The 72,089-nt window shown below is 41.0% G+C and overlaps 1 protein-coding gene across 1 annotated transcript; it reads right to left on the minus strand.

Moving 5' to 3' along the window:
- Nucleotides 1–44,662: 44,662 nt before the first annotated feature.
- LOC117522518 (gastrula zinc finger protein XlCGF57.1-like) lies at nt 44,663–46,288 on the minus strand. The gene has a single exon (XM_034183960.1). The coding sequence runs from the start codon at nt 45,983–45,985 to the stop codon at nt 44,732–44,734; it is 1,254 nt and encodes a 417-aa protein (XP_034039851.1). The 5' UTR covers nt 45,986–46,288; the 3' UTR covers nt 44,663–44,731.
- Nucleotides 46,289–72,089: the final 25,801 nt, after the last annotated feature.

A 72,089-nucleotide genomic window follows, 5' to 3' on the forward strand; every position in this document is an offset into this window, starting at 1 on the left:
GAGCAATGCAGTTGTTCTGAGTGGAGCTTGGGCATGTCTGTAGAGTTCAGTAATGGCTCTAGGAAAGAAGCTGTTTTTCAGCCTTGTGGTGTGGGCTTTGAAGGCCCAATAACACTTGCTGGGTGGAAGCAGAGAGAAGAGGTGATGTGAGGGGTGTGTTCCATCCTGCACAATACCGCTTGCTTGCCGGAGGCAGCGGGTCCTGAAAATATCATCCAATGAGGGCAGATGGAGTCCGATGATTTTTTTTTTTTTTTTCTACTGTTATTATTATTACCGTGGATTTACTGTGGCGACCCCGAGTGCAAACAAGGGAGCAGCCGAAGGGACTTACTTTATTATGACTCATTTGATGGATTTCTTATTGTTTTCAAAGCACTTAGCAAACCATACTGTAATACAATAAGTTAAAACACTCTCGATGTAGCAGCTCAACAGACAGTGTGCGTAGAAAATAAAGCCGCTGGTGCACCTTTTTAATCACAGCAGGTGTGTTTACTTCCCATTTAAGATCCTCAGTAATCTAGTTGCCCAGAAATTTAAAGCAAGAGACCCTCTCTACTACCTCAACTTTAATGGTTAAGGGGTAGGAGTCATCCTTGTGCTTCCTCAAGTCAACTATGATCTCTTTGGTTTTCTTGACATTCAGGGTCAGATTGTTTCTGTGCACCATTCAACCAGCCTGTAAACTTCATCTTTGTAAGCTATCTCATTGCCATTGAAGATCTGTCTCACCACAGAGGTGTCATCAGCAAATTTCATGATTGTATCTGAGGGGTGGGTGGAGATGCAGTCGTATGTATAAACGGAGTAAAGCAACAGACTTAGCATGCAGCCTTGTGGTGCCTCGGTGCTGAGACAGACTGGAGGATAGATGTGGGTCCTTAATCCATGTGCATAGAATATTACTGAGGCCCAGGTTGAGGAACTTTGTTACTAACCTACTGGGTACAATAGTGTTGAATGCAGAGCTGTAATCTATAAAAAGCATTCTCACACTTGTCCCTTTGTTGTCAAGGTGTGTTAGAGCTGTGTGGAGAGCTGTGTTGATAGCATCCTCCGTGGACCTATTTGCCCTGTAGGCATATTGATGCTGCTCCAGGTTGGGGGACCAGCAAACTGGCAGATGCTGGTCCAGCTGCTGCTTTCTCAGTGTAAAGCGGCTGCTGCTTTTACCGTGACTGCATCAAAATTAAACAGTTATCACCTAAAAGTGAGTCTTCATAAGACGTCACACTTATGTTGTTGTTGTTGTCCATTCGGCAGCTCCCGTTTTTTTATTTGGGGTCGCCACGGCGAATACAGCCAGATCCGCATTGGTATTTGGCACAAGTTATGTAAACTTTGCAATTAATCTGTGGCTCTGTTCTTAACATTAGCAGATACATTCTGTTGAAGCGTGCAGTGGGACTTTTCCTCAGTGCTATGTAAATGCTGTCGGAAACACTCGGAAATGTTATGATTTCAGTGTGACGTGTCCTTTAAAACATAGAAGAATGGAAATAATGGTCATCGCTATCCAGCACCAAAATCTCAAAGAATGAAAGTATGTCTCAGTACTTCAAGAATTTCAATTTCCGTGCTATTTTCTTCATGAAAGCCTCTCTGTTCCCTGTCACAGGGGCTACAGCATTGTTGTTTGGCTCTGATCTGGTCGATCCCGTGACAGACGGTGTCAGTTGAATCGGCTGTGCACCGATCTCATTGATCACCAATCTCATTCTTTCAGAGCAATCACAGCATCTAAGTCTTTTGGGCCAATCTGGACCCCTTCACCTGACACTAGCCTACCAAGGCAACATATTTGCTTTTTAAACAGTTCACACTTGGCTGGGCGAAGTTTTACACCATGCTGTCGCATTTTAGAGAGGACTTGTCTAAGATGGCCTGCATGCTCATCAAAGGTTTTAGAGTAGCAAAGTACGTCATCTAAGTAAGGCACGCAACACTCATCTCTGATCCCTTCTAACACTCTCTCCATGCACCTTTGGAATGCGGCCGGTGCATTTGTTAGACCAAATGGGACCCGCACCCACTCGTACAAACCCCAGGGTGTGCTTAAAGCAGTTAAGTGCCTTGACTCCTCACTAACAAAACCCTGATGATATGCACTGCCCTGGTCCAATATGGAGAACCAGGAATTTCCTCAGCGACTGTCCAAGAGATCCTGTATCTGTGGTAATAATGGATGTCTGTCAGGTATTGTCTTTCGGTTGAGCTCACGAAAATCAACACATAAGTGCAAAGAATTGTCCTTTTTACGCACACACACCACCGGTGAAGAATGAGCTGACACTGATTTTCGGATCCAACTCCTGCTTAAAAGGTTTTGAACGTACTCCTTAACCTCATTATAGAGCGCTCGGGGGATGGAGTTGTAACTCTTTTGCACAGGCGTGTTGTCAGTGGTGTTGATTTTTAGTTGCAGTCCAGGAATACATCCAATATCCCCTTCTTCACAAGCAAACACATCAGACTGTTCAAAGAGCATTTGGCGAACAACTTCCTGATTGCTTTCTGAGAGTTGGTCTAAATCAACATTTGGGTGCCATCTCAGATGTGAAGGAGCCGCACTTAGTCTCTTTTTCCTCACTTTGACTGTTGCATGGCACTTATGCTGTACAACAGAATGACTGACTGGTTTGTTTGACATTTCCAGGACAAATATTCACAGGTTTGTATTCAGAAACCTCTTCAATGAGTCCTAGGTAAGAAAATGTGTTTGGTTGAGTTTTGGATTGGGATTTTGACAGTCTTTGTAGCACCAGGGGGTACATCAATAAGAGCTGGAAATAACTCCAATCCATCAGGCAAGTTGCTTTTCACAGAAGGTTCGAACAACATTTCACCTCCACCTGGAAATGATCTGATGTGACACTTTACCAAGCAGATTTGGTTACTGTGATCAGTGAGTCCTTTCTTTCCAACTTTCACAACTGAACTTTCTGATTCGTTTTCAGTTGACTTGGTGTGAACAGCAAGATAAGTGACTCAACATTACACTTCTGTACTTTTAGAGTCTCTGACAACAAGTCCACTAAGCTCAAATTGTCACTGTTGTCACTGTTTCCCATTATTATCTCTTGAATGGCATTAAAGCCCAGCAGTGAAGTGCTTACACTTTGTTGACTGACTAGCATTGGGACGTACAAGGATACAGAGCCTTGTTGTGAACTTGTGATCTCGAGTAAAACTTCAATCCACCCTTCAAAAGGAACATCTGTCCCATTTGCTGCAGTAACTTTGAGTGGATGATCTGAAACAAACTCTTAAGTGGCTGTATTTCCACATTTGGTAGGACTGTTTGTACCCATGACTTTTCTACAATGCTAACTTGTGCCCCACTGTCTAGTAACATCCATCCATCCATCCATTTTCTTCTGCTTTATCCGGAGTCGGGTCGCGGGGGCAGCAGCTCAAGCAAAGCCACCCAGACCTCCCGATCTACACACACCTCCCCCAGCTCCTCCGGGGGAACCCCAAGGCGTTCCCAAGCCAGCCGAGAGATGTAGTCCCTCCAGTGTGTCCTGGGTCTTCCCCGGGGCCTCCTCCCAATGAGACGTGCCCGGAACACCTCTCCAGCGAGGCGTCCAGGGGGCATCTGGAAAAGATGACCGAGCCTCCTCAACTGACTCCTTTCGATGTGGAGGAGCAGCGGCTCAACTCCGAGCTCCTCCCGAGTGACCGAGCTCCTCACCCCATCTCTAAGGGAGCGCCCAGCCACCCTGCGGAGGAAACTCATCTTGGCCGCTTGTACTCGCGATCTCGTTCTTTCAGTCATGAGCCAATCTCAAGACCATAGGTGAGGATCGGAACGTAGATTCGATCGGTAAATCGAGAGCTTTGCCCCCCCCTACTCAGCTCTCTCTTCACCACGACGGCCCGATACAGCGACCGCATTATGCAGATGCTGCACGATCCGTCTATCGATCTCACGCTCCATCCGTCCCTCACTCGTGAACAAGACCCGGAGATACTTAAACTCCTCCACTTGAGGCAAGGACACTCCACCGACCTGAAGAGGGCAAAGCACCTTTTTCCGGTCGAGAACCATGGCCTCGGATTTGGAGGTGCTGATCTTCATCCCGGACACTTCACACTCGGCTGCAAACTGCCCCAGTGCACGCTGAAGGTCCTGATTTGATGAAACCAACAGAACCACATCTTCCGCAAACAGCAGAGACGAGATTCTGTGGTTCCCAAACCAGACCCCCTCTACACCCTGGTTGCACCTAGAAATTCTGTCCATAAAAATAATGAACAGAACCGGTGACAAAGGGCAGCCCTGGCGGAGGTCAACGTGCACTGGAAACAGGTTTGACTTTCTACCGGCAATGCAAACCAAGCTCCTTGCTGCGGTCGTACAGGGACCGGATAGCCCTTAGCAAAGGACCCCGTACTCCCGGAGCACCCCACCACAGGGTGCACCGAGGGACACGGTCGAACGCCTTCTCCAGATCCACAAACACATGTGGACTGGTTGGGCGAACTCCCATGAACCCTCGAGCACCCGATGGAGTGTGTAGAGCTGGTCCAGTGTGCCGCGACCAGGACGAAAACCACACTGCTCCTCCTGAATCCGAGGGTTCGACCATCGGCAAATTCTCCTCTCCCAGTTACTCTGGAATAGACCTTACTGGGGAGGCTGAGGAGTGTGATCCCCCTATAGTTAGAACACCACCCTCCGGTCCCCTTCTTAAACAGAGGGAACCACCACCCTGCTCTGCCAATCCAGAGACACTGTCCCGGATCGCCACGCGATGTTGCAGAGGCGTGTCAGCCAAGACAGTCCCACAACATCCAGAGAATTAAGGTACTCAGGACAGACTTCATCCACCCCAGGAGCCCTGCCACCGAGGAGTTTTCCAACCACATCGGTGACTTCGGCCTGGGTAATGGATGAGTCCGCCTCTGAGTCCCCAGTCTCTGCTTCCTCTTCGGAAGACGTGACGATGGGATTGAGGCGATCCTTGAAGTATTCCTTCCACCGCCCGACAACATCCCCAGTCAGGGTCAACAGCTCCCCACCCGCACCGTAAACAGTGCTGGTGGAGAGCTGCTTCCGCCTCCTGAGGCGCCGGACGGTTTGCCAGAATCTCTTCGAGGCCGACCGACAGTCCTCATCCATGGCCTCCCCGAACTCCTCCCAGACCCGAGTTTTTGCCTCTGCGACCGCACGGGCTGCGGCACGCTTAGCCTGCCGGTACCTGTTAGCTGCCTCCGGGGTTCCACCTACCAACAAAGATAAGTAGGACTCCTTCTTCAGCTTGACGGCATCCCTTACTTCCGGTGTCCACCACCGGGTTTGGGGATTGCCGCCGCGACAGGCACCAGAGACCTTGTGACCACAGCCACGAGCGGCCGCATCAACAATGGAGGTGGAGAACATGGTCCACTCGGACTCCATGTCTCCAACCTCCCCCGGGATCTGGGAGAAGCTCTCCCGGAGGTGGGAGTTGAAGACCTCACTGACAGAGGGTTCCGCCAGTCATTCCCAGCAGACCCTCATGATACGTTTGGGCCTGCCAGCTCTGACCGGCTTCCTCCCCTCCCAGCGGATCCAACTCACCACCAGGTGGTGATCGGTCGACAGCTCTGCCCCTCTCTTCACTCGAGTGTCCGAGACACGTGGCCGAAGGTCAGATGATATGACTACAAAGTCGATCATCGACCTCCGGCTCAGGGTGTCCTGGTGCCACATGCACTTATGGACACCCTTGTGCTCAAACATGGTGTTTATGATGGACAAACTGTGACTAGCACAGAAGTCCAACAACTGAACACCACTTGGGTTCAGATCAGGGAGGCCGTGCTTCCTGATCACCCCCCTCCAGGTCTCACTGTCGCTGCCCACGTGGGCGTTGAAATCCCCCAGGAGAACAATGGAGTCCCCAGTCGGAGTGCTATCTAGTACCCCTCCCAGGGACTCCAAGAAGGTCGGGTACTGTGCACTGCCGCTCGGCCCGTAGGCCGAGACAACGGTGAGAGACCTGTCCCCGACCCGAAGGCGTAGGGACGCGACCCTCTCGTTCCCTGGAGTAAACTCCAACACATGGCGACTGAGCTGGGGAGCAATAAGCAATGCGACCCCAGCTCTCCGCCTCTCCCCCTGGGCAACGCCAGAAAAATGAAGCGTCCAGCCCCTCTCCAGGAGTTGGGTACCAGAGCCCAAGCTGTGAGTGGAGGTGAGCCCAACTAACCAACCCCAGGTCTGGCTCCAGGGTGGGGCCCCGGCTCCGCCATACTGGGCGACGTCTCAGTACTTGATTTTTTTACTGGTCATGGAGGTTCTGCATCTACTGCCTATCAACTGTGCCACATGCTTTTTGTTTGTTGCTTTGTGTGTTTCCTGGGACTTAGCAGTAGGTGTTGGTTGTTCTGTTTTCAGTCTCTTAGTGTTGTGGAACTCTGCTGATGGTCCAGGCACTGGTGGTCCCTCCCCAGTGACCTCTTGAAACAATGAGTACAGTGTTCAGTCTCTTGGGTGATGCACGTTTGACACTTTCCTTTAACCTCCTGTTTTGGAGCTGGCTGTTTTGAGGCAGGTACTTGGAGACAGATATTATCAGTTACTGCATTGACCATTGGAGCTAGGGCCTTTTCTAGACTTTTAGTTAGAGAGGAAAACCTGTGCCGTAAGCTCTTTTATAGCAGCATGATTAGCTTGGACTTCAGTTTGTATTTCTACAGAATGTTTGTCCTTCTCTACCTGAGCTGCATTTGCATGGGCAGTTTTTGTCTTTTAATTTTGTCCCAATCTGCTCTGTCTCTCTGCGTCTTCACTAACAGTTTTTGTTATGAGTTCCAAAATGGAGTCATCTGTGACACTTAAGTCTGAGATATGAGGTTTAAGATCTCGTCTCACATATGAGGATTTCTCATTCATATCCTGATATAGTGAATGAAGGAACACACCCTGTACTAACTGGTTATCATAATGAAACCCACTGCTGTTTTTAGATGCAATCAGCACACGTTGTTTAGACCATTAGTCTATACATAAACTGCCGTGGTGTTTCTTATCATTCTGTTTGGCATTGCTCAATTCCTGAAATAATCAGTACTACTTTCCTCACGTAGGTGGCCTTTCAGAAATGTTTTTAACTCGGCTTCAGTAAGGGTTGTTTGATGCCAAGCATGTCTTCAGATGGTACCAGACTTGATTATCTTTAAAACCGTCTAATAACCTCAGCCTCTGTGAACCTTCAGTAAGTCCTTCATCAATCTGTTTACACAAAACATTGTAACTCAAATCGGAATCAAAATCAGAGATTTGGCCACCATGAATCTTGTACTCTCTGTGCGGTAACAGTGACTTAATTTCAGATAACTTAAATAACCCTGTCACTGCGTCAGAAACTACTGATGGTGATGATGAATTCACTGTTGCTACTGTGGATACAGCAGCCTTGCTGGTCATGGGCATGCCAACCACCTCTTCCAAGTCTGGCAAAACCTCAGCATCTTCTCCCTCAGCTGCCGTGGGGGTCTGTAGTTCACTGATGAAGTCACGGAAAGCGAGCAGGCGAGACATCCCCTGGTTATCAAGGCTCTTCAGTTGTGGACTTCTTAGAAAGTCAACGATGAAGTCAAAGAGTTCCACTTCAGTCGATTCTGCACCTGGGAAATCTTCTCCCACCTCGTCTTTGAATGACTCTGCCAGCTTGTAGAGAAGATCTCTGTTGTGGGCACTGGTCAGCTGATGAAGCTCTTGCTGGATTTCCCTTCTCAGGTCATGTAGCACAGCCATCTCAAGTTATTTAGATTCTGTCGCTGTTATCATCAGCTCAGGAACAGGTGAACAGCTTCCCTTGGTTCTTTCAATCAATCAAGTTTTATTTCTATAGCACTTTACAACAGTTTTCACTGAACCAAAGTGCTTTCCAATAGCACCAACTAAAGATAAAATAAAAAGAACAGTATGAAAAAAACACATAAAAGCATAATAAGAGCATCCAAATAGAATAAAAATAGACAAAAAAGTGTCAAAGCAATTATGTGCAAAAAGCTGCCCTGAACAAGTACGTTTTTAACTTAGCTTTAAACAGAGGCAAACTATTAATGGACCTCAGTTCAAGAGGTAATGCATTCCACAACTTAGGACATGCTACTGCAAAAGAACGGTCACCCATTGTTTGAACCTGGACCTGGGAACCTCCAGAAAGTTTTGGTCAGCAGACCGAAGTGCTCTGACAGGGTTGTGTGTTTTTAACAGGTCACATAAATAAGGAAGGTGCAAATGCCATTTACAGCTTTAAAAACAAACATTAACAGTTTAAAATCAACTCTAAAATGGACTGGAAGCCAGTGCAGGGATTAAAGTACAGGAGTGATGTGGCTGTGCTTCCTGGTGTTGGTCAACAGGTGAGCAGCAGCATTCTGGACCAGTTGGAGTCGGTTTAGGGAGCCTAGAGTGATACCAACATAGAGTGCATTGCAATAGTCAATCTGGGAACTGATAAAAGCATGCATAGCCTTTTCAAGGTCCTTTTGGCTTAGAAAGGGTTTGACTTTTGCCAAGAGTCTCAGCTGGAAAAAACTGGCTCTTACCACACTGTCAATTTGTTTCTCAAATTTTAAAGAGTCGTCAAACAGCACAGCAAGGTTCCTTACCACAGCCCTACGATAAGGAGCCAGGGAGTCAAGATCTGGGTCAGAGTTAGTTTTAGCTCCAAACAGAATACACTCTGTTTTGGCTTCATTAAGGTGCAGAACATTCTGAGCCAGCCAGTCCTTAATATCCTTAAAAGAGTTATGTATGGAGTCCAAAGCACTCGTATTATTAGGCACAACTGGCATATAAATCTGAAGGTCACCAGCATAAAAATGAAACTGAAGATTGTATTTAGTGATGACTGACCTCAGTGGAAGCATGTACAAAGAGAACAAAAGCGGTCCAAGGATACTGCCCTGGGGCACACCAGTGGTCAGAGGAACTGTGGAGGAGGAGAGGTCATTAACCATCACCCTGAAAGTCCTGTTGGTCAAATAAGACTGAAACTACTCCAGGACAGTCTCCCGGAGGCCAACCTGCTGGGACAGACGTGTGAGGAGGATTGAGTGGTCCACAGTATCAAACGCAGCTATTAGATCCAACATCACCAGCAGCACAGGTTTCTTAGAGTCCAACGATAAAAGAATGTCATTTTGTACTTTTAAAAGAGCTGACTCAGTGCTATGTCGAGATCTAGAACCCAACTGAAATTTATCTAAGAGTTGTGTTCTAAAAACGATTGCAACTGATTAAAAACAACTTTTTCTAAAACCTTAGATAAAAATAAGTTTGATACTGGTCTAAAATTAGATAAAACTGAGGGATCTAGGTTGGGCTTTTTAAGAAGAGGCCTAACTACAGCATGTTTAAAATGGGCTGGAACTATCCCGGAGCCGAGGCAGCTATTGATAAAAGAGAGCAAGCTCAGACGCACAGTGTTAAAAACCTCTTTAAAGACCTTTCCTGGAATAGTGTCCAATGAGCAGTAACTAGGTTTAATGCTCTGGACAACCTCAGTGAGAAGTGTCAGAGTAACCGGCTCAAAACTATTAAAAACAGCAGATGGTTCAGGTAGAGTGTAAAGGCTATTAAAAACCATGTTACAGTTTAAAATATTCTGTCTGACAGTGGCTACTTTCTCTATAAAAGAACTTGAGAAATTTTTCACATGTAGCCTGCGAAATGTCAGACAATATGGTGGGAGGGTTTAAAACGGACTTAATTGTGTCAAATAACACTCTTGGACAGTTAGAACTACTGGCTATGATACTTGACAGATATTGGGTTTTTGCCTCCTTCACAGCATTCTGATACTCTGTAAAGCTATCCCGAAGCATTTCCAAGAACACCTGAAGCCTGTCCTTTCTCCATCTCCGCTCAGCCTGTCTACAACGATGGCGTAAGGCACGGGTGGTGTCATTGAGCCAGGGATCTGGTTTGGGTTTGGTGGACCTGAATTTAAAAGGTGCCACAGTATCTAAAATATCAGAGCATGTGGTATTAAAATATGAGATTAACTCATCTGGACTAAGGGAGGAGGCCACATCCTCTGTGCAATAAAGTGCAGTGTCTCTAAAAGCAGCCTCAAAGTCCCCTACAGTCGACGGGGTAATGGTACGGCGGGAGCATGCTGGTATGGAGGGCCTGGGGATATTGACAGGAGCTGTAAATTAAAAAATAACAGGAAGGTGAATAGGAGCAACTGCTGTATTACTAAGGGGCAGGGAAAGTCCATGTGAAATAACTAAATCTAGTGTATGACCGAATTGATGTGTGGAGTCATGCACTGATTGTAATAGACCAAAAGAGTCCAAGAGGCTTTTGAAGTCTTTGCCCAGCTAATTTGAGGCACAACAAACATGTATGTTAAAGTCCCCACAGATGAGTATATTTATCATATTTAGGCATTATATCTGATAAAAACTCTGAAAAGTCAGTCATAAAATCCTTATTATATTTAGGGGGGCGGTATATGACTAATCTTTAATGATTAGTGCCAAACAGCAAGCAGCGCTAATCCCGGACGAGCCCACAAATTTGTTGCTCCACTGGGGTTCAGAGGGCATGTGTATTTGCGTGAAGTAACCAGCTTGCCTATGATAACTGTGATAAATGAGAATAGAGAGAGAACATTCGTTTAGCTGCATTTACTTCACCGTGAGGATTGTTCTTCCTCTGTGGTGCCTCAGCTATTCCCTATCAGTGCGCACCACACGCCATCTACTGGACAGTGTAGGGATTACACTTAACTCACAAGAGATTACAATGGAACCAATTGAGTTGTTACCCAAAAAATAAACTCTTAAACAAGTAAAATGAAAATTGTAGGGGTGTCTGTTTTTACTCAGTCCAATTAACATATGCTTAACTATTTCAAGCCTCTACAGCAGCTCAACTTGAAAATTGTTCATTATGCATGAGATAGTCCTTAGGTGTGCACGTGTATGGCCGCCGGCAACCGCGTGCACGTTCCGTGCATGAGAAGTGGAAATGGACATGGCCTCCTGCAGGGGATCAGTCCGTGAGCAGGAGTTAATGGACTTTATTATTAACGTGCCACAATCGTGACAGACTGGAGGAGGTGAGAAGCGAAGCAAAGTGAAGCAAAGCAAAGCTGCTTCTGTCAGCCACGCGCGCGACCTGCTGTGAAAACTGAACGGTGGACACTGGACATGTCCTCCTGCTGGTGATCATGGATGGTGGACAAGTCCTGTGAACATGGAAGCTTGGGTCACCTCTTCTTCCGTGGTTTTGAAGCTTCACTATCAGTAAAGTCCAGCAGGATGAATAAAATCTATCAATCCAGGTATGTACTGATAAAAGGATTTGTCACCCTGGCGTGTAGAATTGAAGAGGCTTGGTGTACAGTAGGACAGTATTGTGTAGATTTACAAACAGTTGCATTGTGTTGTGTAGACTTGCTTAAAAACTACGTACTTTCTGTGTCCTGTGCTCTACACTGAAAAAATTTAACATGTTTAATTTCTTGCGTCCTCACATAGCCCTCAGAATACTGCTGCATAGGGAGCAAAAACTCAGTGTAGAGCTGCTTAACTCAGCGGAGACGGTACACTGCAATACGCAATTCTGCGTTGGCCCCAGTGTGAAAGGGGCTTTAAGATTACTACCACAGGAAAAGGACCAAGTAAAATTTTTTCTTACTGTAAGATCTTACTGTAAGATTTTATATTCAAACAAAATTGTCACATGACTTCTCCTGGAACTTTCTGTCTCAGTCACAGAGATTTGAGATTAAATTACTAAAACTGTTAATATAAGTAGGACGCAATACAAACACTTAATCAAATGTTATTTGAAAGACAAACAATGCATATTTTTCAGTTACAGCTGATTACATGTGAAAGTCAAAATTTTTGTCACAAAAAAAAAATCTATTTTTTTTTTTTTTCTTTCCCAATGCATAAATCATCCAGAAACCCAGTAAAGGACTAATTTCAGACTATTTTAGAGGCTTTCATTTTAAATTAAACTATATTTGCCATAGGAAAAATGCAATCCATCACAAGATTTGTGCATGTGGAAGCTAACAGGATTTTTTTCACACAAATGTCAAATTTTTCTGACCCAGATCTCAAATCCAAATAAACATAGGGCTTTCCCAGGATTCAAAGCACTAAACAAAAAAACCCTCTAAGAATAAGTCCCTTGCTCCCTTGTTTTCACTCGAAGTTGCCACAGCAGATCCAAGGTGGATCCACATGTTGATTTGGCACAAGTTTTGTTTTTTTTTTCCCCAGATGCCCATCCTGATGTGACCCTAGATTACATGGAGAATGGGCTTTGGTTGGCAGGTTTTGAGCCGGGAACCTTCCACACTGAAAACACATGCACTTAACCGCTTGATTACCAACCCTGCCCGCTTGGCCAAATGAATTGTAATGATAAAAGAATGAATGCCAACAAACAACAGTACACGACAACAGTGCACAAAAAAAATCTCAATTCAGAATTCAGAAAAAATGTACAACTTATACGAGGTCTGTTAGAAAAGTATCTGACCTTTTTATTTTTTTCAAAAACCTGATGGATTTGAATCACCATTCGGAAGATTCAGACGGCTTTCGGTGGCTTTTCAGTCGTGTGACTATCAGAGAAATTGTGGAAGAGGTGGGCATGTCACAACATGTCCTGTGAGACTACAAGAAGGTGGCGCTTTTGCTCTGCCATCAGCTTCGTGCCAAAGCCATCGGCATGAATTTCGCTGCAACTCTTTTCATGGCAAAATCTTCTGTCACAGTGGAATGTGCCGAAAAAGTGCTGATGTCCACCTCTTCCACAATTTCTCGGATAGTCACACGACGGTCCCGCATCACCACAGCGTTCACTTTGGAAATGATCTGGTCATTTCAGCATGTTGATGGCTGACTGGAGCGTGGCGCGCTCTCCACCTTTATGCAGCCGTCTTTAAACCGGTTGTACCGCTCCTTAATCTGTGTGATGCCCAGAGGATTGTCACCGAAAGCCGTCTGAATAATCTGAATGGTTTCCACCTGGCTGTGGTCCAGTTTCTGGCAAAATTTGATGCAGTCGCACTGCTCCAGTCGTTCCACCATTTCCTTGCAAAGAAAAAACGACGAGAGACTACACCCATCCTCACACAAAGGCTGCTTACCAGCAAATGACGCAATCGACAGGTGTGAAAAAATTCACGCATGCGCACAAAGGTTCAAGGTTGGCTCATGCAAGCACACGTGATTCAAATCCATCAGGGTTTTGAAAAAAATAAAAGGTCGGATACTTTTCTAACAGACCTCATATATGGGTTTTCCCTCTTCAAGAGGAATTTTTTTTTTTTTTTATATGTGCGACTTAGAGTCTGGAAAATATGGTAAATTTGTTCACCTAAAACCAGCCTGCTGACAAGAGACTGTCTTGTCAGAAATATTTATTTACAAATTCACTTAGTAGATTTATATAGATCTGTGCTTCAGGTGGCTTTTTTTTCTTCTGTTTTTTTCTTTTCAGGGTTTAAAGAGTTGCCAGCTGCTTTTTAAGTTTTGTATGGACAAAATAAACCAGAGACAACAGCTCCTCAACTTACTCAAATCTGCTTTTGAAAGACGTCTTCTGCACTCTGGTGAGTTCCCTAAACACCATGTCCTGTCAGATTGACCAACAAACTGCAGCAACTACTCATTATGTCAGTGATGGAATAAAGTAGGGCTGGGATGATGTAATGATGTATTTGATTGCATAAATACAACCCCTGGCAAAAATTATGGAATCACCGGCCTCGGAGGATGTTCATTCAGTTGTTTAATTTTGTAGAAAAAAGCAGATCACAGACATGACACAAAACTAAAGTCATTTCAAATGGCAACTTTCTGGCTTTAAGAAACACTATAAGAAATCAGGAAAAAAAAAGTGTGGCAGTCAGTAACAGTTACTTTTTTAGACCTAGCAGAGGGAAAAAAAAAACGGAATCACTCAATTCTGAGGAAAAAATTATGGAATCATGAAAAACAAAAGAACGCTCCAACACATCACTAGTATTTTGTTGCACCACCTCTGGCCTTTATAACAGCTTGCAGTCTCTGAGGCATGGACTTAATGAGTGACAAACAGTACTCTTTATCAATCTGGCTCCAACTTTCTCTGATTGCTGTTGCCAGATCAGCTTTGTAGGTTGGAGCCTTGTCATGGACCATTTTCTTCAACTTCCACCAAAGATTTTCAATTGAATTCAGATCTGGACTATTTGCAGGCCATGACATTGACCCTATGTGTCTTTTTGCAAAGAATGTTTTCACAGTTTTTGCTCTATGGCAAGATGCATTATCATCTTGAAAAATAATTTCATCATCCCCAAACATCCTTTCAATTGGTGGGATAAGAAAAGTGTCCAAAATATCAACGTAAACTTGTGCATTTATTGATGATGTAATGACAGCCATCTCCCCAGTGCCTTTACCTGACATGCAGCCCCATATCATCAATGACTGTGGAAATTTGCATGTTCTCTTCAGGCAGTCATCTTTATAAATCTCATTGGAACGGCACCAAACAAAAGTTCCAGCATCATCACCTTGCCCAATGCAGATTCGAGATTCATCACTGACTATGACTTTCATCCAGTCATCCACAGTCCACGATTGCTTTTCCTTAGCCCATTGTAACCTTGTTTTTTTCTGTTTAGGTGTTAATGATGGCTTTCGTTTAGCTTTTCTGCATGTAAATCCCATTTCCTTTAGGCGGTTTCTTACAGTTTGGTCACAGACGTTGACTCCAGTTTCCTCCCATTCGTTCCTCATTTGTTTTGTTGTGCCTTTCAATTTTTGAGACATATTGCTTTAAGTTTTCTGTCTTGACGCTTTGATGTCTCCTCTCCTTTGTTTCAATTTACATCTCTCGTGTTGGAGCCATGATTCATGTCAGTCCACTTGGTTCAACAGCTCTCCAAGGTGTGATCACTCCTTTTTAGGTGCAGACTAACGAGCAGATCTGATTTGATGCAGGTGTTAGTTTTGGGGATGAAAATTTACAGGGCGATTCCATAATTTATTCCTCAGAATTGAGTGAGTCCATATTTTTTTCCCCTCTGCTTGGTCTAAAAAAGTAACCGTTACTGACTGCCACAATTTGTTTTCCTGATTTCTTGTAGTGTTTCTGAAAGCCAGAAAGTTGCCATTTGAAATGACTTTAGTTTTGTGTCATGTCTGTGATCTGCTTTTTTTCTACAAAATTAAACAACTGAATGAACATCCTCCGAGGCCGGTGATTCCATAATTATTGCCAGGGGTTGTATATTGATTTATGTAACCTACATTGTGACGAGGAAATATGGCTGGTGTTGAAGTGGAAAAGCCTTGCCCGTGATCATCTAAAGTGTGGGAGGGGCGAGTACCAATACCCAATGTTCTGTATTGCTTCCGGTACTGGAGAAGCTAATCATGCATGTGGGCAGCACGGTGCCTTCATGTTCACAACTGTTGTTTCACAGAAAAAAGGTCCTGGGATCGTTTCCCATCTGGGGCCTCATGTACAAAGACTTGCATGGATTTTCTACTGAAACATGGCATACGCTAAAACCCAGAAACTGTCATATGTACAAAAATATCCAGATGTATCAAAGTGTGTGTACGCATGGATCCAAGCACGTTCCATTTGTCCATCCCAATCAATGTGGAATTGAGCGCACTTGCAGAAGTACCAAACTCCTCCCTTTCCACACCAAATTCATTTCAGTTTATTTCAATTCAATTTATTTCATTTATATAGCACCAAATCACAACAAAGTTGCCTCAGGGCACTTCACACAAGTAAGGTCGAACCTTACCATCCCCCAGAGCAAGCACACAGGCGACAGTGGTAAGGAAAAATTCCCTCTGATGATTTAAACCTCAAGCAGACCAAACTCAAAGGGGGGACCCTCTGCTTGGCCCATGCTACTGACATGACATGCTACTGATGGAGCCGCACCTCAAACAGAGAGAAAATACAGAATCAAGCATAATAAAGACAACAAATACAGTATAATTTGTCAGCATCAAGCAACAAGAAAAACAAAAGAAATACTAAGGTGATCCCCGGCCACTAGCTCACAGCTTCACTAAAATACCCAGACATTAGATAATGATGAGGCAGCGGCCCGCTCCGTTTCCTAATAAAATGAATTGAAAGAGTAAAAAGCATAGTAGCATACTATGCCAGTATGCTAGCCATACGAAAGGGAAAACAAGTATGTCTTAAATCTGGACTTGAAAGTCTCTGCAGAATTTGACTTTAATTGATGCAGGGAGATCATTCCACAGAAGAGGGGCATGACGAGAGAAAGCTCTGTGACCTGCAGACTTTTTATTCACCTTAGGGACACAAAGTAGTCCTGCAATTAGGTCAGCTAAGTAGAGAGGTGCCAGTCTGTGAACAGTTTTATAAGTTAATAGCAGTACATTAAAGTCTGATCCCACAGAGACAGGAAGCCAGTGAAGAGATGCCAAAATGGTTGTAATGTGATCAAACTTTCTGCTTCCTTTCAAACGTCTGGCAGCAGCATTTTGAACCAATTGGAGACCCCTAATGCTGGACTGCGGTAAACCCGAAAATAGAACATTGTAGTAGCCCCTATTTAAATATGCAAATTCATGTAAATAGCCCCTGGGAGCTGGGATTCCCCCCTCCGTCAGATCAGTCAACATGAACACAGAAATCATACCGATTGTGAGCTACAGATAATGAAAATGAAGTGGAGACATGCAGGGATAGTTTATTCGGTCTTATGAGCATAAAAATAGGAAACTGATTGTGACCTTTTCACCTCTTAAAATAGGTCAAGGTTAGCCATCTTTGAACTTGTCCAAGGTCTGTGTCCCAAGAATGCTTACTGTGAATTTGAAAACCCTGGCAGTAATAGAAGTGGACGGACGCAAAATCTTCGCAGTAACTGATTTCCATATTTTGGCCTTGGGTAATAAGTGACACTGTGAGTTGGCTGCATTTTACGCTGTCTTGTTTATATTTGCATTGTCGGACAAATGCATTCTAAACAGTAAACTATTAAGAAGGGAAAGGGGGAGGGTTTGTCTCTCCATGACAGTTTTCAGTTTTTGTTACCAGTTGGGAAAACTGGATGGGATGGGGATTTTTTTTAATTTTACTTTATTTTCTCAGGATGATGATGACGATGTTTGAGGTGCATTTTCAGGTTGGTTGTATTTCCAGTTTTCATTACCTTTTCCAACAAAGTTGGGAAGAGGATATGTTTTCACCCCTGTTTGTTTGTTAGTCTGTGTACAGCCTGTAAGCCACAATTTTTCATATATTGTTATTAAATTTTTACAGAGGATTCATATGCAGATAGTCAATCACTGATTCAATATTCAAGGTTAAATTCAGGATAAATCTTGGAAAACTGGAAAAATACCAGTTCTTAAACACTGAATGGATTTTCCAAAATTCATAACTCAGGCAAAAAAAAAAGAAAAAAGATTGAATTTCTTTGATATTTGAGAGCGCTATGTAGGATGGTATCTTTTATTGACTGACAAAGTCTGATCAGGATTACTGATTTTGTGGCCATTTAAATTTAATATTGAAAACCCCATTTAATGTATATTTTACATTACATCTTAATCAAATGTGCCCCAATCACTCATATTTGAAAGTGAGGTGCAGACTGGCACTCACTTTTGCCTGACAAAATTGGATCTGGATCTGATCCAGATTGTGGATTTTGTGAACATTTGAATTTAATATTGTAAAGCCCATTTGATGTACATTTTGCATTATATCACAATCAAAAGTGCCTCAATCATTTGTGACAGTGAGGTGCGAACTGGCACGCTCAATGAATAGATAAAGTTTGATCCACGTCTTATCTGTATTGCAGATTTAGCAGATAAATAATCACATAATCTATTTGGAGTCTTTCCTTGACCTTTATGAAACAAAATAGGTAGAAAGCAGATTAAAATCTTAAAAAAACAACAAAAAAAAACAGTGGCGCTATACCTTTAAATTTAGTAGAACATCATTCTTCTTTGGCTGTATTATAACCAGTTTTCATGCAATAAACACACATGACCTTGCTCATTTTTACAAACCTAAATATTGCTCATAGTGTTTGTTTACATAAGAATGGCTTGGCCTGTAACAATAAATACTTTTCTTGAGTGATATACATATCGTTTAGAAAAATTGTAATGACGAATATTATTGCCATAAAACCTGATACCAGTTTAATATGTTGAAAATGTAATAATATCACAATACAAGTCCACCTTTTCAAAGAGCAATGAACTTAAACTCTTAGTAATATTCTGAAATATTAAAGTATCATAAATAACATATACATGTATCTGAGCAGCCATAACATTTACATTTTTTCAATTTCAATTTATTTTCATTTATATAGTGCCAAATCACAACAGAGTTGCCTCAAGGAGCGTCACACAAGTAAGGTCTAACCTTACTAACCCCCAGAGCAGCAGTGGTAATGAAAAAATCCCTCTGAGGAAGAAACCTCAAGCAGACCAGACTCAAAGGGGTGACCCTCTGCTTGAGCCATGCTACAGACATAAATTACAGAACAATCCACGAAACTAATATACAGGAAAAGCTGCTGGTGCACAGGACAGGAGGGTCGCCAGCACAAATACCACACCCATCTCTGGATGGAGCTACACCTTAAACAGAGAGGAAAAAAAACAGAATCAGGCACCAGAAAGACAAGAAATACAGTGTAATTTGTCAGCATTAAATAACTACAAAAACAGGAAATACTAGTGACTGCCGGCCACTAGCCCTAAGCTTCACTAAAAGACCCAGAATTTAGGTAAAGTTGAAGTCGCGGCATTGTCCATTTCTTAATTAAATGAATTGAAAGAGTACAAAAATGTAGGACTATTTGGCAAGATTCATACACTTCACTCAGCTCTGATGCCAAATATTACTTCTGTCCATTTCAACACTGCAAAGGTGAAAGTGGTACCAAAGTTTGATTCAGTTGCATTAAACAATCGTGTTGTGAAAATGATGAATCTGGATCCAGTTCGATGTTTGTGTGAAATCTAAACCAAGCAGTCCTGAAGTACAGTTCCACTCCATCTGGTCCAATGACTGTCAGGTCACACTCACTACTCTGTTTTATGTTATTAATTTCATTATTTCCTTCCTTTCTATTTATGAGGAAAGAAGACATGCTTTCTGGACAGCAGTTGAATCTGAATGTTGACCAGGAACACATTAAAGAGGAACAAGAGAAACTCTGCACAAGTCAGGAAAGGGAGCAGCTTCACCAGCTGGAGGATGCTGATTTCACCAAGTTACCTTTCAATATTGTCCATGTGAAGACAGAAATTGAAGAAAACCTACTGATATCACAGGAACATCAAAGCTTGGATTTTAACTGCATGAAGAACAGTGTTACCAATAGCAGGTATGAGATTGGTAAGAAACAACTGAATTGCTTTGAATGTGGAAGGGCATTTGCTCACATGAACTGTTCAAAACAAGAGAAGACAATTCAAGCAAGTGAGAAGCTCTTAAGCTGTCCTGAGTGTGATGAAAGTACTAGGCAAAATGGCGTTCTCAACACACACACGAAAAGTCACACAGGAAAGAAAATATTTGGTTGCTCTGAATGTGGTAAAAGATTTGGACAAAAAATTATTCTGGAAACACACATGAGAATTCACACAGGTGAGAAACCATTTGGTTGTCATGAGTGTGGTAAAAGATTTAGACAGAGGTAAACTGAACACACACATGAGAAGTCACACAGGGACGAAAATATTTGTATGCTCTGAATGTGGTAAAACATTTGGAGAAAAACACAATCTGATGACACACATGAGAATCCATACAGGTGAGAAACCATTTGGCTGTTCCGAGTGTGGTAAAGGTTTTTGACAAAAAATAACTCTGGACACACACATGAGGATTCATACAGGTGAGAAGCCATTTGGCTGTTCTAAAGATTTGTATGAAAAAGCAGTCTGTGCTCACACGTGAGAAGTCATACAGGTGAGAAATACCAAGACCTTAAAAATGATCTACGAATAACGTGGTCATTGAAAGAAATTGATATCATACCAGTCGTGGTGGGAGCAACAGGGCTTATGAAGAAGAACCTGAAGAAATATCTTGAGGCAATCCCTGGTCACCCAAGTGCCCATGAGGTGCAGATATCCGCAGTTAAAGGAACAGTTACCATCTTCAAGAGAGCCCTCGGATACAATGCCAATAATGATTAATGATTAGGATGTAACTGTAGACCCCAGGGTTGGGGCCCATTACCCTCTGTAAAAAAAATAAATTGAAGAGAAATAAAAAAAAAAGTGAGAAACCGTTTGGCTGTTCTCAGTGTGGTAACAGATTTAGTCAGAAAGGGAATTTGGAAGCACACATGAAAATTCACACAAGAGACAAACCATTTGTCTGTTCTGAGTGCGGTAAAAGATTGAGAGAAAATAGCAAACTGAAAACTCACATGAGAATTCATACAGGGAAGAAATTATTTGGCTGTTCTGGGTGTACAAAAATGTTTAGACAAAAAAGTGATGTGATAAAACATATGAGAATTCACACGGGAGAGAAACCATTTGGCTGTTTTGAATGTGGCAAAACATTTAGACAAAAAGAGAATCTGGAAACGCACAAAAAAATTCACACCGGAGATAAACCATTTGGCTGTTTTGAATGTGGTGAGAGATTTGTATGAAAAAGCACTCTGAGCACACACATGAGAATTCATACAGGTGAGAAACACACACCAAAGGAGAAGTCGGAATCAGGCATCAACACAACAAGATGGAAATCAAACACCACCTCCACAAAAAAGACACCAAGCATTGTCTCACCAAAAAACAAGCCATACACCAACTTGTCCAGAAAACAATGTACAGATTCATTTGGACCTAGAGCAACTAGAGCTGGAAGAAGAATTGGCAAATAAAATTGAGGAAGCGAGGAGAACTGAAGTGGATGAGCGCCCTAAATTGATAAAATTAAAGGAGAATAAAAAGTTCAAAAGTATGCTGCAGAAAGTCAACCTGGGATTGACTAAACTGGTCCCACAAGGAACCACATTATCAGAAATAAATTGTGTAAATTATGGAGCGGCATGGTACATACAAAGTAAATTAGTTCCCCATTATTCGGACAGAACAATCAAAATCAGGAAAAGGAATAGCGTGCCGCGGTGGAAAAAGACATTACAACAGAAAATTAGTCGCCTTAGAGCAGAGATCTCCCAGATGTCGATATTTCTGGGAGGCCAAAGTCAAAAAAGGAACCTTCTTCGAAAAATCTATCGCATTAAAAGAAAATACAATATTGAAGATAAACAACTGGCTGCGAGGCTGGCTGAGCACCAAGCCATAGTGAAAGCATTAGCCGCTCAAATTAGAAACAAAGATAAGAAAATAAAGGCCAAACAGATAAACAAGCAGTTTGCAAACAACCCTAGACTAGTCTATAGAAATATGGTAAATGATACAGTAGAAGTACAACAGCCACCTGAGAGAGAAGAAGTTGAGAGGTTCTGGAGACCATTGTTTGAAGACTCTAAACAGCACCAAGAGGCTGAGTGGATTGAAATAATAAAACGGAAAAACAAAGATAAACAGCAAATGCCAGCAATGATCATAACTGAAGAATTGATAAGAAATAAAATTCATGAATATAGTAACTTTAAGGCACCTGGCATTGATAAAGTTCCAAATTTTTGGTTAAAAAGGCTGACAGCACTGCACCACCATTATGCCGCAGCTTTCACAAAAATATTGAACGGAAAAGAGGACACACCAGACTGGCTATCGACTGGGAACACAACCCTACTCCCAAAGACCAAGGAAACGCAGCTCCCCAACAAGTATAGACCCATCTGTTGCTTAACAACAACGTATAAATGGCTGACAGGAATTATAGCCGATGCCGTTTATGAACATTTGGACACTGGTGGCTACCTGGAGAATGGGCAGAAAGGTTGTCTCAGAAAAAGATTAGGCGCTAAAGACCAGTTATTGATAGACAATGCTATCCTGGAGGACTGCAAAAGAAGGAGGAGAAACCTCAGCATGGCTTGGATTGACTATAAAAAGGCATTTGATAAAATCCCACATTCATGGATTATGAGATGCCTAGAACTTTATAACATCAATAAGGAAGTAAGATCTCTCTTGAAAACACAAATGAATAAGTGGAACACCACCATCACTCTAAACCATGCAGAGGGGCAGATAATAATCCCAGACATAAAAGTGACGCGAGGGATATTCCAGGGAGATAGTCTCTCTCCACTCCTTTTTTGTCTTAGTATTGATCCATTAAGCAAGATCCTCAAGGAATTGGACATTGGGTATGACTTAGATGGAGGTAGAGGAAGAAAACATAAACAGGTGGTGAGTCACCTTCTGTTTATGGACGACTTGAAAATATTTGCAGATTCAGAGAGGGGACTCAGGAGATTAGTGGAGGCAGTCCATACTTTTTCTAAGGAAATCGGTATGGAATTTGGGCTAGATAAGTGCTCTAAATGTACAATCAGAGGTGGTAAAAAGCAGGTCACAGAAAATATACAGTTGGATGAGGGGAACGTTATTGAAGATTTGGCTGAGGATTCCACGTACAAATATCTGGGAATTGAAGAAAATACTATAATAGAGCATAAAAAAATGAGAGAGAAAGTAACACAAGAATACTTAAACCGCTTAAAGAAGATCTGTAAATCAGAATTGATACCAAAGAACAAGATCACGGCCATAAACCAGTTTGCATTGCCTGTGTTGAGCTATGGCTTTGGCATAGTAGACTGGCCACAGGGTGAGCTTAACAAATTAGATACTAAAACTAGGAAGATGCTCACCCTACATAAAATTACATACAGAAATCAATGTATGGATAGAATATATCTCCCTCGTCGAGAAGGCGGCTTAGGTCTAGTGGAGATCAACCAGGCTTATAGAGCATCTATAATAAGTATTGGGCAGTACTTAAAGAGCTCTCAAGAAGAAGTTATGAAAAAGGTTATGCAACATCATATTAAGACTATGCCACAACAGACCTCTATTATAAAATTGGCAGAAAACTTTGGCGGAGATCTTTTGCGAGAGAGAGAAAGTAATGAGCTGACACCTGCAACGACACTAGCAAGACAGGCCAGGGAAAAATACAGCAAAAGAGAACAAAAACATCGAATGAATAGATGGAAACAGCACAAAAGGGCTGGCCGATTCCAAGAAGAACTTGAAAAAGAATACATAGACAAAGAAGGATCTGTGCGCTGGCTTACAAACGGAGAACTTGGTTTTGATGGGGAAAGAATTATAGTTGGAGCGCAAGACCAAGGACTATTAACAAATGGCTTCAAAAAAATGGCAGGAATATCACAGAATGATCAATGCCGTTTCTGTCATGCAGCTGTTGAGAGTGTAAACCACTTAGTATCAGCATGTCAGATCCTCATGGCAGACGGACATTACACAAGCCGGCATAACAAGATCTGTAAGTATTTACATTGGAAAGTATGCAAGGAACTGGAGGTGGAAGTAGAGGGACACGTTTGGGAGTATGAGCCAGCACCAGTCTCATCCAATGGAAAAGTGATTGTCTTTTATGACAAAGAGATCCCAGCAGGAAGACATATCGAAAGAGGTGCAGTAAAACCTGATATTGTCATTTGGAACAAGCAAGAGAAGACAGCAAAAATTATTGATGTGACAGTCCCCAATGACTATGGCCTGAATAGAGCTGAAAGGGAGAAAATTACGAAATACCAAGACCTTAAAAATGATCTACGAATAACGTGGTCATTGAAAGAAATTGATATCATACCAGTCGTGGTGGGAGCAACAGGGCTTATGAAGAAGAACCTGAAGAAATATCTTGAGGCAATCCCTGGTCACCCAAGTGCCCATGAGGTGCAGATATCCGCAGTTAAAGGAACAGTTACCATCTTGAAGAGAGCCCTCGGATACAATGCCAATAATGATTAATGATTAGGATGTAACTGTAGACCCCAGGGTTGGGGCCCATTACACTCTGTAAAAAAAGAAATTGTGAGAAACCCTTTGACTGTTCAGAGTGTGGTAAAACATTTAGGCAAAAAGGGAATCTGGAAACTCATATGAAAATTCACACAGGAGACAAACCATTTGTCTGTTCTGAGTGTGGTAAAAGATTTGTACAAAACAGCATTCTGAGCTCACACGAGAGGTCATACAGGTGAAAAACCATTTGGCTGTTCTGCCTGTACAAAGAGCTTTCGAGATAAAAGCAACCTGACTAAACACATCCAAATTGTCCTCGGTCCCACTGTGAAGGGGTTTGCCAGGAGCGATCTTGGTATGAGGATGTTTCAAAAGAAACAAACCCCAGCTAAAACCTCCACAAAGCGCCTAGGCACCTGGGTGTATGAAGAAAATGGTGCAACTTCTCCCAGTGCTGTGGGGAGACATCTCCTCTGTAGCAGCACTCAGCTGGGTCATCCACCAGATCAGCGGTGTCATCCACCAGATAGTTCTGATCCTGGACCCCAGCAACAACACCATCAATGGGCTAAAAGAATCCAGTGAAACTGCATCATTGTAAATTGGTCCATTGGGGAGAAGAAAAAAGATCTCTCACTGCTTCCCCTACTCAAACTTGAGAAGTGGGGCAGGAGATCAAAGGCAGTATTTGAGGAGAGGAAAGATCACCATCTTGAAGAGAGCCCTCGGATACAAAGCCAGTAATGTTAAGGGTGCAGCTTTAGACCCCGGGTCTGGGGCCCACTGCACTCTTGTAGAAGGAAATTCAAGGCAAATGAAATGAAAGAAAGAAAGGCCGCTCCCGCCCCGTGAATGGACTGACTCCTCGGTGCCTGGATTTCTCTCCGCTCTTCTACTGACTACAAGACATGCAGCCGTTGTTGGTGATTAAAGAAGAAACTCTCCCTGAACACCAGGAATGGAATCTGAGTGTTGACCAGGAGGACATTAAAGAAGAAGAGAAGCTGTGGATAAGTCAGCAGGGAGAGCAGCTTCAGCAGCTGGAGGAGGCAGATCTCACCAAGTTTGGTTTCACTGCCGTCCCTGTGAAGAGTGAAAATGATGATGAAAAACCAGCGTCATCACAGCTTCATCAAAGCCCAAGTGATGAGAGCACAGAGGCTAAGCCTGTAGCCAGCAGCTCATCTGTACACAGAACACTGATAGCAGAAGCTGATGGAGAGGACGATGGAGGACCACAACCAGCCAGCAACTCAGGTCCAAACAGTCATTTACAACCAGATACCAGTGGCAGGAGTTCAGACAGTTCTGGAACTGAACAAAAGAACACTCAGCTGGATAATCTACCAGATCAGCATAGTTCTGATCCTGGACTCCAGCAACAACAGCATCAATGGGCCAGAAGAAACAAGCGAAATTACACTACAGTTAATTGGACCATTGAAGAGAAAAAAAAGATCTTTCACTGCTTCACTTACTCAAGGCATGAGAAGTGGGGCAGAAAGAAAAAGGCAGTATTTGAGGAACGCATAAAAGAAGCGGATTTACCTACACAAAAGAAAGAAGCCACCACAACCGCAAAACTGGAATCGATTGCCTCACAGATCGCAAAATATCTGACGGCTGAGGAAATAAAAAAAAATAAAGGAAGAAGCCCAAAAGGAAGCGATAAAAGACTATCAGTTGCTGGATAAAGGGAAGCAACTCCAGTTTAAAAGGAGTCAGTGGAAGAGGGAGGAAGAGTGGATACTGTTGTGGGCTAAAGAATATGCCAAAATAAAATACCCCAAAAATCAGACAAAGACATCCAAAGAATGGCAAGAAATATTCCACCACCAATGCCCAAGTAAGAAAGACATCACTTGTAAGAATCTCACAACCCAAAAATCAAACTTTATCAAACAAAAACATTTCTCAGATAATGAAATAAAAACGATGCAACAGGAGGTTGAGAAAATGATAAGAGAAGCCCTGCCCTCTGACGCAACCCATTACACCACCAAAAAATGATTGCCCTCAAAAAAAGTATATCCCCGAAAAAACAAACCATCCACTGCCCCCCGAAAAAACAAACCATTCACTGCCTCCCAAAAAAACAAACCATTCACTGCCTCCCGAAAAACCGAACCATTCACTACCTACCGAAAAACTGAACCATTTACTGCCTCCCGAAAAAACGAACAACTCACTGCCCCCCCAAAAAACGAACAACTCACTGCCCCCCCAAAAAACGAGCAACTCACTGCCCCCCCAAAAAACGAACCATTCACTGCCTCCCGAAAAACCGAACCATTCACTGCCTCCCAAAAAACCGAACCATTTACTGCCTCCCGAAAAAATGAACAACTCACTGCCCCTCGAAAAAACGAACAACTTATTGCCCCCCGAAAAAACGAGCAACTCACCAGCTCATCTACAAAATAATTCACAGGTGCACACAGACCCAGAAGAACAGGAACTAGAAGAGGAATTGGCAAATAAGATTGAAGAAACAAGAAAAATGAACATGAAAGAGCGCCCAAAGCTGACTAAACTAAAGGAGAATAAAAAATTCAAAAATATCCTTCAAAACGTTAACATAGGACTGACCAAACTGGTCCCAAAAGGAGCCACATTGACAGAGTTAAACTCTGTAAATTATGGAGCGGCATGGTACATACAAAGTAAATTAGCCCCACGAGATTTGGAGAGAAACAGTACCACAAATAAGAAAAAGAATACCATGCCACGATGGAAAAAGAAATGACAACAAAAAATCAGCTGCCTAAGAGCAGAGATCTCCTAAATGGCCACATTTTTGGGAAACAAGAACCACAAAAAGAATCTTAAAAAAATAAATCGCATTAAAAGAAAATACAATGTTGAAGACAAACTGCTAGGTGGAAGGCTGGCTGAACATCAAGCCTTAGTAAAAGCTTTCGCAGCACAAATTAGGAATAAAGACAAGAAAATACAAACAAAACAGATAAACAAACTATTTGCAACAAACCCCAGACTAGTGTACAGAAAGCTGGCAAATGACACAATAGAAGTACAACAACCATCTAAGAGAGAGGAAATTGAAAATTTTGGAGACCACTCTTTGAAGACCCAAAACAACACCAAGAGGCTGAGTGGATTGAAAAAATACAACAGAAAAACAAAGACAAACAACAAATGCCAGCAATTGTAATCAATGAAGAAGAGATCAGAAAGAAAATGAGTGAATACAGTAACTTCAAGGCACCTGGCATCGACAAAATCCCAAATTTTTGGCTGAAAAGACTGACAGCATTACACCAACATTATGCTGTGGCTTTCACAAAAATATTGAACGGAGAAGAGGACACACCAGACTGGCTAACGACAGGGAACACAAACCTAATTCCAAAGACCAAGGATACACAACTTCCCAACAAGTACAGACCCATCTGCTGCCTAACAACAACGTACAAATGGCTGACAGGAATCATAACTGATGCCATTTATGAACATCTTGACACTGGTGGCTACCTGGAAAATGAACAGAAAGGATGTTCCAAAAGAAGATTAGGAGCTAAAGACCAGTTACTGACAGACAAAGTTATCCTGGAGGACTGCAAAACAAGGCAGAGGAACCTCAGCATGGCTTGGATTGATTACAAAAACGCATTTGACAGTGTACCACACTCCTGGATCATGAGGTGCTTAGAACTCTACAACATCAATGAGGAAATAAGAACTTTCCTGAGAGCACAAATGAACAAGTGGAACACCACCATCACCCTCAATCACACAGAGGGACAAATAACAATCCCAGACGTACGAGTTCAGAGAGGGATACTTCAAGGAGACAGCCTTTCACCTCTCTTATTCTGCTTAATCATGGACCCGCTCAGCAAGATCCTGAAGGAGCAAGACATCGGATATGACTTAAGTAAAGAGAAAGGAAAGGAAAACCAAAAACTTGTGAACCATCTGTTGTTCATGGACGATTTGAAAATCTATGCCAACACAAAAAACGGACTCACTCAATTTGTGGAAACTGCCCATAAGTTCTCAAAAGACATTGGCATGGAATTTGGACTGGATAAATGCTCAAAATGCACAATGACAAAAGGAAAAAAGACAAAAACCGAAAACATACAATTGGATGAAGGGAGCTACATTGAAGACCTGGCTGCAGACTCCACATACAAATACTTGGGAATTGAACAAAGTAATTCAATTGAACACAAGAAAATGAGAACAAAAACAACAAAAGAATACCTAAACCGCTTAAAAAAGATCTGCAAAACACAGCTGACACCAAAAAATAAGATCACAGCCATAAACCAGTTTGCAATACCAGTGGTGACCTATGGGTTTGGCATAGTGAACTGGCCACAATGTGAGCTTAATAAATTGGACACAAAAACCAGAAAAATGCTCACCCTCCACAAAATCACATACAGAAATCAGTGCATGGACAGAATATATCTACCTCGCAGAGAAGGCGGTATGGGTCTCACTGAAATCAACCAGGCCTACAGAGCATCGATAATAAGTATTGGACAGTACTTAAAGAGCTCTGAAGAAGAAATCATAAAAACGGTCACACAACACCACGAGGCCATAACTGAACGGACCTCAATCACTAAACTGGCAAAAAACTTTGGCGGAGAACTTCTACAAGAGAGAAAAAGCAACAGTCTCATGCCTGCAACAAAACTTGCAAGACAAACCAGAGAACAATACAGCAAAAGAGAAGGAAAACATAGAGTGGAAAGACGGAAACAACACAAAAGAGCCGGACGTTTCCAAGAAGAACTTGAAAAGGAATACATCGACAAAGTTGGATCAATGCAGTGGCTAAAAAATGGAAAACTTGGTTTTGATGGAGAAAGAATTCTGATTGGAGCACAAGATCAGGGACTTCTAACAAATGGCTTCAAAAAAATGGCAGGGATCTCACAGAATGATAAATGCCGATTCTGTCATACAGCTGTTGAGAGTGTAAACCATCTAACTTCAGCATGCCAGATCCTCATGGCAGATGGGCATTATACATCCAGACACAACAAGATCTGTCAATATCTCCACTGGAAGATCTGCAAGGAACTGGAGATGGAAGTCAAAGAACACGTCTGGGAGCACGAGCCAACACCAGTCTCATCCAACGGAAAAGTAACGATCTTCTACGACAAAGAGATCCCAGCAGGAAGACACATTGAAGGAGGTGCAATCAAACCTGATATTGTCATCTGGAACAAGCAAGAGAAAACAGCCAAAATCATTGATGTGACAGTCCCCAATGATTACGGCCTGAATCGAGCTGAAAGGGGAAAGATCTCGAAATACCAAGACCTGAAAAATGACCTAAGAACAACATGGTCATTGAAAGACATCGATATCATCCCAGTTGTGGTGGGAGTAACAGGCCTGATGAAGAAGAACCTGAAGAAATACCTTGAGGCAATCCCCGGTCACCCAAGTGCACATGAGGTGCAGTTGTCTGCGATTAAGGGAACGATCACCATCTTGAAGAGAGCCCTCGGATACAATGCCAGATCTAGTTAAGATAACTATAGAGCCTAGGGTGCAACTTTAGACCCCAGGTTTGGGGCCCATTGACATCAAAGATAAATGAAAAACCGAAAGAAATTGGACTCTTCTTAGGCTGTGTCCCAATTCAGGGTTTGCACACTTCTAAGGGCTTAATCAGGTGAAACTCTTGAATAAATCATTCTGAAATGAGACTGTCTAGCCCATGGAGTGTTTTGCTGTTCTGTTTGCTTGCCATCACCTCCTGTTACCTGGCAACATTGATACGCCCCAAGTTGGGGTAGTGGGCATAGCCCGTAGTTTAGTAATCATTTACTCCTACTTTTATAGACTTGTAAATATTACTTGTATACACTTGTACATATGTAGCATGAAAGGGTCCTTTTGTCTTTTTAATCAACTATTTGTCCTAGGAAAAAGCCCAATGACTCATAGGACTGTTTGGGCTATGAAAGATGCATCTGTTGTATCCTTTGTTTTAGGGGGGAAAGAAGGCTGCACACGTTGGCCACTTCACAAACAGGCTTTGAAATGGGACAGCCCACACGCACCACAAAGTCTATGATTACAGCCTTAGAAGCTTGCAACTACTAAACTGAGATGCAGTCTTTGTGTGGTAAAAGATTTGGAGGAAAAAAAAAACATCTGAGCAAATATGTGTAATGGTACACAGAAATCACTGTTCAGTTCACACCTGTTTAGACATCACGGTTCAGTATGAGTTTAGTTTTTGAAAACTCTTCAAATCTTTATTGAAAATGCACCTTTATTCATGTGGATTAACTATTTTGGTGCTAGAAATGAGTTTGCCAATGCAAATAAATGTAAAATAAAATAAAATCATTCACCATTTCCACTTAGATTATTTCTGTCTTTATGTCCAAACATATCAGTTATTGGATGAGACATTTCATGGCATTTGATGTTATGCATAGGTTGTAAATAATGTTTAAAAGGTTTAAAACATGTTACTATTGGATGGACATGGTGATTGCTCCTGTGTTCAAACCTTACATACAGTAGCTTTAAAGATGGACTAGTTCAAAAATTCTTATTTTATTTGATAAAACTTACTAAAAACATGCATTTACCACCCTTCTTATGTTTTTTTTCAGCAATTAATAAATTGATAAAATAAAAAAAGATAAAGAACGTATCTGATTGGTCAGAATTTGTATAACGTGTGTGGGGACCAAGCTCCTGCCTTAATGTATCTGTATTGAATTCTATGTGCAACAGAGGGAGAATGTCGGTAAGACAGACGGACAAATAATTCACCGTTCAAGTGCGATCAGCGGGATTAACCTCTGTGTCTGGACAGACTTGGCCGGCTGTTTATACGCTTGTCTAAAAATAGAGAGTGACTCACTCACTTATAGACGCAGCCACTAACATGATGGCGACTCACGTGCTTGTTCCGCTGACAATGGTTTCAAAACCAAAAACGTTGCTGAAAAATACTGCAGTCCTAACATTATTTGAATTTAGTAAGTATGTAAATGTGGGGCAAGCCACAGCCAAAGTCTTAATCTTACCTGTTACACCATTTCAGTCTGATTCGTCATTACAGCTTGATGAAAACTTATCCACATATGGCGTCCTGATTGTCGACAACGTCTGAAAATAGTTCCTTGTCATGACTGAAGAAATGTAATGTTTTAAAAGAAGTCCCTCTGTGTTTTTAGCCTTAACCAGAGAATGTGGGTGTTTTGTTCCACAAGAAGAAAATTAACTTATTTTAAAAGTTGAAGAGTGACAGCTGCGCCTCAATCATTAACGTGACGTCAGTATTTATTACAGCCATCAGTCAACTCTTCCTCGCAATGAATACATCCCATGATCCACCAGCACAAAAATAAAATTAAATATAAAAAATGTTAAATTACACTGTTTGGCCTCTGTGGAATAAGTGAAAGAGCTCCAGAGCATCTGGCTTCCAGCTCTATATAAACACAATACCCCACACTCTTACATCACGATTGCAGTGCCTCTAGTGGCGATTTACTTTTACCAAACATGTTTAGAGCTATTATTATTAATAGAAAATGCTATTTTTTGAAAATAACTAAATATTTGTTTTATTTACCACTTTGAATGATGCTATTTTACCAAAAAATTTACAACAGGTCCCTTTTAATCTGTGAGCAGCAGAGAGGTGCGTCAGGCACTTTAGCACCATGAGACAGAGAGTAAATGTAAACTTTCTGTTTTTATTAAGCGTTTATTAATTGGATTACAGCTCTTGTCATTCAGCATTGGGATGAATTTACTGTGTTTTGCACTGTTTTTGTGTTAGTTTTTATGTTGTGCGATGTGATGCACCAGATCATCTTCAATATTTTGTCCATTTTAAAGGATATGTCTCACTCCAATCAATACTGTCTTTTAAAAAACTATATACTAGATTATGAATCATTACTTCCAACTCTTTAACTTGTGCGAGTCCTGATGTAGCTGATAAAAAAATAAAATTAGCCATACAGCATCTAAAAAATGCATGACAGATTCAGAGCTATTTTTAGCCATAAAGCCTGTGTCCAGTTACAGTCCACTTCATGACTTTCACCAGTACACACAGTAATCTTGGTTCCTATTTGTCTCCAAATGTAATATGGCTTTCATTTGGCTTTGAAGACAAATTCTTGTATTTTGCGATCAACATATGGCCGTCTCCACCTCTTTGTAACCCGTGGTGTAGTCAGGAAAAAACAAAAACCATTGCATATGGCCTAGTTCAAAAATAATGAAGCCTAACTGCTGATTTGCATTGTATTTGTCATGGACAAGCCATTATTTTATTTAGCACCATTCAGATTTATCTGTGAGTTGCCTATAGTCTCTTTTACAGGTACTGAAAATTTTATGGAAAAATTCCGCACGGTTCCTGAGATATGCACGAAATTTACCCCAAAAATAGCACTTTTTTTCATCAATTTTGTGTGACATTGATATTTAGCATTATCATTTAAAGTTGAATGTTAAAGAAATAACCTTGTATTTTCTCAGTTTGTTTGTTTGTGCTTCATAGTAACACACAGTAATACATATATATATATATTTGTCTCTCTCTGACTGGTTTCTTTTCAGTGTTTGTGTCTCTCATTTCTTTAAAAACAGGGTGCAAACCCAACAGTTACGCTCTAGCACATTATAGTATATATGCGCTGATAATTTCTAGCTATGACTAAACTGAGACCAAAAGAAATATTAAAACTCTGATATATAACCATACCTAAAATGATAACATTTCACAAAAACAACCACTTTTAAATGTTGATGGTTATGTCACACTTTGGCTTCATTATTTTTGAACTGTCTCACTAAGACTAAATAATAATGATTACATACCGTGAAAGCAGTGTCGCTGTTGTGTTCACACATAGAGCCATGTAGAATTATTGTTCTACTGCGTGGTGCTGTCTTTAGCTATCAGTTTAGCTCAGCTTAGCCAGTAACACAAACCTCCTTTTTTCCAGTTAACAGCGGTCACTTGTCGTCACGTTCTGTCTGACTCCACGATTACAGAAGCGGCTTCCTCAGCGAGACTCACCAGTGTCCCACATGTAGCTGCTTAGCTTAGCATGGCACAACATGATACCACGGCACATCCACAAACAGGGCAAAGTTTTCCTGGCCACACAAATTATGAAAAAGATAAAATCCATCATTAGATCTATGTTTTGAGACTGTTCATGCGGTGCTGGGCTTCATTTTTGCAGTCTGTGCCAGATGCACTCAAAACAAAAAATAAAACCTCTCTGTCAAAGGTTGTTGGCGGTGTCTGTCTAAACTTGCATGCAGTCTAATTTCATACAGGGACAATACAAAAGGTTCATATTTCTGAAGAAAAAGGTAAATTAACCAATTTAATTTATACTTCCAAAGATTCTAGATGCATTAATGCAGTGGCATCACTACAAATGGCTCGCTGTTCTCTCTGATCACCTCACACACACAGAAAGCAGGAGGAGGCAGGATCATCCTGCTTGTTATAATTTAAGAAGAGTGGTAAACTTTAAAAAAAAAAAGAACTGTGTTCACACAACTTTAAAGAGTAGGTGTACACCTACTCTTTAAAGTTGGCGGCCCACTCAAAAGGAGGAAAATCTCAACAATGGCCATTCTGCAGAAATTCCCAAACATGTTTTCCCACAGAGGTCGTGTCCAAACTCTCCTACAAATGTGAGCTTCAGTAAACTCCAGTAAAAAAAAAAGAAGAAAAATAGTTCCCGTTGGCAAAACTTCCACATCTCGGAAAAGAAAAGCTTTAACCTTGAAAGAAAAGGTAAAAGTCACTTGTTTGAATGAGAAAGGAGAAGGTTCCTGAAAGTTAGCTGTTGTTTTCAGTGTTGGTAAAATGCAGATCAACAACATTCATACAAACACTGAAGATGCACTACAGGAAGAAACTCTTGCATCATGTCCTGATGGTAATGGATGAAGTTTCCTAGGCATCAGATGTTGCCAGGCAAGTTAACGGTTTTATGTACCTGTTTTGTGGACCGATCTTGTTTTGATTTTTGTGACTTTAAAGGATACAGTTCTTGTGCTGTGAAGTTTTCGACTGAGAGTAAGTGGAAGACATAGTTTGTCTCTGATTGCAGTCAATAAATCTATGATGTTTTTCCCCATACTTCATGCTTGTAGCAATATGTTGTCGAATATTGTACACATGCTGGATTTTGTCTCCCCCTCAACAAAGGCCGCCCCTCTGATGTGACCACTTTTAGTCTACAGTACAGGTGGCCTAAATAGAGGGGGGCCATTGTACACAAAAGACCTCTTCCTCTCAAATATTGTTCACAAATCTGTTTAAATCTGTTAGTGAGCACTTCTCCTTTGCTGATATAATCCATCCCACCTCACAGGTGTGGCATATCAAGATGCTGATTGAACAGCATGACTCTTGCACAGGTGTGCCTTAGACTGGCCACAATATTCAAGAAGAGTTGAGGCTGTAATTGCTTCCAAAATGCATCAACTTAGTATTGAGCAAAGGCTGTGAATACTTGTATACAAGTGATTTCGTTTTTTTTTCATTTGTAATAAATTTGCAAAAAACCCCAAATATTTTTCATGTTTTCAATATCAAATCAAATCAATTTTATTTATATAGCGCCAAATCACAACAAACAGTTGCCCCCAACGGTCAAAACGACCCCCTATGAGCAAGCACTTGGTGACAGTGGGAAGGAAAAACTCCCTTTTAACAGGAAGAAATCTCCAGCAGAACCAGGCTCAGGGACGGGCAGTCTTCTGCTGGGACTGGTTGGGGCTGAGGGGAGAGAATCAGGAAAAAGACATGCTGTGGAAGAGAGCAGAGATCAATCACTAATGATTAAATGCAGAGTTGTGCATACAGAGCAAAAAGAAAGAAACACTCAGTGCATCATGGGAACCCCCCAGCACTCTAAGTCTATAGCAGCATAACTAAGGGATGGTTCAGGGTCACCTGATCCAACCCTAACTATAAGTTTTAGCAAAAAAGGAAAGTTTTAAGCTTAATCTTAAAAGTAGAGAGGGTGTCTGCATCCCTGATCCGAATTGGGAGCTGGTTCTACAGGAGAGGAGCCTGAAAGCTGAAGGCTCTGCCTCTCATTCTACTCTTACAAACCCTAGGAACTACAAGTAAGCCTGCAGTCTGAGAGCGAAGCGCTCTACTGGGGTGATATGGTACTATGAGGTCCCTAAGATAAGATGGGACCTGATTATTCAAAACCTTATAAGTAAGAAGAATAATTTTAAATTCTATTCTGGAATTAACAGGGAGCCAATGAAGAGAAGCCAATATGGGTGAAATATGCTCTCTCCTTCTAGTCCCCGTCAGTACTCTAGCTGCAGCATTTTGAATTAACTGAAGGCTTTTCAGGGAACTTTTAGGACAACCTGATAATAATGAATTACAATAGTCCAGACTAGAAGAAATAAATGCATGAATTAGCGTTTCAGCATCACTCTGAGACAAAACCTTTCTAATTTTAGAGATATTGCGCAAAAGCAAAAAAGCAGTCCTACATATTTGCTTAATATGCGCATTGAAGGACATATCCTGATCAAAAATGACTCCAAGATTTCTCACAGTATTACTGGAGGTCAGGGTAATGCCATCCAGAGTAAAGATCTAGTTAGACACCATGTTTCTAAGATTTGTGGGGCCAAGTACAATAACTTCAGTTTTATCTGAATTTAAAAGCAGGAAATTAGAGGTCATCCATGTCTTTATGTCTGTAAGACATTCCTGCAGTTTAATTGGTGTGTGTCCTCTGGCTTCATGGATAGATAAAGCTGGTATCATCTGCATAACAATGAAAATTTAAGCAATGCTTTCTAATAATACTGCCTAAGGGAAGCATGTATAAAGTGAATAAAATCGGTCCTAGCACAGAACCTTGTGGAACTCCATAATTAACCTTAGTCCGTGAAGAAGACTCCCCATTTACATGAAGAAATTGTAATCTATTAGATAAATATGATTCAAACCACTGCAGTGCAGTGCCTTTAATACCTATGGCATGCTCTAATCTCTGTAATAAAATTTTATGGTCAACAGTATCAAAAGCTGCACTGAGGTCTAACAGGACGAGCACAGAGGTGAGTCCACTGTCTGAGGCCATAAGAAGATCATTTGTAACCTTCACTAATGCTGTTTCTGTACTATGATGAATTCTGAAACCTGACTGAAACTCTTCAAATAGACCATTCCTCTGCAGATGATCAGTTAGCTGTTTTACAACTACCCTTTCAAGAATTTTTGAGAGAAAAGGAATGTTGGAGATTGGCCTATAATTAGCTAAGATAGCTGGGTCAAGTGATGGCTTTTTAAGTAATGGTTTAATTACTGCCACCTTAAAAGCCTGTGGTACATAGCCAACTAATAAAGATAAATTGATCATATTTAAGATCGAAGCATTAATTAATGGTAGGGCTTCCTTGAGCAGCCTGGTAGGAATGGGGTCTAATAGACATGTTGATGGTTTGGAGGAAGTGACTAATGAAAGTAACTCAGATAGAACAATCGGAGAGAAAGAGTCTAACCAAATACCAGCATTACTGAAAGCAGCTGAACATAAAGATATGTTTTTGGGATGGTTATGAATAATTTTTTCTCTAATAGTTAAAATTTGATTTGCAAAGAAAGTCATGAAGTCATGACTAGTTAAAGTTAAAGGAATACTCGGCTCAATAGAGCTCTGACTCTTTGTCAGCCTGGCTACAGTGCTGAAAAGAAACCTGGGGTTGTTCTTATTTTCTTCAATTAGTGATGAATAGTAAGACGTCCTAGCTTTACGGAGGGCTTTTTTATAGAGCAACAGACTCTTTTTCCAGGCTAAATGAAGATCTTCTAAATTAGTGAGACGCCATTTCCTCTCCAGCTTACGGGTTATCTGCTTTAAGTGAGTTTGTGGGTTATACCACGGAGTCAGGCACTTCTGATTTAAGGCTCTCTTTTTCAGAGGAGCTACAGCATCCAAAGTTGTGCTCAATGAGGATGTAAAGCTATTGATGAGATAATCTATCTTACAGAGTTTAGGTAGCTACTCTGCACTGTGTTGGTATATGGCATTGAAGAACATAACAAAGAAGGAATCGTATCCTTAAACCTAGTTACAGCACTTTTAGAAAGACTTCTACTGTAATGAAACTTATTCCCCACTGCTGGGTAGTCCATTAAAGTAAATGTAAATGTTATTAAGAAATGATCAGACAACAAGGGGTTTTCAGGGAATATTGTTAAGTCTTCAATTTCTATGCCATATGTCAGAACAAGATCTAAAGTGTGGTTAAAGTAGTGGGTGGGCTCATTTACATTTTGAGCGAAGCCGAGTCTAATAATAGATTAAATGCAGTGTTCAGGCTGTCATTCTCAGCATCTATGTGGATGTTAAAATCACCCACTATAATTATCTTATCTGAGCTAAGCACTAAGTCAGACAAAAGGTCTGAAAAATCACAAAGAAACTCACAGTAACAACCAGGTGGACGATAGATAATAACAAATAAAACTGGCTTTTGAGACTTCCAATTTGGATGGACAAGACTAAAAGTCAAGCTTTCAAATGAATTAAAGCTCTGTCTGGGTCTTTGATTAATTAATAAGCTGGAGTGGAAGATTGCTGCTAATCCTCCTCCTCGACCCCCTGCTTCAAGCATTCTGACAGTTAGTGTGATACGGGGGTGTTGACTCATTTAAACTAACATATTCATCCTGCTGTAACCAGGTTTCTGTAAGGCAGAATAAATCAATATGTTGATCAATTATTATATAATTTACTAACAGGGACATAGAAGAGAGAGACCTAATATTTAATAAACCACATTTAACTGTTTTAGTCTGTGGTGCAGTTGAAGGTGCTATATTATTTTTTCTTTTTGAATTTTTATGCTTAAATAGATTTTTACTGGTTATTGGTGGTCTGGGAGCAGGCACCATCTCTACAGGGATGGGGTATTGGCGGGATGGCAGGGGGAGAGAAGCTGCAGAGAGGTGTGTAAGACTACAACTCTGCTTCCTGGTCCCAACCCTGGATAGTCACAATTTGGAGGGTTTAATAAAATTGGCCAGATTTCTAGAGATGAGAGCTGCTCCATCCAAAGTGGGATGGATGCCGTCTCTCCTAACAAGACCAGGTTTTCCCCAGAAGCTTTGCCAATTATCTATGAAGCCCACCTCATTTTTTAAAATTTTTTTTTTATTATGGCATTACGGGGTGTGAGTAGAATTTTGAGAGGAAAAAAGTTAATTTACTCCATTTTGCGATAAGGCTGTAACATAAAATGTGGAAAAAGTGAAGTGCTGTGAATACTAGATGCACCATACCTTTTGGAATTGTCGTCTTCCTCAAAAAATTGTTTTATAATATAGCATATTTTTCTTGTGGCAGGCATTTTGATGATGAGTTGAGAGATGTGAAAACAAATTTTAGGTCCTGTTTTGTGCATGCGCAATGGTTATAAATGAGGCCCCCTGATCATTTGAAAACACGAGTTTCCTGTGTTGTGATGTTTCACTGAATAAAATTTCTGTTGACCTTCACGGTGTTGTCTGCATTGAGAACAATAGAACACCCACAGTGCAGATTAACTTCAAACACAAACATGGGTGTCTGTTTCGTCCCTCTGTTTGCATCACAGCTAATGTTTCTAATCCAGTCCTGAGAGAACGTCAAGCAATTAGCTGCAGATTCATCTGCAGTAGTTGGGTTTAAATAATTTTGATGACACTGATAAAACCGTGGGCAGCATGGTGCTTAGTGGTTAGCACTCTTGCCTCACAGCAAGAAGTTCATGGGATTGATTCCCACCTGTGGCTTTTCTGTGTGGAGTTTGCAAGTGCTCTCCGTGTCTTCGTGGGTTTCCTCCCACATCCAAAGGTTCATTTTCCTCAAAGCCACCATGGTAGTTGTCTTTTCTAAGTGGTACTGCTGGAGTCCTTCATCCTGAAAAAGTATTTAGCCACAGGAATCAACATCTTTGGTCACAGAGAAGCTGAGATATTGAAAAAATCCCATTTTAAGCCGCCATTTTTGCAAATCCAAGATGCCGACCACGGTGGCTCCTGGCAAAATGAAGTCATCCATTTTCGGACTGGCTATTGTCCGCACTCAGCAAAAATGTTTCATTTTGCAAATCTCCACAAAATTCGAGTGAAAGATAGTCCCTGGACATGTTGAGGCTGACAGGAACAAATTCAGTTCAGTCCAAGCGCTTTGTAAGATTATCAACACAAGAGCAATCAGAGATCTCTGATGTCAACCAATCCAGATCTGGATCATCTCCAGAATTCAGTGGAGTCTTCCATGCCCAACTATCTATCTGTGGTGCAAATCTGGTGAGAATCCGTGAAGTAGTTTTGATGTAATCCTTCAAAGCCTATATAAAGTGAAACTTGATCCAGATCACCTCCAAAATTTAATGGGTTCTCCAATGGCCTAATATGTATCTGTGTTGAAAATTTTTTCAAAATCTGTTCAAGTAGTTTTGATGTAATCCTGCTAACAGTAATCCTTCAACAACTATAAAAAATGAAATTTGATCCAGAATCCAGATCTGGATCACCTCCAAAATTTAATTGGTTCTTCCATGGCCTAATATGTATCTGTGATGAAAATTTCATCACATTTGCTATAGATTTTAAGCTATATCTTGATTCAATTTCAGATAAACAGGCTATAAAAAAAAGGAAGCATTTTAAAATGGTGGGGCCTTTCTACTGTGATCATGATGTTATGAATATTAAAAGACGCTTCAAGGTAACTGAACCTAATGTGAAAAATGGAATAATAGTACTCCACTGGCTGCATGAGATACACCTCTTGTTTTTACATTTTAAATCTCGAATTTTTTTTTGTTAATTTATATATGTAATTACCGTATTAGCATTTTAGCTCAATAGCTTCCAGGTTATGGGATCAATTGACTCAAAATCAGTGTGGAATCATAGTAGTCCACTGGCTGTATGAGATAAACCCCTTGTTTTTGCATTTTAAATTGCTGAATATAATTTTATATATAAATATTACCATTTTAGCTCAATAGCTTCCAGGTTATGGATGAACTGACTCAAAATCAGTGTGCGATCATAGTACTCCACTGGCTGCATGAGATACACCTCTTGTTTTTACCATTTAAATCTCTGAATTTTTTTTTTTAAATTAATTTTATATGTAAAAATTAGCATTTTAGCTCAGTAGCTTCCAGGTCATGTGATCAATTTACTCAAAATCAGTGTGAGATCATAGTACTCCACTGGCTGCATAAGATACACCTCTTGTTTTTACAATTTAAATGTCTGAATTGTTTTATTTATTTATTTATTTTTATAGGTAAATATTAGCTTTTTAGCTCAATAGCTTCCAGGTCATGTGATCAATTTACTCAAAATCAGTGTGGAATCGTAGTACTCCACTGGCTGCATGAGATACACCTCTTGTTTTTACATTTTAAATCTCAAAATATTTGTAATTAATTTTTATATGTAAATATTAGCATTTTAGCTCAATAGCATCCAGGTCATGTGATCAATTGACTCAAAATCAGTGGGGAATCATAGTACTCCACTGGCTGCATGAGATACACCTCTTGTTTTTGTATTTTAAATCACTGAATATTTTTAATTAATTTTTCTGCATAAATATTAGCATTTTAGCTCAATACGAGGTCTGTTACAAAAGTTAAAAAGTTTTTATTTTTTACAAAAACTATATCAATTTGAATCATGTGTGATTGCATCAGCCAAGCTTGAACCTTCGTGTGCATGTGTGAGTTTTTTCACGCCTGTCGGTTGCGTCATTCGCCTGTGAGCACGCCTTGTGGGAGGAGTGGTCCAGCCCCCTTGTCGGATTTTCATTGTCAGGAAATTGGCTGATTGACTGCCGCTTTGCTTCATCAAAGTTTTTCCAAAAAGTGTGAGACAGAGCCAAGTGCAAACCATTTGGAAAATTCAGATGGCTTTTGGTGAAGATCTTATGGGGATCACACAGATTAAGGACAATTACAACTGGATTAAAGACGGCCCACAGCGGCGGATGGTGCGCCACGCACCGAGCGGCGATCGACAGGCTCAAACGACCAGATCATTTCTAAAGTGAACACTTTGTTGATCCGGGACGTCGTCTGACTACCAGAGAAATGGCAAGACAGCTGGACATAGCACTTTTTCGGCACATTCCACTGTTACAGGAGTTTTTGTAATAGAAAGAGGAGCAGAGAAATTCGCCACGGAGCCGCTCATGGCGCAGGACGAAAGCACCTCCGTGTTGGTCTCACAGGACAAGCCCTAACATGCCCAGCTGTTGCACCCTTCGAAAGATTCAGACGGCTTTCGGTGGCTTTTCAGTCGTGTGAATATCCGAGAAATTGTGGACGAGCTGGACATGCCACATGTCCTGTGAGGCTTCATCACGGCGTTGCTTTTTGTTCTGTGGCCAGCGCCTCCGTCCCGACGCGTGAATTTCTCCGCTCCTCTTTTCATGCCGAAAAAGTGCTGATGTCAAACTTTTCTGCCATTTCTGTGGTAGTCAGACGACGTCCCGGATCAACAAAGCGTTTACTTTGGAAATGAACGGCACATTCCACTGTTACAGGAGTTTTTTGTCATGACAGGCGGGAAAAAACTCATGCATGCGCACGAAGGTTCAAGCTTGGCTGATGCAATCACACATGATTCAAATCCATATACGTATGAATGAAAGAAGGGAGCTGGCTATGTTGTATGCATGCTTTATTTAGCGTAATTTTATCTAAAATCACTCAAAAATTTGGTTATATACAGTGATGGACAGCAATTTCAGTGAAAACACAAGATTACATATTATTTTGGACATTTATTATACATTGATCTATTGTTTTCACATACATTACACTACTTTTTGACCCAATGACTTTGATAGACACATTTCAAACACAAAAGCAGTTAGTCAACATGAATAAAGATGTATTTATCTGAAAGATTTGAAGAATTTCTACAAATGCATTTCACATTTCTATGTTTGCAATCAAATTACAACTTTATATAGTGTTCTAGACAAATATATCAAATCCAGAAAGCTGAGATTGCTCTAAACATCTTGATATTCAACACACAGGCATCATATAACATGCAAATACAATAAAAGATTATTTACTGAAGGTATGGTAAAAATGAGAAAAATACATTTACTGAAACAGGAATTTCTTAAGGTAAGGTAAAAATCGAGAAAACGAGGTTCAATACAAGAGTTCAGAAATTATTACCTCACTGCTTCCACAGATGAAGATTAATTTATGCATATTAAAACTTGAAACTGTCAGAAACATCTTATTTTGAAAGTATTACAAAATGCTTCTGGACTGCACAGAAAATTTGTTTATGTTGGAAATGTCAGATTCACTGCATTCAGGTCCTAGGTTTCACTGGAGTTTTTGTAGGGATTTGCAAAACTATACATTTTTGAAAAGTGTTACTAAGGCGATACCTGCACTTGTCACGGAGTTCTGCCTCCACTGTTGTGCTATATTGTGTTAAACTGCATAAATAAAAACAATATGAAGGTCAGAAATTGTACTCAATGAAACATTTTCACAACACAATACACTCATCAATTTGTCTGTCTTTAAAGGATCAGGTCTCCTTTTTACAGTCTCAGTCATATAAAAACATCATTCATTTTTCATTGAGGACATTTTGGCAGATTCCCATAACTACAAAGGACCATTTGAAGACTTCATTTTTGGGTTGTTACAATTAAACTTGGGGATGGGTTCATTTTAGGGTTAGGCATTTCCTTGTGATGTTTAAGGTTAGCGACTATGGAATACTTTATGTCTATGAGTTTCCTCCAAGAACACGTGTGTAAGGTTTTTTTGGTGGTGGTGGTGGGGGGCTTCTGTCCTTTTGTCACCTGGCTGTGAAGCAATGACATGAAAAAAGAGGAGCTGGGAAAATCACAGATAAGATACAGTTGGAATATGATATTAACATTCAGATAAAATTGGATTTGCAAAAATTGTATTTGACTTGTATTTTAAACTCAAACTACGAGTGAATGCTTGAAATGGATATGAAAGAAAAAAAGGAAAAACAATTTTAAAAAAGTATTTCTTGTGACTTGACTGCTCAGCCTCGCAGCATTCAGATTAAAATCTGATAAGCACAAAAATTTGATTTTTTTTTTTTTTTTTTATTACTGGCAGTGTGACCAAAGCAGAAGTATTTAAGATCTTTCTTCACAAGTCACATTGCCCCAACAACCACTAGTACGGCATCTATTTAGTTCAATGACTGTTGTTCTTAGATACATTTTGACGTCTTGGTATGTTAACCCCCAAAACGTGAATCAGCTGCCAATCGTGAATTGTAAAATGTGAATACTGAAAAAAACCTCTCAAAACATGAATGCAGGTTTTGCAAAACGTAAGATCGCAAAACGGGAATTTCTTCAAGATTTGGTGTATGTGTTTGGCTAAGGAGCCAATGGTGCAAAGCTACCTTATGTGTCTTTCATTGCACCATGGGCTTTGCCCCTCGATTCGCACATGCGTTTACCACCAAATTTGATCTCCACACCGCCACGCAATTTGTTTGGCCAGTGCAACACGCTTTGTCCCGCTTGACTCCATGAATTTAACATTCCATAGCCAATGATGCATTTACTCTCATCGCTCCCAGAATCAGAGAAATTCTCTACAGCTACAGCTCATCTCGTGCAGTGCAGACCTGCATGTCAATGTGCGTCATTGTGCACAGCACATCTGAGCTTATGATTATAACATGTTACATCTATAATAAACATATCTTTACAGATGCATTATCTAACTTAGAAGGAATGAAAATGCACCTGTTTTTCCAATCCATTACAATATACATATTATAAATAATTACCTTTGAAACAAGACTCCAAATGCTTTTTCCACCACATGACATGCACAAGACAACCTGTAGCTGTAGATAATTTCTCTGTGATTCTGGGAATGATGAGAGAATGGTTTAATTAGCCAAGTTCTGAAAGCAACGGCGTCATTGGCTACGAAGTGATTATTTTACATAGCATGTCGTCAAGCAGGACACATTGGCACAATGAATTGACCGGCAGTGTGGGGATGAAATTTGTGCAAGTGTCACGGTGCAACAATCCAACACTTTGTGAATTCTGCTTCATGATGATAGGAAAAGCTGACATTGACAGATCAAATGGTGACGTTGCTATGAACACTTGGCCGCCACAAGCTAGTCATCCCTGTGGTAACTCCTGCTTAAAGCCCAGAAAGTCAGAAGGATAGTGTGGGCCTCACTTTCATGGTTTGTATTCATACTGAAAATCAAGATCAAGTGAGCTTTTGTCCTTCTGATCCATGGGAGGTTTCTGCCCTACCTGAGTTTGCCTTAGGACACCTGCATTATGGTTTGATAGGCGTAAGATCCCAGTCAAACTCCCCACCTGCCAATGTCCCTGGAGCAGGTCACACCCAACACCGGGCGCTTGACACCAGAAGAGTGTGTCTACTCGGGGCTCGCCTCCCCGCTCAGGTGTAGTGACACATTTATTTTTATTTTATTTTTTTGCGGCGATCAATCAAGATTTCCTGAAGTAATTGATATATAAACTGAAATCTGTAAACCACTTAAACTGAAAGAAAATATATGTCATGAATGATATTCATGCTTTGCAAGTTAGTTTTGCAAGACCTACGTTCACATTTTGTGGGATATTTTATTCACCGTTTGCAGCAAAACTAGTAATGGTTCGTGGATAGACACGGTTTGTGTAGATTTTTATTAACGTTTGTGGATAATTCAGGATTTGCAGCAGATTCATGTTTTGGGGGTCGGCATGGTATTTTCTGCTTTTTTCTGTCCTGTATGAATTCCCATGTGCCTGTTCAGATTATTTTTTTCTCCAAATCTTTTGCCACACTCAGAACAGACAAATGGTTTCTCGCCTGTATGAATTCTCATGTGTGTTTTTAGATGGCTTTTGTGTCTAAATTTTTTACCACATGCAGAACAGCCAAAAGGTTTCTCACCTGTATGAATTCTCAGGTGCCTTACCAGATCACTTTTTTGTCTAAACATTTTATTACACCCAGAACAACCACCTAATTTCTTCCCTGTATGAACTCTCATGTGTGCATTTAAATGGCTGTTTTCCAGAAATGTTTTACCACATTTGATACAGCCATATGGTTTCTCACCTATATGAATTCTCATATGTGCATTCACATGGCTTTTGTCTCGAAATTTTTTACCACACTCAGAACAGCCAAATGGTTTCTCACCTGTATGCATTCTCATGTGAGCATCCAGATGGTGTTTTTGTCCAAAACCTTTATCACACTCAGAACAGCCAAATAGCTTCTTTCCTGTATGAATTCTCATGTGTCTGTTCAGAATGCTACTTTCTCCAAACCCTTTACTACATACCGAACAGACAAATGGTTTCTCACCTGTATGAATTCTCATGTGCACATTTAGATGGCTATTGTCTAGAAATTTTCTCCCACACTCAGAACAGCCAAATGTTTTCTCACCTGTATGAATTCTCATGTGTGCATTCATATTGCTTTTGTCTCGAAATCTTTTACCACACACGGAACAGCAAAATGGTTTTTCATCTGTATGAATTCTCAAGTGTGTCTCCAGGTAATGTTTTTGTGCAAAACCTTTACCACACTCAGAACAGCAAAATTTCTTTCCTGTGTGAATCATCATGTGTCTGTTCAGAATGCTTGAATCTTTAAGTCTTTTACCACACTGAGAACACACAAATGGTTTCTCACCTGTATGAATTCTCATGTGTGCATTTAAATAGCTGTTGTCTCGAAATCTTTTACCACACTCGGAACAGCCAAATGGTTTCTCACCTGTATGAATTCTCAAGTGTGCACTTAAATGGCTGTTGTCTCGAAACCTTTTACCACATTCAGAACATCCAAATATCGTCTTCCCTGTGTGACTTTTCTTCTGTGTGTTCACACTGCACTTTTGCCTTTCACTTTTGTCACACTTTGGACAGCTTAAGAGCTTCTCTCTTGCATGAGGTCTCTTGTGTTGCATTGAATAGTTCATGTGACCAAATGCTTTTCCACATTCAGAGCAATTCAGTTCTTTATCAATCTCACACCTGCTATGGTTAAAAACATTATCACTGTTCTTCAGGCAATTAAAACTCAAGCTTTGCTGATCCTGCGATGTCAATGAGTTTTCTTCCTTTTCTGTCTTCAGAGGGACAACAGTGAAAGATAAATGGGTGATATCAGCGTTCTCCAGCTGCTGAAGCTCTTCTCTTCCCTGACTTGTCCTGTGCTTCTCTTGTCCCTCTTTAACATCCTGCTGGTCAACACTCAGACTCAACTCCCGCTCTCCAAGGAACATTTCTTTATTCCTTATCAACAGGAAGGAAAGAAAAGATGAAATTAATAACACTGATGATGGTGAGCTGACGGTTATTTCACTGATGGAACAGATGCTGTGAAATTGTACATCGGGACTGCTTTAGGTCTATTTACAGATAGATAGAGAGGTAGATTTATATAGAGATATAAAGATTGAGAGCCCCCCCACCCCCCCAATGAAATTTGACGTTTTCTTCAAACTTTTCCCAAGGATTTTTTTTTTTGACAGAACAAGGTTTTTTTTCTAAACAACCATTTCTAAACATCATAGTTTTATTTTGAATGCTTACATTATTTTACTTTGCACACACAAACTTGTGTGTGCAAAGTAAAATAATGTAAAAACTACCAGGGTCAAAATTATTAGGGGAGGTGATGGTCTAGTGGTTAAGCATTGGGCTTGAGACCAGAGAATTATTGGTTCAAATCCCAGCCTATCTGGAAAATCACTGAGGGCCTTTGGGGAATGTCCTTAATCCCCTAGTTGCTCCCGGTGTGTGAACGCCTTATATGGCAGCACCCTGACATCCGGGTGAATGTGAGGCATTATTGTAAAGTGCTTTGAGTGTTTGATGCAGATGAAAAAGCGCTGTATAAATGCAGTTCATTTACCATTATTAGGCCTAGGATGGACTCATGTATTGGGTCACTTTAATGTTGGGAGAAAAAGGGATGACCCAGTTTTGCTGCCGATTGCTTGCTTTTCATTCAAAATCTTCACATATTCTTCTTTCTGCATGGTTCTTTCCACCTTCTGGTGATTCCAAGTTCCAGATGCACTGACGTATGCCCAGAGCATAATAATCCCACCACCATTTTTCACAGTGGGGATGGTGCTCTTTGGGTTATATGCCTCTTCCTTCTTTCTCCAAAGCAATGTTTCTATGGCCAAAGAGCTCTAATTTCATCTCATCTGACCGAAGGACATGCTTCCAGTATGCATGCCAAATGTCTTCTGGAGAAAGGTTTTATGGTCAGACAAGAAAAAACGAGCTATTTCACCATAATGACAAGAGGTATGTTTAAAGGTGTAAAAGTGAGGCTTTCAAACCTAAGAACACTGTACCAGCTGTCAAGCATGGTAGTGGTAGCATCATGCTCTGTGGCTGTTTTGCTGTCAGTGGTACTGGTGCATTGCACAAAGTGGATGGAATAATGAAGGAGGACTTCCTCGAAATTCACCAACATCACCTCAAATCAACAGTTAGATGTTTGACCCTAAATTACATGAAACCCTGTAATAATCCATAATCCAGTATTCAAAACACATCAAAAAAGTAGCAGTTATAATCTGGACATTTTGGAGCATGCGTGTGAAAATCCCACATTGAGAGCTTGACTTCACGCTCCTGTAAAGGGGTATAGAGTCATTAAGTATCTGAGGCATTTTATGATTACAAGTATGAGTAAATGAATACGGGATCGGGCCGATACCCAATACTGGTATCAGGATCAGTGCATCCCTAGAAATAAGTGTTTTCACTTTCTTGTGTCATCCATGTATTTTTAATGTATTTACAGTAAGCCATATTGGAGTATCAGGTGACGCATTGCATTGTGGGAGAGGTCAGCGTTCAATAGTACCAAACATAGCCAATGCATGTGAGCTGCTAGCTATTTAAATCAAAGTAATTTCTCTGTTTATCAGTATTTTGTGTCTGTCTGACAGCAGTCATGGTAATTCCAGCTCCAATAGCGTATCTTAAAGTTGCTGTAGTTAAAAAGCTCATAGTTAGATCTCGGGAATGAGCTGCCATCTGTCCCAGTCCCCGTCTCTCGGTGTCCCCTTGATGCACTTAGCTGGGTGTCCTGTGGGGCCTAAAGTGTTTATTTTGAAATAAATAGTGTTCAAAGCAGATCCTGGATGCTTGGATACCACTGTTAGGAATAATGGAATAGGACTTGTGCTATTTTGTGGGTTTGTCATCTCCGAACTGGGGCCATGATTAAGAGAGACGGCCAGGGGTATTCGAACTGTGCCACTAGAGGTAAACACTGGCACAAGATAGACAAAAGCGAAAACATTTTGCCAGGAATGTTTTCATTAATCCAGAACGTCCATAAACCATAAACAATGCCAACTAGCAATTCGGCAGCGTTATTCCCATGACCCATGGAGCTGAACTTCGGCTTAAAGGACATGTCACACCAAAAATCATCATAATTAAGCTTTAGGTTGTTAGTGACCATCCAATGATTGACCGGGATTACTTTGTGCACTTCTGTGACTGGCTTCAAAGTATACAGCATTCGCGACAAACAGCTATGGAGACGTCCAAAAACAAAGTACTTCTGAGTATTCGGGTGTTTCCAACAAGTGACATTGCTACTAGAAGCGTCCCAGCGTGTGCTTCAGTGGAATGTAGCTGCTAACGTTAAGAACAGAGGCACAAATTAATTCCAAATTTGACATAATTGTGATGTGTTATGATGACTCGTTTTTAACTGATAACTGTTAATTTTGATGTAGTCAAGGTAAAAGCTGGAGCTCCAAGAAGACTGATGTGCACCTGCACTGACATGAGTCATAAACGCAGCCTGTCAATAACCATCTCTGCTCCAGGATCAGCTTTGTGCATGATTAATTATGAGTGTTGTTATCAATAAAATCTACAAAAATACATCTGCTGCCAGGGGAAAACGAGCATCTTGTCAGCTGCACAGCGCGCGCACACACACACACACTCAGAGGTTCGCAGCACATACACACATTCCAGCTCCAAATTTACACTCTCTCAAAGTAAAAAAAAAAAAAAAAAAAAAAAAAAAAAAAAAAAAAAGAACTCTAGCCACAAAACACAAAAGGGGTAAAATCCTGAACATGCCAGACTCAGTGTTGTGTTATGGATTGATTTCCAAATGTAAACTTCACATGATCAAAGAAGTGTGCACGGAAGATCGCAGGTTGTAGCTCTTCCTTTCTCTCGATCGTGGCACATAAAATAACGTCCATGAAGCCCTGGAAATAATGTATTCTGACTTTTTCCAATGTAGCAAATCCATCTCTGTGTTCAGGCAGTCTGCTAAAAACAGTGTCAGATGTCCTGACGTCCATGTCCACAGCTTCAGTAAACCAGCATCCACACAAACAGTGCATCACCACACTTGAGGCTCCAAAATCCGACACTCTGAAAAAGTTATGAGTTTTGAGGTGAAGCGGGTCGCCTCCTCTCTGTAAATCCGAGCCATCACTTTCGAACAGCAGCTCAGAAGCTTCGTTTTTGGATGGAGCAGGTTCATTTCCCTCTGTCAGTCATTGGGATGTTTCTGTTTTTCTAATAAGGACGTCACACACTGAAAAATGCTGAGAATTGCTGAGTGAAATGTTTTCCGGAAATGCACCTGCTAATTCTCAGAGTGAAAGGAATAAAATACATCAGAGCCCACTAATTATTAGCACGTGTGCAGAGACACTTACAATCATGAGTACTTATATGCTGTCTTACTAACTAGGATGTTAAAAAATGTGACATGTCCTTTAATTTGACTCGACACGGTAAACCTCAACCAACGCAGACACGGAAAGGATGGACAGATTTCTAGCTCTTTAGAAAAAAAAAGTTATTTATCACTATCACACACTTTGGACTGGTATTCTCTGCTTTCGTCTATTTGTGTAGTACATTGATATGTCCTTCCGTGACAGCATCTGTGACTTTTTTTACTGAATGACACTAAAAATGAGTCGAAGTCTCTCTGGTGCCCACCGGCTCCTGTCGGTGTTTAGTCTCACCGTTCTTAGTTGGTGGAGCGATTTGTCTGGTTAATTCCGATAACGAATGAGACTCTGGCATGCTAACTAGATACACGGCCCGGTGCAGTTGGCATCAACTTCTTACAGGGACAAGTGGCACTCAGCCACACGAGATTGAGCAATAATATTGGTAATTGTGACAGTAGTGAAGAAGAAAGCAGACATGCAAACTCCAGCCATATTGTTTAAGCCTGCAGCAAACCGTTGTTTGGGCCCCTTGACCATTGACCAGGTAGTGCTATAGGCTTTCCCAGGCATGCACACTCGAAACTGTGAGATGGCTTATTATATTAAGTACTTGCATTGAACTTACTAAAAAAATAAAATAAAATCACGCATACATGCATGTATGCATACACGTACACAGACACATGCACGCTTTTAACATATAGATGATTTACCGCCCCCCGCTGGAATGGCATGTGAGCCCACAATGTAATTACCAATACTGTAATAATATTGTTCAGTGTTGTTAGCTAATATCTGTTGTTGTCCATTCGGCTGCTCCAGTTTGGTTCGGGGTTGTGACAGTGGATACAGCCAGATCGGCATCGGTATTTGGCACAAGTTTTACACCAGATGCCTTCCATCCAAGTACTAACCAGGCCCTGCAGATCTGACGGGATCAGGATAACACAGAGCACATCGGCTGCTGTTAGCTAATATCTGTAGTTTCTCCAGACATTAGTCCTATCAACATTGTTTTGGTGGCGTTCATCCATGACCCTAAATACTAAATGCAAATGTCAGCTCTCCACGGTTTCTCCATGATGATCAAAGGTAGGTGTACACACACACACACCTTTGCTTTTAATATACGAGGTCTATTAGAAAAGTATCCGACCTTATTATTTTTTCAAAAACCATATGGATTTGAATCACGTGTGATTACATCAGACATGCTTGAACCCTCGTGGGCATGCGAGAGTTTTTTCACGCCTGTCGGTTACGTCATTCGCCTGTGGGCAGGCTTTGAGTGAGGAGTCGTCCACCCGCTCGTCGATTTTTTTCATTGTTTAGGAATGGCTCAGAGACTGTTGCTTTGTTTGATAAAAATTTTTTCAAAACTGTAAGGCACAACTGAGTGGACACCATTCAATAAATTCAGCTGGTTTTCGGTAAAAATTTTAACGGCTGATGAGAGATTTTGGTCTGGTAGTGTCGCTTTAAGGACGGTCCACGGCGCCTGACGGCGATCTGCGCTTCGAGGCGGCAGCGTCTCGCCGTTTCAAGTTGAAAACTTCCACATTTCAGGCTCTGTTGACGCAGTAAGTCGTCAGAGAACAGAGAACTTTCAGAAGAAGTCGGCATGAGGAGTTTATTCGGACATTCCATTGTTAACGGTCATTTTGTAATGAAAGAACGTGCGGGCAGAGTCGCATGTCGGGCTGGACCCGACCGCGGGGGGTCGCGGCAGGAAAAACACCTCCGTTGGAAATCTTAACGGGCAAGTTGGAACATGCCCAAGCTGTTAAACAATTTCTCAGTTACTCACTTGTTGAAAGCCATTAAAAGCCGCCTGAATTCTACAAATGGTTTTCAACACGGAGGTGTTTTTCCTGTCGCGGCGCACACAGATTTGCCGAGTCGTCACGGAAACGACTCGGCGAATTTGCGCGTACGTCTTTCATTAAAAAAATGTCCTTAAACAGTGGAATGTCCGCATAAATTCCTCATGCCGGCCTCTTCTGAATCTTCTCTGTTCTCTCACGATGTCCTGGGTGAATTAAGCCTTAAATTAGGATGTTTTAAGCTCGAAACAGGCCGACGACAGCGCCTGGAAGCGCTGCAGGACGTCCCGCTCCGTGGGAAGTCCTTACACCGACAGAAACACCCCATAATCTCTCATCAGCCGTTAAACTTTTCACAGAAAACCATCTTAATTTCTCGAATAGTGTCCACTCGGATATTCCTCACAGGTCCAGAAAAAATTTTGATAAAGCAACGCGCGCCGTCTCGAGCAGCGTGTGAAACAAAGGAATTCAGCCGAGAGGGCGGGACCACATCTCACTCAAGGCCTGCCCACAGGAAAATGACGTCACCGACGCGTGAAAAAACTCACGCATGCGCACGAGGGTTCAAGCATGATTGGTGTAATCGCATGTCATTCAAATCCATATAGTTAAAAAAAAAAAATAAAAGGGTCGGTTTATTATCTAAGAGACCTCGTATACATGATTTCCGCCCCCTGCTAGAATGGCGTGTGAGTCCAGAATGTAATTATTAATGCCCGCTGTTCAGTGTTGTTAGCTAATATCTGTAGTTTCTCCAAAAATATTAGTCCTATCAACTTTCTGTTTTGACGAAATGGCAAATGTCAGCTCTCCCCAGTTTGACTGTGATTGAAGCCATACACACGCATGCATACATGCACACAGAGGCTACTTTACTATTAATATATACATGCTGTACAATCATTGCACCATGGCAAAATAACAGTTCAAAGATATGATTAACAGCCAAAAGTTACCATGATATTCATCCCCATGATGAACGATGTATGGATGTATGTGTATGATGTATGGACAGGTGATTGAATGGGTATGTATGTGTGTATTGGTAAAATGTATTTGGGTATATGTTCAGTTACATGTGCATGGTTGGATATATGTATGTATGTATGTATGTATAGGTGTATAGACACATGCGTGTACATGGGTGTGTGTGTGTGTGTATATGTAAGTAAGGTGTGTAATTTTATTATCCTTTTTCCGTATGTTGTCTTAATTGAATATTAGATGATGGTTAATATGCAATATGCTGATGGATTTAACGTAGACATGTAAATATTGTATTGTCTGGTGTTGTATTTACTGATTTTTTTTTTTTTTTTTTAGACCAAAAGGTTTGCAGAGCACTTGAAGTCCAAGACAAATTTCCCATTGGGGACAATAAAGTGTATCGTATCGTATGATAAGTGTATGTAAAGTAAGTCAATCAATCAATCAATCAATTTTATTTATATAGCGCCAAATCACAACAAACAGTTGCCCCAAGGCGCTTTATATTGTAAGGCAAGGCCATACAATAATTACGTAAAAACCCCAACGGTCAAAATGACCCCCTGTGAGCAAGCACTTGGCGACAGTGGGAAGGAAAAACTCCCTTTTAACAGGAAGAAACCTCCAGCAGAACCAGGCTCAGGGAGGGGCAGTCTTCTGCTGGGACTGGTTGGGGCTGAGGGAGAGAACCAGGAAAAAGACATGCTGTGGAGGGGAGCAGAGATCACTAATGATTAAATGCAGAGTGGTGCATACAGAGCAAAAAGAGAAAGAAACACTCAGTGCATCATGGGAACCCCCGAGCAGTCTAAGTCTATAGCAGCATAACTAAGGGATGGTTCAGGGTCACCTGATCCAGCCCTAACTATAAGCTTTAGCAAAAAGGAAAGTTTTAAGCCTAATCTTAAAAGTAGAGAGGGTGTCTGTCTCCCTGATCCGAATTGGGAGCTGGTTCCACAGGAGAGGAGCCTGAAAGCTGAAGGCTCTGCCTCCCATTCTACTCTTACAAATCCTAGGAACTACAAGTAAGCCTGCAGTCTGAGAGCGAAGCGCTCTATTGGGGTGATATGGTACTATGAGGTCCCTAAGATAAGATGGGACCTGATTATTCAAAACCTTATAAGTAAGAAGAAGAATTTTAAATTCTGTTCTAGAATTAACAGGAAGCCAATGAAGAGAGGCCAATATGGGTGAGATATGCTCTCTCCTTCTAGTCCCCGTTAGTACTCTAGCTGCAGCATTTTGAATTAACTGAAGGCTTTTCAGGGAACTTTTAGGACAACCTGATAATAATGAATTACAATAGTCCAGCCTAGAGGAAATAAATGCATGAATTAGTTTTTCAGCATCACTCTGAGACAAGACCTTTCTAATTTTAGAGATATTGCGTAAATGCAAAAAAGCAGTCCTACATGTTTGTTTAATATGCGCTTTGAATGACATATCCTGATCAAAAATGAATCCAAGATTTCTCACAGTATTACTAGAGGTCAGGGTAATGCCATCCAGAGTAAGGATCTGGTTAGACACCATGTTTCTAAGATTTGTGGGGCCAAGTACAATAACTTCAGTTTTATCTGAGTTTAAAAGCAGGAAATTAGAGGTCATCCATGTTTTTATGTCTGTAAGACAACCTGCAGTTTAGCTAATTGGTGTGTGTCCTCTGGCTTCATGGATAGATAAAGCTGGGTATCATCTGCGTAACAATGAAAATTTAAGCAATGCCGTCTAATAATACTGCCTAAGGGAAGCATGTATAAAGTGAATAAAATTGGTCCTAGCACAGAACCTTGTGGAACTCCATAATTAACTTTAGTCTGTGAAGAAGATTCCCCATTTACATGAACAAATTGTAATCTATTAGATAAACATGATTCAAACCACCGCAGCGCAGTGCCTTTAATACCTATGGCATGCTCTAATCTCTGTAATAAAATTTTATGGTCAACAGTATCAGAAGCAGCACTGAGATCTAACAGAACAAGCACAGAGATGAGTCCACTGTCTGAGGCCATAAGAAGATCATTTGTAACCTTCACTAATGCTGTTTCTGTACTATGATGAATTCTAAAACCTGACTGAAACTCTTCAAATAGACCATTCCTCTGCAGATGATCAGTTAGCTGTTTTACAACTACCCTTTCAAGAATTTTTGAGAGAAAAGGAAGGTTGGAGATTGGCCTATAATTAGCTAAGATAGCTGGGTCAAGTGAGTAAGTCATTAGATTAGATTAGACTAGATAGATAGATACCTACCTACCTACCTACCTCGGCTGAGGCCGCGACCCGAGTCAATAACATATTAAACATTCAAAGTAATCCATTATTCTTACCCCTAATGCATCCAAAAGCTGTATTGATGGGTTAATGTTTAAACCAGCCCTCAACATTTTTCAGTGGGTTTAACTGCAAAGTTTACATAAATGTGATTTCGTGTCATGGTGACTTGTTATAAAAGTGATGACAGCATTAACTTTGATGCAATGATGGTAAAAAAAAACAACAAAAAAAACCCCACCAGCCTCGCGCCGAGAAATGGGCCCGTTGTAGCGCCCACACAGAGCCTTGTTCTCCACACAGGCAAACAGACTCAGCACTTCAGATCCAGTGACACACACACACATACACACACACAGTTAGTGCTGAGGGCCAGAGCACTGGCCAGATGAGAGCAGATATGTCAGAGAGTTCTGTCCAGGGTGTACCCTGCCTCACACCCTATGAAGATAGGCTCCAACCCTACCGCTACCCCCGCCTTGACCCCTTCATTGGAGTAAACAGGTATAGAAAATGAATGATTTCAATTATACTCACATATTTCAGTAACCTGCATTACAATAAACCATTAACCTGAAATTTAATGGCCTTTTCTTTTTAAAAATCAAGATCTCGAGACTTTTAGCAAAGAGAAAAAAATCCATGAGTAAAAGAACTATTTCCTGCTGCTGGAAGTCGATGGTTGCAGAAGGAAGAGATACTACATTTGAAAGATGGACACTCGCATTATTTTCAATTTGTCAAAGACCAGGACAAGAACATAATCGTTTAGTGCAATCTATGTGCAAAACTGAGAAAACTCTCTACATTGTGACATAGCACTAGTAATTTAAAGAAACATCTAAAGCAGTGGCACACTAATGCTCAGCTAAACCAGAACAGAAAGAAACTGGAGAACAAGAGTGCGGATAAGAAAAAGCAGCAGTCTCGGTTTGCTATGCCACTACAACCCAGAGAAGTGAGACTTGTGGCAGAGTATGTTGTTTAAGATATGTTGCCTCTATCAACAGCAGAATCATTTGCTTTAAGAAAGTTTGTTACCAAGATCCCCATCAACACCAGCACTGAGAAGCTAAGTCTGTCAATGCTATCACTGGTTCATATTTGGTGACGGAGTCATGGCAGATTATCTATTATCTATTAGCCATCTAATTGATCACATCTGATCGGTGCTCTGCACGGATTAATTGCAAAATTTACATAAGTGATTTTTTTTTTGTTGGGGGGTAGTCATTGTGACTTGTTTTTACAGTGATAACTGCTATTATTTCAAATCACAGTGAGTGGAGGGCCTGCGCATGCACGTCGTTCAGTCGTGCACACCTGGTGCTCCGCTTCAGTGATGTTGGGCTATGGACTGCTGCTTTTCATCCAAAGCTGGATTAATAAATTTGCTTGCCCTTTAGCTGGACAGATCAAAGCTCTGATTGAATCTTATAAGAACCAGCTTGATAAAGGTGTTTTGTTTAGTCAACTAAAAAAAAAAAAAAAAAAATCCTCTCTCTTCATCAACGAGATGGAGCGAGCAACCTGTGGATCAGGGGTTCAGGGTTGCTTTATTGATACCCGTAGGTCAGAGGTGGGCAAATTGTTCCAGAAAGAGCCAAGAGCCTGCAGGTTTTCTTTGTGGCCACTGATTCCACCAGGTGATTTCACTGATTAACTGATTCCATCTGCTCAAAGTGATAATCAGTGAAATCAGCTGGTGGAATCAGTGGCCACAAAGAAAACCTGCAGCCTCTTGGCTCTTTCTGGAACAAATTGCCCACCCCTGCCATAGGTGATCCTCTGTAGCTGCCTGGTATACAGAGACTCAGGGCTAAGCTGTGGCTCACCAATCAGCTTCCCTGATCATTTCACAATCTGCACAGACATCCTCCTGGCTCCTCGCCGTATTGCGCTCTGGGCCGGCCGCAGTTCTGCGCGCAACTCCACTATCAGTGGCCTTGGTAATTGACATTGGCTTATGAGCCAATTATCGTCATTTGCAAGAAAATCCTTGCATTGCCTGAGTACACACTCACATTGGATTGCACCATTTGTAAGGTCCTCTGATCCTAACACAGCCATTGTTAATGCCATTTTACGCATCACTTTGCGCATGGTTTTATAGCCACCCATATAACTGCAAACACGGGCTGTGTTAACTGCTCATCACTGTGTCGCTGATGACTTCTTTTTCACACTATTAACAGTTCCCAGCATCACCTTTACATGTCTGCAGTGGTACAATAGCTGTAGAAACGTGTGTACGTCAACCAGGATTTTTGAGTGATGCACCGCACATTTCCACAGTCATATCACTTTTGGTACATCTGAACGTTGGTGTGGAGATGGACGCCACATTTTGTGTGTACACTTTGAACATGACGCCCCTGGTCTCACTCAGTAAGCCATGTCTCAGTGAAAACAGATGCCATACGACCACCGAGAATGTGGGCGGATCCCGTGCTGACATCCCCCTTATTTGTTACTTTCAGACTGCGTGGACCTTCTCTTATTGTACTTTTGGAGCTTGTGGACTTTCTATTCATTTTTTTTTTTTTTTTTTTTTTTGTGGACTGTGTGGACCTTCTCCCAATTGTTTTTTTCTGACTGTGGATTATCTCTTTTTCCTCATATTTCATACTTCATATTTCTTTGGACTGTGTGGATGTACAGTAGTGTTCAGAATAATAGTCATGCTATGTGACTAAAAAGATTAATCCAGGTTTTGGGTATATTTCCTATTGTTACATGGGAAACAAGGTACCAGTAGATTCAGTAGATTCTCACAAATCCAACAAGACCAAGCATTCATGATATGCACACTCTTAAGGCTATGAAATTGGGCTATAAGTAAAAAAAAAAAAAGAAAAAAGAAAACAGGGTGTTCACAATAATAGTAGTGTGGCATTCGGTCAGTGAGTTCGTCAATTTTGTGGAACAAACAGGTGTGAATCAGGTGTCCCCTATGTAAGGATGAAACCAGCACCTGTTGAACATGCTTTTCTCTTTGAAAGCCTGAGGAAAATGGGACGTTCAAGACATTGTTCAGAAGAACAGCGTAGTTTGATTAAAAAGTTGATTGGAGAGGGGAAAACTTATATGCAGGTGCAAAAAATTACAGGCTGTTTATCTACAATGATCTCCAATGCTTTAAAAATGGACAAAAAAACCAGAGACGCGTGGAAGAAAACAGAAAACAACCATCAAAATGGATAGAAGAATAGCCAGAATGGCAAAGGCTCACTCATTGATCAGCTCCAGGATGATCAAAGACAGTCTGGAATTACCTGTAAGTGTTGTGACAGAAGATGCCTGTGTGAAGCTAATTTATTTGCAAGAATCCCCCGCAAAGTTAAATCAAAGACGTGCAGAAGAGGTTACAATTTCCCAAAGAACACATCAACTGGCCTAAAGAGAAATGGAGGAATATTTTGTGGACTGATGAGAGTAAAATTGTTCTTTTTGGGTCCAAGGGCCACAGACGGTTTGTGAGACGACCCCCAAACTCTGAATTCAAGCCACAGTTCACAGTGAAGATAGTGAAGCATGGTGGTGCAAGCATCATGATATGGGCATGTTTCTCCTACTATGGTGTTGGGCCTATATATCGCATACCAGGTATCATGGATCAGTCTGGATATGTCAAAATACTTGAAGAGGTCATGTTGCCTTATGCTGAAGAGGACATGCCCTTGAAATGGGTGTTTCAACAAGACAATGACCCCAAGCACACCGGTAAACAAGCAAAATCTTGGTTCCAAACCAACAAAATTAATGCCTCGGAGATGTGAAGAAATCATGAAAACTGTGGTTAAACAACTAAATACTAATTTAGTGATTCACAGGATTGCTAAAAAAAAGAAGTTTGAACATAATAATTTTGAGTTTGTAGCGTCAACAGGAGATGCTACTATTATTGTGAATACCCCCTTTTCTACTTTTTTGTTTTTTTTTACTAATAGCCCAATTTCATAGCCTTAAGAGTGTGCATATCATGAATGCTTGGTCTTGTTGGATTTGTGAGAATCTACTGAATCTACTGGTACCTTGTTTCACATGTAACAATAAGAAATATACTCAAAACCTGGATTAATCTTTTTAGTCACATAGCACTACTATTATTCTGAACACTACTGTAGTGATCGTGAGCAACATGCGGTGATGTGCACCTTGAGCCGTTCCAGAGGTGAGTTTTTTTTGTATATCATGACATGAAGGCCTGGCGCAACTATTGCCACGTCAATCAATTTACCCTCTACAATTTGCTTATAGGTCTGGCAGAGGGGCTGCCGATGCCTTGGGAACGTTGCTTCATTTTATTTCCTCTTGTCCTCCACAGGATGGCCTCAAGGATGTGTCCTTTTGCCTCTCCTCTTTGTCCTGTACACTGATGAGTGCAGAAGTCAGCACGACGGCCAATATAGCTTGAAATTTGCAGATGACGAATGTTTTATTCATGTTTTATTGAGTATATTTTAACATTTTCTTTTATATGTTGATTTGGTGCTCTTTCTATGAAGAATAAAAAGCACCTGCAAAGCATTGTGCACACCTGTGGCAAAATTGCAAGATGCACTTTTAATGACCTGCAGGATGTGTACAGGACACATCTTTTGAAAAGGGCGAGACAGATCTCCTCAGACCCCAGCCATCCTCTATGGGCTGAGTTCACACTGCTGCCATCCGGCCGCAGGTTCACTGTCCCCAAGCGTAGAACCAACAGATTTAAAAATTCTTTTATTCCGGTTACAGTTGGTGTTTTAAACCAGTCTCTGTAACTGTAATTGTTGTTCATCTTTTTAACTGTCTATTTTTTGTGTTTTACTGGATGTGTGAATTGGTGTGTATTTTTGCTGCTGCTGCAAACCAAACTGCCCCCTTGGGGATAATAAAGACACCTTGAACCTAAATGTGTTAATCTTTTTAAAAATGTGCTGCATGGTCGAGTCGCCAGAAGAAAGCCATTACTACGCATGTCACAAAGCATCCTGCTTACAACTTGCCAAACAGCACAGACAACAAAGTTATTTAGAGTGATAAGACCAAAACTGAACTTTTCATTAACAAATCATGTCAGTCTATTGAAAGTACCTTCATCTCAAGACCTTCATACACCCAAGCAATTTTGAACTATGCTGTATCACATACCATCGACAATATATTTACATCAACCTACGTCAATGTTCGGTCCAAGGCTTTGCCTTAATTATACTACTACTACTAATAATAATAACTGAATGGTCACTCCATCAAATGACAAGGGGACTGAAGTCCCAGAGATTCCAAATTTCCACACCCTAAATCAAACCCTGCACTAATAATACCACATAGAAGGAATCACGATGACATCACATGCCGGGTGGGGCCACACCGTTAGGCAGAAAACTCTTAATGCAACCACTGACTGTGTGCACTCCATGATCCATCACACGCTGACAGATCAGCGGCGGGCATAAAAAAAAAAAAAAAACATCACATCCAGATGGATCCGTTTGAAAAATTTTCACTTTGCAAGCATTTAGTCTCAAGGATCAGATGTGGTTTTGCTCAGAATTGCGTCCTGTACAGGTGGAAAATGCGATCACATGAGCTCACCCTGTGTTCCAATGGAAATCGATGGTTCCAACACATCACATTAATAACTGACCCCCCCTTCTGTATTTTTTTCTTTTTTCCTTTGGTTTTCTCTGTGCAGCTCCACATTTAGGCGATAAGCTGTGACTGAAGTTATTATGAGGGGTGCAAACTAACGATCTGACTTTCGGTTAATTTTGAAATCAAACACAGTGCCATTTTGCAGACAAACGGATGAACACAAAGTGTAAAGTTGGACTCACCGGTGTCAAAATGACTGTAAGCCGCGAAAGAAATAAAACCAGCGGGAAGAAACACAGAGGCGACTGTCTAAGAACCCAGGGTTCGGTTCTAGCTGGTCTGCTGGCTTTCAGGGTGTTAAAATGTATAAATGTATGAATACATACATCACACACACACACACGAGGTCTGTTAGAAAAGTATCCGACCTTTTTATTTTTTTTCAAAAACCTGATGGATTTAAATCACGTGTGCTTGCTTGAGCCAACCTTGAACCTTCGTGCGCATGCGTGATTTTTTTCACACCTGTCGGTTGCGTCATTTGCTTGTACGCAGCCTTTGTGTGAGGATGGGTGTAGTCTCTCATCGTTTTTTCTTTGCAAGGAAATGTCTCACAGGACATGTTGTAACATGCCCAGTTCGTCAACCATTTGGAAGATTCAGTCGGCTTTCGGTGGCTTTTCAGTCGCGTAACTATCCGAGAAATTGTGGACAAGCTGGACATGTCAGGGCATGTCCTGTGAGGCTTCATCACGGAGACACTGTTGCTGCGCCATCAGCTTCGTGTCGATGAATTTCGCCGCCACTCTTTTCATGGCAAAATCTTCTGTCACAACGGAATGTGCCGAAAAAGTGCTGATGTCCACCTCTTCTGCAATTTCTCAGATAATCACACGACGGTCCCACATCACCACAGCGTTCACTTTGGAAATGATCCGGTCGTTTCAGCTTGTTGATGCCGATCGGAGCGCGGCGCACCCTCCACCGTTGTGCGGACATCTTTAAACCAGTTGTACCGCTCCTTAATCTGTGTGATGCCCAGAGGATCGTCACCGAAAGCCATCTGAATAATCCGAATGGTTTCCACCTGGCTGTTGCCCAGTTTGTGGCAAAATTTGATGCAGTCGCGCTGCTCCAGTCGTTCTACACCCATCCTCACACAAAGGCTGCTTACAAGCAAATGACGCAACCGACAGGCGTGAAAAAAAATCACGCATGCCCACGAAGGTTCAAGGTTGGCTCATGCAAGCACACGTGATTCAAATCCATCAGGTTTTTGAAAAAAAATAAAAGGTTGGATACTTTTCTAACAGACCTCGTATATATATATATACATATATATATATGTGCTCTAAAATTGTTATGGATGGGCTGGTTTTGTGTTTGTGACAGTCTGAAGTCATCTTCCCGTGCGTTTTCTCATCGCATCTGCTTGGAGTCTGGAGTTTTCTGCTTACCGTCTGTGTGCGCATGTGCGGAAAAGGCTAAAGTAAATAACAACAGCAATCCCTTCTATTGTTGGTAGTGTCATTATGATGTGGTTCTCGCCTTTGAAGAATGCAGCAAAAACATTTATTTGGAGATATTATATATTTTAGCTTCGTTTAAACCACATATGGTTGCCTACTTTACAGCCATAAGCCAGCTGGTAAGCTCACCACCACCCTGCTCAGCGCGCCGCTCTCGTTGGAGCGACATTTTTGGCATTGCGGGATAGCTTGCCGGACTGCTTTCGCCTGACCTAGCGCTGAATTTGCCAACATGAGAAGATGCTGCTGGATGAGTGTTTTGACTTACGATCATTTAGGAGTAAAAACACACGGGATACACAAGTTCTTGTGCAAAATATACTCATGTTTTTGTTGCCCATGAAAACGCACAGCATTGTTTGGGAACTACTTTTTGCACAGGATACATCAAGTAAGTCGGCCGCCGGCACGTACTAACACAGAATATACAAAACTGTATAGTTGTTGGGCCAAAATGAGAGGGTCCACTTTTAGCTTGCCATAAGCTAAGCCAGTGGCGCTCGTGACAGTATAGCTAACCACGTCAAAACCTGCTTCGCTGCTAACGTACTGCTAAACTAGCCTGTTAATTAGTCGAAAACATCCATTACTGGCTTTTCGCTAATACAGGAATACACTCGGTTACCTGCTAAAATGTTCCATTCCACGGTCTCGGGCAGATGACGAGAATAAAACGGAATATTTCAGATGTTTGAGACCTCCGTCCAAGCCTCACACTGATTGGCTCGGACATATCAGCCAATCAAAACGCTTCTACTTGGATGACCAGACGCGCGTCATACAGTTTATAGCAATCACTGATCTTTATAATATAATGAGCAGCGTTTTTCTCTAGCGAAAAATATTGAACTTTTTTGATTGAAATACTGTAAAAATTGAAAATCAATATTATTTTAATAATTTTCATACATATATGTTATATAATATAAAAGATCTAAAAGATATTATATAATATAAAATATTATATATATATATATATATATATATATATATATATATATATATATATATATATATATATATATACTTTAAAATAATATTATTTTAATAATTTTCTTCAAGGGTTGATGATTTAATTAAAAAAGTGATGTTTACACAACAAAAGATATTCTCCTGACTTATGTGACACTGACAACATGTATAACATGTATTAAATTGCAATTATAAATATACTGAGAGATATTTAATGACAATATCATAAAACAACATTTTAATTCAATGAAACTAGATACTTATGCTATGTACAATGTAGAAACATTTATTACAGGACCTCTAATTATAAATTAGCAGCAAATTAGTAACAGTTCACAGTATTTCTATATGTAAAATGTTCATTATAGTATCTACCATTATGAAAAAGCAACAAATTACTAACAGTTCATACTATTTCTATATATATCATACAAATGTTATTTTTTCTTCAAGATCTGTAATCAGTGTCACAATATATAATATGTTTGATGTCGCTGATAATTTTTTTGTGTCAATTCCAGTTTGTGGCTTCATCTACCATTGAGCGAGCTTGCGAGATTCTTTTGTGCCATTTCCGGTTTGTGGCTTCATCTACCATGGGCAGATTTTGTGCCATTTCCAGTTTGTGGCTTCATCTACCATTGAATGAGCTCGCAAGATTTATTTATTTTTTTTTTTGTGCCATTTCTGGTTTGTGGGTTCCTCTACCATGGGCAGATTTTGTGCCATTTCCAGTTTGTGGCTTCATCTACCATTGATTGAGCTCGCAAGATTTATTTATTTTTTTTTGTTTTGTGCCATTTCTGGTTTGTGGGTTCCTCTACCATGGGCAGATTTTGTGCCATGTCGAGTTTGTGACTTCATCTACCATTGAGCGAGCTCATCCCTTCGCTCATATTATTTATACCTAATTCACAAATGTGATTATAAATGACTAATTACTGAGCACTTTGTAAGAAGCTGATTAACATTGATAAGACTTATGCAACACATGAATAGATTACTAACAGGGCTTTATATTTCACTTTCAGATAAAAACATTACTAACCTGAGTGTAGATTGTTCTCTGTAGTGACAGTGACTAGATTAAATGTATCAATCTTTGGCAGATGACAGCTAATGTCATTTGAAGAAAAACTAGCAGAATTCTTTGCCGATTGGGTGACTTATTAATTTTTCTTTTACTCAAATTTAATTAGGACATTTTTATCTTCATAAAGACAGCAGCCTGGTGACGTCACAGGAGCACAACAGATTCTGAGATAACTGTAAGAATAAATAATGGTCTACTTATTCTAATAAATAGAAAGTTTTGTGCTGGTTCTTGTGGTGAGCATAAGGCAGCTTCTTAAAGTTTGTTAAATGATGCCCGTTGGTGTTTGTGATGTCTAAATTAAGAAACATGACACCATGAGACAATGGTCATTACAAAAGTTGGCTCACAATTACTGGTTGAGTCAGCATCAGCACGAAGTTTACAATTTGCTGCATTTATTTTTTTTTTATCATCTCACTGCTGTGATCACACACAAGTACTTCAATTTCCATGCAGGTTAGGTGAATTGGTAACTATAAATTGACCTTTGGTGTGCAGCAGGTGTCAATGTGTTTATCTGTCTATATATGGCTCTGCAATAGAATGGCGTCCTGTACAGGGCATACCCCGCCTCTCATATGTCTGCTGGGATGGGATCCAGCCCCCTGTAACCCTTGATTGGGGCAGGTACGTATAAAAAAAAAAAAAAAAAAGAGTAAATCAATACTATTACTCATGTGAATGACAGGCATGCGCTTTTTTATTTTTAGGATAAATATGCATTTCATTTATTTATTTATGTCCACAAAACAACAAAATAACAGAAAGAACCTGACTAAGCACAGAAATCTGCAGCTCATCAAGCTCCATGTTCTCTCCGGATTGGGAGTGTTGGCTGTGACACACGGTTATTTAGCAGATACCCATGCTTGTGTTTGACCTCCACCTCTACTGTGGGTGCTCTATTGTGTTTCACTGGAAAAATGACAACACTGACAGTCAATAGGAATTTTATTCATGGAATCATCTTCACAGCACAAAGATCTCATGTCTGCATTGTAAAAGGATCATGTCATCTTTTTTACAACCGCAATCATAAAAACATTTAAACCACTGAATTCTCCACTCATCTTTAACAACTGCATCAAATAAAACATTACAATTTTTCAAAAATGTGTCACAAAAGGAAAAAAACATGCAATAATGCACAGAGCTCTAAACTTTTTTCAGAACCAGAAATGTGATCAGTAAGTAAAACGTTTAATTTCATGACTACTTACAGCATACATTTCTGGTGGTTATTAATATGTGAAGCATTTTATGTACATGCATAGGCTGACAACTTTCTGCCACAAGTACAAATCATATCCCTATTAAAAAGCTATGGCTGGTCAAGTTACACTGGTAAGTCTTGGAAGCCAGTTGATTGTTCTCCTGTATGAATTTAGGCATCATGGTCAACAAGTGGTTAGTGCACTCTCTTTTAAAAGAAAAGCGTCCTGTTTAAAGACCACCAGTGCCACAGTGCCTGTTCTCTATGTAATGGGAAGTTTCATCAGAAAGGGCTTCTAGCATAAAACATGCAAAATCAACATAGAGATCTGCTGTGATGACTCCAATGAAAGTGGGAGAAGCCAAAACAACTTATGAATTCTCATGTTTGTTCAGATTATTTATTTTACCACACTAAGAACAGTCAAATTTCTTTTTTTATTTTATTTATAATACTTTATTGATCTCACAGTGGAGAAATTACGTTTACACTCCAGTTACCTCAGACAGCAATTAGTCCACAATTATTACTTGTTTACCGTAATAATGGCACACATCAGAATTAAAGGCAACACATACACATTTGACATTATGTGCACTAAGTTTGAAGAAGTCCGTTATCCTGTCCCAAGCTGACAGAGTCCCAAGGTGACTTGTATGAAGTCAGCTTGGGACTCCGATGAGGGCGGTCGCATCTCCTCCGCTCTCCCTTATCTCTGTTCTCTGCCTTTAACCTTCAAGTCCCTATTTCACCAGACTGTGAATTCCTCAAATCATATTGGACTCTGGATCTCTTGGACTACTACTGGATTAACCATGGAATTGATCAGCTGGTCTCTGAACACTATTGGTATTTCGTGATCTTTCCCCTTTCTGCTCGATTCAGGCCATAGTCATTGGGGACTGTCACATCAATGATTTTGGGTGTTTTCTCTTGTTTGTTCCAGATGACAATATCAGGTTTGATTGCACCTCCTTCGATATGTCTTCCTGCTGGGATCTCTTTGTCTTAGAAGACAGTTACTTTTCCATTGGACGAGACTGGTGCTGGCTCATGCTCCCATACGTTTTCTTTGATTTCCATCTCCAGTTCCTTGCATACTTTCCAGTGGAGATATTATCGACAGATCTTGTTGTGTCGGGCTGTATAATGTCCGTCTGCCATAAGGATCTGGCATGCTGATGTAAGATGGTTTACACTCTCAACAGCTGTATGACAAAATCGGCATTTATCATTTTGTGACATCCCTGCCATTTTTTGAAGCCAGTTGTTAGAAGTCCCTGATCTTGTGCTCCAATCAGAATGCTTTCTCCATCAAAACCAAGTTCTCCATTTGTCAGCCACTGCATTGATCCAACTTTGTCAATGTATTCCTTTTCGAGTTCTTCTTGGAATCGTCCAACCCTTTTGTGTTGTTTCCATCTTTTCACTCGAAGTTTTCCTTCTCTTTTGCTGTATTGTTCTCTGGTTTGTCTTGCAAGTTTTGTTGCAGGCATTAGAGTGTTGCTTTCTATCTCTTGTAGAAGTTCTCCGCCAAAGTTTTTCGCCAGTTTGGTGACTGAGGTCTGTCCGGATAAGGTCTTCTTGTGGTGTTGTGTGACCTTTTTCATGATTTCTTCTTCAGAGCTCTTCAAGTACTGTCCAATACTTATTATTGAAGCTCTGTAGGCCTGGTTGATTTCAGTGAGACCCTGGCCGCCTTCTCTGCGAGGGAGATATATTCTGTCCACGCACTGATTTCTGTATGTGACTTTGTGGAGGGTGGGCATCTTCCTGGTTTTCGTGTCCAATTTATTAAGCTCATGCTGTGGCCAGTCTACTATGCCAAACCCATAGGTTACCACTGGTATTGCAAACTGGTTTATGGCTGTGATCTTGTTCTTTGGTGTTTTAGTTTTTTGTCTTTTTATCTTTTTTGATTGTGCATTTTGAGTATTTATCCAGTCCAAAGTCCATACCAATGTCTTTGGAGAACTTATGTACAGTTTCCAGAAGCTGACTGAATCCCTTTTTTGTGTTGGCATAGATTTTCAAACCATCCATGAACAGCAGATGGTAAACAAGTTTTTGATTTTTCCTTCCTCTGTCTCTACTTAAGTCATACCCGATGTCATGCTCCTTCAGGATCTTGCTGAGCGGGTCTATGGTTAAGCAGAGTAAAAGTGGCAAGAGGCTGTCTCCCTGAAATATCCCTCTCTGAACTCGTATGTCTGGAATTATTATTTGTCCCTCTGTGTGATTGAGGGTGATGGTGATGTTCCACTTGTGCATTTGTGCTCTCAGGAAAGATCTTATTTCCTCGTATGAATTTGTATGTGTTTGGTCATATTGCTTTGGTCTCTAAATCGTTTTGCATACATGGAACAACCAAATGGCTTCTCACCTGAATGCCCTCTCATGTGCGTACACAGACTGCTTTTTTGTGCAAATCTTTCACCACATATTGAACAGACAAATGGCTTGTCTTTTTTTTTTCATTTGCCTTGAGTTTCCTTCTACAAGAGTGCAGTGGGCCCCAGACCCGGGGTCTAAAGCTGCACCCTTAACATTACTGACTTTGTATCCGAGGGCGCTCTTCAAGATGGTGACCTTTCCTTTCCTCAAATACTGCCTTTGATCTCCTGCCCCACTTCTCAAGTTTGAGTAAGCGAAGCAGTGAGAGATCTTTTTCTTCTCCCCAATGGACCAATTTATAATGATGCAGTTTCACTGGATTCTTTTAGCCCTTTGATGGTGTTGTTGCTGGGGTCCAGGATCAGAACTATCCGGTGGATGACACCGCTGATCTGGTGGATGACCCAGCTGAGTGCTGCTACAGAAGAGATGTCTCCCCACAGCACTGGAAGAAGTTGCACCATTTTCTTCATACGCCCTGGTGCCTAGGAGCTTTGTGGAGGTTTTAGCTGGGGTTTGTTTCTTTTGAAACATCCTCATACCAAGATCTCTCCTGGCAAACCCCTTCACAGTGGGACCGAGGACACTCAAGGCTCGTGTCCAGTAGGAACTCCAACCCACCTGTGTGAATTCTCATGTGTGTTTTCAGATGGCCCATTTCTCTTTTACCACACTCAGAACAAACAAATGGTTTGTCTCCTGTGTGGAGTCTCATGTGTGCTTTCACCTGGCTTGTTTCTCTAAAGCTTTTTCCACATTCAGAGCAGACAAATGGTTTCTCACTTGCCTTGATTTTCCTTCTACAACAGTGCAGTGGGCCCCAGACCCGGGGTCTAAAGCTGCACCCTTAACATTACTGACTTTGTATCCGAGGGGCTCTCTTCAAGATGGTGACCTTTGCTCTCCTGAAATACTGCCTTTGATCTCCTGCCCCACTTCTCAAGTTTGAGTAAGCGAAGCAGTGAGAGATCTTTTTCTTCTCCCTAATGGACCAATTTACAATGATGCAGTTTCACTGGATTCTTTTAGCCCTTTGATGGTGTTGTTGCTGGGGTCCAGGATCAGAACTATCTGGTGGATGACACCGCTGATCTGGTGGATGACCCAGCTGAGTGCTGCTACAGAAGAGATGTCTCCCCGCAGCACTGGGAGAAGTTGCACCATTTTCTTCATACGCCCTTGTGCCTAGGCGCTTTGTGGAGGTTTTAGCTGGGGTTTGTTTCTTTTGAAACATCCTCATACCAAGATCTCTCCTGGCAAACCCCTTCACAGTGGGACTGAGGACACTCGAGGCTCGTGTCCAGTAGGAACTCCAACCCACCCACCTCACCTGTATGTTTCTCACCTGTATGTATTCTCAGGTGTGCATTTAGATTGCTTTTGTCTCGAAAATTTTTACCACACTCAAAACATCCAAATGGTTTATCTTTTTTTTTTTATTTCTCTTCAATTACTTTTTTTTAACAGAGTGCAATGGGCCCCAAACCTGGGGTCTACAGTTGCATCCTAATCATTAATCATTACTGGCATTGTATCCGAGGGCTCTCTTCAAGATGGTGACTGTTCCTTTAACTGCAGATATCTGCACCTCATGAGCACCTGGGTGACCAGGGATTGCCTCAAGATATTTCTTCAGGTTCTTCTTCATAAGCCCTGTTGCTCCCACCACAACTGGTATAATATCAATTTCTTTCAATGACCATGTTATTCGTAGATCATTTTTAAGTTCTTGGTATTTCGTGATTTTCTCCCTTTCAGCTCTATTCAGGTCATAGTCATTGGGGACTGTCACATCAATAATTTTTGCTGTCTTCTCTTGCTTGTTCCAAATGACAATATCAGGTTTTACTGCACCTCCTTCGATATGTCTTCCTGTTGGGATCTCTTTGTCATAAAAGATAGTCACTTTTCCATTGGATGAGACTGGTGCTGGCTCGTACTCCCAAACGTGTCCCTCTACTTCCACCTCCAGTTCCTTGCATACTTTCCAATGTAGATATTTACAGATCTTGTTATGTTGGCTTGTGTAATGTCCGTTCGCCATGAGGATCTGACATGCTGATACTAAGTGGTTTACACTCTCAACAGCTGCATGACAGACTCGGCATTGATCATTCTGTGAAATTCCTGCCATTTTTTTGAAGCCATTTGTTAGTAGTCCCTGATCTTGCGCTCCAACTATGCGCTCCCTGCCAATAATTATGGAATCACCGGCCTCGGTCCACCATCAATGTTCATTCAGTTGTTTAATTTTATAGGAAAAAAGCAGATCACAGACATGACACAAAACTAAAGTCATTTCAAATGGCAACTTTCTGGCTTTAAGAAACACTATAAGAAATCAAGAAAAAAAAGATTGTGGCAGTCAGTAACGGTTACTTTTTTAGACCAAGCAGAGGAAAAAAATATGGACTCACTCAATTCTGAGGAATAAATTATGGAATCACCCTGTAAATTTTCATCCCCAAAACTAACACCTGCATCATATCAGATCTGCTCGTTAGTCTGCATCTAAAAAGGAGTGATCACACCTTGGAGAGCTGTTGCACCAAGTGGACTGACATGAATCATGGCTACGACACGAGAGATGTCAATTGAAACAAAGGAGAGGATTATCAAACTCTTAAAAGAGAGTAAATCATCACGCAATGTTGCAAAAGATGTTGGTTGTTCACAGTCAGCTGTGTCTAAACTCTGGACCAAATACAAACAACATGGGAAGGTTGTTAAAGGCAAACATACTGGTAGACCAAGGAAGACATCAAAGCATCAAGACAGAAAACTTAAAGCAATATGTCTCAAAAATCAAAAAATGCACAACAAAACAAATGAGGAACGAATGGGAGGAAACTGGAGTCAACGTCTGTGACCGAACTGTAAGAAACCGCCTAAAGGAAATGGGATTTACATACAGAAAAGCTAAATGAAAGCCATCATTAACACCTAAACAGAAAAAAACAAGGTTACAATGGGCTAAGGAAAAGCAATCATGGACTGTGGATGACTGGATGAAAGTCATATTCAGTGATGAATCTCGAATCTGCATTGGGCAAGGTGATGATGCTGGAACTTTTGTTTGGTGTCGTTCCAATGAGATTTATCAATCAATCAATCAATCAATTTTTTTTTTATATAGCGCCAAATCACAACAGTTGCCCCAAGGCGCTTTATATTGTAAGGCAAGGCCATACAATAATGATGTAAAACCCCAATGGTCAAAACGACCCCCTGTGAGCAAGCACTTGGCTACAGTGGGAAGGAAAAACTCCCTTTTAACAGGAAGAAACCTCCAGCAGAACCAGGCTCAGGGAGGGGCAGTCTTCTGCTGGGACTGGTTGGGGCTGAGGGAGAGAACCAGGAAAAAGACATGCTGTGGAGGGGAGCAGAGATCGATCACTAATGATTAAATGCAGAGTGGTGCATACAGAGCAAAAAGAGAAAGAAACAGTGCATCATGGGAACCCCCCAGCAGTCTACGTCTATAGCAGCATAACTAAGGGATGGTTCAGGGTCACCTGATCCAGCCCTAACTATAAGCTTTAGCAAAAAGGAAAGTTTTAAGCCTAATCTTAAAAGTAGAGAGGGTGTCTGTCTCCCTGATCTGAATTGGGAGCTGGTTCCACAGGAGAGGAGCCTGAAAGCTGAAGGCTCTGCCTCCCATTCTACTCTTACAAACCCTAGGAACTTTTATTTATAAAGATGACTGCCTGAAGAGAACATGTAAATTTCCACAGTCATTGATGATATGTGGCTGCATGTCAGGTAAAGGCACTGGGGAGATGGCTGTCATTACATCATCAATAAATGCACGTTTACGTTGATATTTTGGACAACTGAAAGGATGTTTGGGGATGATGAAATCATTTTTCAAGATGATAATGCATCTTGCCATAGAGCAAAAACTGTGAAAACATTCCTTGCAAAAAGACACATAGGGTCAATGTCATGGCATAGGGTCAATGTCAACGAGCAGATCTGATTTGATGCAGGTGTTAGTTTTGGGGATGAAAATTTACAGGGCGATTCCATAATTTATTCCTCTGCTTGGTCTAATAAAATAACCGTTACTGACTGCCACAATTTTTTTTTCCTGATTTCTTATAGTGTTTCTTAAAGCCAGGAAGTTGCCATTTGAAATGACTTTGATCTTGAAATGTCTGTGATCTGCTTTTTTTCTACAAAATTAAACAACTGAATGAACATCCTCCGAGGCCGGTGATTCCATAATTTTTGCCAGGGGTTGTATTATTTCAATCCACTCAGCCTCTTGGTGCTGTTTAGGGTCTTCAGAATCTCTCAAGTGGTTGTTGTACTTCTACTGTATCCTTTGCCATATTTCTATAGACTAGTCTAGGATTATTTGCAAACTGCTTGTTTATCTGTTTGGCCTTTATTTTGTTATCTTTATTTCTAATTTGAGCGGCTAATGCTTTCACTATGGCTTGTTGCTCAGCCAGCC

Source organism: Thalassophryne amazonica, chromosome 12 (genome assembly GCF_902500255.1).
Source record: "Thalassophryne amazonica chromosome 12, fThaAma1.1, whole genome shotgun sequence".
Lineage (NCBI taxonomy): Eukaryota > Metazoa > Chordata > Actinopteri > Batrachoidiformes > Batrachoididae > Thalassophryne > Thalassophryne amazonica.

Excerpts from the sequence above, each read along its gene's own strand:
- LOC117522518 (XM_034183960.1), bottom strand. The coding sequence starts at position 45,985 with ATGAACTATTCAATGCAACACAAGAGACCTCATGCAAGAGAGAAGCTC.